A 72,089-nucleotide genomic window follows, 5' to 3' on the forward strand; every position below is an offset into this window, starting at 1 on the left:
AACATTAAGACCATGAGCGGCTGCAAATGTTCTCCAAGCAGTCGAATGTAAGCAGAGGACCCAGTCCATTCCATGTAAACACAGCCCACAACATTACGGAGCCACCAACAGCTTGCACAGTGTCTTGTTGACAACTTACATCCATAGATTTGTGAGGTCTGCGCCACACTCTACCGCTACCATCAGCTCTTACCAACTGAAATCAGGACTCATTTGACGAAGCCACAGTTGTCGACTCGTCTAGAGTCCAACCGATATGGTCACGAGGCGCACTTTTCGAACGGATATGCTTGTCGTGCGTCCTACGTCCATTTCTGCGGTCATTTCAAGCAGTGTTTCCTGCTGTTAGCAATGAAAACTCTACGCAAACACCGCTGCTGTCGGTCGTTAAGTAGAGGCTGTCGACAACTGTTTTGTCCGTGGTGAGAGGTAATGGCTGAAATTTAGTGTATCCCTCAACATTGTGGATCTTGGAATATTGAATTGCTTAAAGATTTCCGAAATGGAATGTCCCATAGGTCTAGCTCCAAATACCATTCCGCTTTCAAAGTTTGTTAATATGGCCATAATCACGTCGGAATCCTTTTCACATGAATCATTAGGTACAAATGATAGTACCGACAATGCACTGCCCTTTTATACCTTCTTTTTTTTTTTAACTCATTTTGTTCGATATAGTTCGTTGCGTTTGGTCGGGGCGGACGTCACAAGACATCCGTTCAAAGCGATCGTTGGTTCCTTGACTCAGTTTTTTTTATTACAGAGAGCACGCAGCCCTCTGCCTGAACACGCTGAGCTACCGTGCCGGCGCCTTCTGTACGTGATGCTGCAGCCCTTTGTGTATATCCATATTGCTGTCGCATGACATAAGTCACCTCTGTGCAAGTGTGTATCTGACGAGTCGTAATAATACAAACTATGCGGCACCTGTGCGAGGTCGGTACAGTCAGTGTATAACACTGCAACAACATTTACGTAGCTTGTGCAATCAAATACCAAATTTGGCTTATTACGTACTATGCCCCAACAGAACAAATAGTCCTGTCCGCTACTGCTATACCATAACCTTGAAGTTGGAGGCAGGTCGTGAAATAAGACTATCTTGTTAAAGGAATTATGGTATAAAGCAACAGAGCAGTGTTACACTCTGAGAGGATTTTTGTTATGTTGACCGTATTGTACCTAACGGAAGTGGCTTATAGGAAGTGAAAGTCAGAATTACGTAAACATTTAAACAGTAACAAATAATATTTTACTTAGCTATACTGTTTAAATAGTAAAGAAAACGGTCGCCAGCCCAATTAGGCAAGAGAATGATTAACGTTCTCGTTTAAGAAAGTAGGTATGAGTAACTTTAACGGACAAACACAACCTAGACTTGGCCACACGCGAGTGCAATGAACTCTGACACATACATATGTTTACGGTAAGATTGAAACTAACAGCTAGAGCAGCACAAACTATTTGCATAAATATAACAAATAACGAAACACACTATTACTTTCAGTGCCCATTCAAACTGAATGGTCTTTATAACGTTATTATTACTATTCACTGCAGAATCATTAATTGGTCATAGGTTCAGTATTATTGTTCAAATATTAACCTAGCTGACATAAAATTATAAATGCAATTCACTGCATTTTTATGAACTGGTCACTGGTTAAATATCTCCCCACTAAATACTATTCTATTTAGAATGAAAGTTAAATGGAATTCACTAACAGGTTACTTCTCACTGTCTTTTGAATAAAGAAATTATTACACTATTAATATGCACTTTCAATACCCGAAAGAAACAAGTACTTAGCAAGCAAATATAACTTTCCACAACTGCATTTCACGACTTTTGCTGCAGTGAGACACAATGTTGACAAATTTACAAGAAACTGACTCACCTTTTAAAATTTACTACAGACTGCACTATGATCATTAACTAAGCAAAACTTTATTAGCATCACTTTTAAAAATTTTAATTTTTTAAAGAAACAGCAAATTATCTTTATTACCACAGTCTTCTACTTTCAAGTAAATGATTAAGTAGGAGACTTTGAAACTCCACAAAACTTTAAATTAGACTGTTTCCATCCCTGGGAGGCTTTCACAAGACTACATTTACTACCTCCCACAATTTCACTAAATCCACAGTAAATCTGAATGCTCCCTTCTTACCAAAGGTCAAACAACATTATTTAATGTTCTGAGGCTTTCATTTTTTCCACAAACTAGGACACTCGGTAATCATAGTTCATATGGATAGGAACCTGAGAGGTGTTGTGATAGGGACAAAATCAAGGTAGGTACATAAATTCAGTTATAAGTTACCTTATATTTGAGCACACTAACACATCCAATAAGCTGATCCTTCACTGTACATCATTACAGTATTCCGTTACAGTGATTGCGCAATGTGGTGGCACCTGCATGTTGGTAGGTGGATTTGCAGGCAGAATTGCTGGACTCTGTCCCTTCTTGGTGGCGATGATGGATGCCAATTCCAGAATCGTTCCAGCTATTTATCCATCCATCCGAGGCATTGGAAAGCGGCAGAAAAAGCCTCTCTCGGAACCAGCACAATATGAAACTCTTACATGACAGTTCACAGTTTGGTAGCTCGTCCCCGACTGACTCTCAATTCCACCTTTTCTACCTAGGGCAACCACAATTTGCTCGCGTTACACAGTTCCGTTCCCGAGGGGAATCACTACACCTTTTACATACTAAAGAACTAAGAACCCTAAGTGAGGATCAGCAGTTTATATAACAGTAACCAAACACATTAAATAAAACAGAACATTTGCACATATTGACATTTCTACCAAAAATTATTCACATGGAAATTACAATTATATATAGCAAGTTTTGTTCCCTCCAAATGGGACAAAGAATTTAAATGACAGATTTAGTACATTGCACAGAATCAAACCACGACATCAAAGTTTTAACAAAGAAAGTAGTATACAATTTTATGTTATCGATTCAATCAAACGTATTTACAGAAGCCCAACGATGTAACATTAAATGAAACAAAAGCAAAACAAATCAGTAGAGCACTTGAGTTATGGTGTTACAAGTGTTTCATAGTAAAGGAACTGTGCCCTCTCAAGACAGCATGATTTTATTTAGCGATAACGTCAAATGTATATCGAATTCCAATAAATGAAAAAATTACTTAGTGAGAGGATTTTTTGGGATCCTAAATCGACAACGTTTTTCAGAAAGCTGTCTCAGCAAGGTCTCACGCCGTAGACCTTCCGACGTTCCACTACTACATGGTCATAGTATCTTATGGCGCTCGGCTATGTAGCGTTAACGTCAAATGTATATCGAATTCCAATAAGTGAAAAAATTACTTAGTGAGAGGTTTTTTTGGGATCCTAAATCGACAACGTTTTTCAGAAAGCTGTCTCAGCAAGGTCTCACGCCGTAGACCTTCCGACGTTCCACTACTACATGGTCGTAGTACCTTATGGCGCTCGGCTATGTAGCGATAACGTCAGATGTATATCGAATTCCAAGAAATGAAAAAATTACTTAGTGAGAGGTTTTTTTGGGATCCTAAATCGACAACGTTTTTCAGAAAGCTGTCTCAGCAAGGTCTCACGCCGTAGACCTTCCGACGTTCCACTACTACATGGTCATAGTACCTTATGGCGCTCGGCTATGTAAGCATTCCTGATACTGCGACCTTTCGGCTTCACAATTTTACCGTCGATACCGGTATGTTTCCGCGCATTGCGATCTCTATAGCCTCGATTCCTTGCTCCCTCAAATTCCTACCTTTGTTATAATCACATCTTTGCCGCAGTGCCTTGTGAGGAGTCCACTTGTACGTGGAGCCTGATTTTGTGGAACCTTTCACGAAAAATGACATTGTTACCACATATAGAAGAGATTGTATCTTTGACACATTGATACAAAGATGTTGCATGAGTGGCAGAACCGATTGTAAGTAGGGGCGCGCGCACAACAGTAGCAGTTGCCGTGGCACTCTGTTGAAGGTAGGATGCAAGACGTTAGGCTAGGAGCTAGCTGTGAGAAACTAGCTCTTGGCCTATCGACGCAGAATAATACGGTTTTGTAAGGTAATTAAATTTTGTATATTTAGTTTTAAGTATGCAGCAATTCAAGTGGGTTTTGCTAATTTAACAGTACCGTCCCTTGAATGTAGGAACCAAGTATTTGCCATGTATAGGTTGATTACGTATGCCCGATTTGTGATATTTTTGTGTATTTTCCAAACCTGATCAAGGAAGTTAAATTTTGTAATTTATTTTGTCAAACGATGTAAGACCTTTTGTCATGTAACTATCCAAGTATTGTTAATTACGTCAATAAGTGAGAATTGCAGAACAATTGAGAAGTTCACTGATATTGAAGTTAACGTAAAATTTTGCATATCAGATCTTGTGAAGGAGAAACTTTATTTTGAATACGATTTTCGGACTGAAGCATTCGGTCTTGGCATATCCCCTTATCAGTACCTCATCCTCTTCCATGTCGTGTTTGTTTAAATCCAATGAGTATTTTTTTGAAAGAAATCGTTTTTCAATCAGTGTCAGAAAAATATTGATGTACCAGAATCAGAAAAGTACAGGGTTATTACAAATGATTGAAGCGATTTCACAGCTCTACAATAATTTTATTATTTGAGATATTTTCACAATGCTTTGCACACACATACAAAAACTCAAAAAGTTTTTTTAGGCATTCACAAATGTTCGATATGTGCCCCTTTAGTGATTCGGCAGACATCAAGCCGATAATCAAGTTCCTCCCACACTCGGCGCAGCACGTCTCCATCAATGAGTTCGAAAGCATCGTTGATGCGAGCTCGCAGTTCTGGCACGTTTCTTGGTAAAGGAGGTTTAAACACTGAATCTTTCACATAACCCCACAGAAAGAAATCGCATGGGGTTAAGTCGGGAGAGCGTGGAGGCAATCACATGAATTGCTGATCATGATCTCTACCTCGACCGATCCATCGGTTTTCCAATCTCCTGTTTAAGAAATGCCGAACATCATGATGGAAGTGCGGTGGAGCACCATCCTGTTGAAAGATGAAGTCGGCGCTGTCGGTCTCCAGTTCTGGCATGAGCCAATTTTCCGCGGGCTACGCGTGAAACTTGCCCGCACGCGTTCAACCGTTTCTTCGCTCACTGCAGGCGACCCGTTGATTTCCCCTTACAGAGGCATCCAGAAGCTTTAAACTGCGCATACCATCGCCGAGTGGAGTTAGTAGTTGGTGGATCTTTGTTGAACTTCGTCCTGAAGTGTCGTTGCACTGTTATGACTGACTGATGTGAGTGCATGTCAAGCACGACATACGCTTTCTCGGCTCCTGTCGCCATTTTGTCTCACTGCGCTCTCGAGCGCTCTGGCGGCAGAAACCTGAAGTGCGGCTTCAGCCGAACAAAACTTCATGAGTTTTTCTACGTATCTGTAGTGTGTCGTGACCATATGTCAATGAATGGAGCTACAGTGAATTTATGAAATCGCTTCAATCATTTGTAATAGCCCTGTATTAATGTTTGTAACAGTTTCAATACGGGCAGCATTCCACAGCGCAAAGCCAATACCCAGAATTACCACTGAACATTTGCAAGGTTATTCATTTATCAACTAATCTACTGACATTATTTCTAAGAATCTATTTTACGGTCGGCATTGCACTTTGCTGAGATAAGATTTAATATTTTGTATGCGTACTATGGAGAGAACAGAATACCAAGATTGCATCTCTTGCAACCGAAGAGCTAAAAAAAATGTATTTCATTGTTTGTTTGCATGGAAAATTTTATCAGTTTACTGCACATGGCTACAGAACTCGGTGCTCACGAAACTGAGTAAACTTCAGAGGGAATTTCATTATAGGCATTACATACTGGTTTTCCTGATTAAGTGGTTTAATTTTTCTTTGAATTACAGTAAAACTGACTAATCACACTGTTTACTCAACAACACAACACAGTAAATCTGGATAACAGAAATGTATTTTTAGAGAACGTTACACTTAGACATAAATTTAAAGAACGTTACAGCCTCTTCTCGTAAGGGCTCATCAGTTGGATAGCTTAATACACATTCCCTTTTCTGTCTATTGTAACAATTCACATCCACAAGTTAAGAGGCAGATAGACGGGGACAGACTGTTTTTTGTTGACCTGTGTTGTCAAACAACAGAAAGCAGAATGAAAGAGCATCCTCGTAGCGGCAGCTGCTAGAGCTCGTAGGCGGTGGTCGGGGAAGCGCCACCGTGCAAGGAAGTTAGACGACTTTGACTTAGGTACGCTTCATGCAAACAGGGGAGAACACACCTATGGGCAGGAGAGGGTATGCCAAGGAGAGTAAATGCCAAGGAGGGGAAGACGTATTGCAGTGCATTGTATGAGCAAAGGGGCTAGAGGCTGCACGAGCGTACATAACATGCAAGCGGATTCATTATAGAAGCTCAGCCATGTGAAATGTACAATTTCACTGTTAAGAAGACGTTCATAGGTCTTCAGAGCAATTACAGACACATTTGGACATTACACGTAATACAATTCATTGTTTGACATAACAGTATGAATCTTTCATTGTAACTATTTTCACCCACAAAACACATTTCGAAAATGGTCCTCCCTACGTTTCCGCATTTTCTTAGCCGTGTCTATTTCGTTTCCACTGCCATCACTATCAGTATCTCTGTTCGAGTTTGTGCCACTTCCTACATGTATGATCACTTCAGACCTTAGTCCAGTAAACACTCATTTAAAATTTAGTTCTCTGAAATTTTATTTACGTCGTCACTACGTTTTTTCCAGTCGTCTTTTATCCTGGACGTAATTTCTTCATCTATAAGTGTTAATAATGTGTCGTCCTGGATGTCATATTGCGTTCAGAAACGCCGTACTTGAGTCTTTCGGATATCAGGTTAGGGTGAACGATGTGCGGTTAAAATACTGTCTGTTTTAGAAGCTATATGTTTTAGATGCCTCCTTTCGATTAATGAATTCAACTGGTGTCGCAGCATGTCCTTATGGAATGGAATTCCCTTTTCTGTTTAACCAGGACATCATATCTCTCCTCGTGGAGTTTGATGCTGGAGCAAGAGTCAGTTACTTATTACAGTCAGGGTTTTTATTTCTAACGGGGACGGTATAAGATAGCAGATTAGGTATTAATGTCTTCCACAGCCACTTAACGTAATTTCAGATGTTTATGTCGTTGTGATAGTTCCTTGGTTTATGGCCAGATTTCAGCCTTACGTAGATAGTCGTTATAAAGTCGTCATTCCACTCAGCATGAATGACGATAATTCTGCTCCTTTTCTAAACAGGTTTCAACAAACCCTGTAGTGAACTGTACGATGCTGTGCGACGAATGTGAGCGTATATCTCGCCTATGTAGGCAATTTCACGACATCATTTCAGTACTCTCGGATACCTTTTAAGTAAATAATTCTTTTCGCCATGGTACTTCCTAGAGTGCGATGAATTTTAGAAAGTGAGTCTGTGCATCCTTCAAAATTTATTAAGTTCCACAACTTTTTATGAATTTCCTTTATACTGGATCTTCTTTTATCTGTAATGTAGAAATTATACACCATGCGGCGAAAGATATGCCCACTAAAATTTTATAAACTGGCCTTACAAGGCCTGGGCCTTTCCTTATGAAGTGTTGAAAATGTCGAAGATTCAAATGAGTGGACTCTTTACAGCTTTCTTGTCCGGCAAACGGTCGGTAGTAAATGATACACCAGATGCATTGGCCAATTATTTCAATGTGGTTCTCAGTTATAATGGACCACCTAGCATCGCTTCTTTCTCCATAAACTGGTAACCACTTCGCCTGTTTGACTATGAAGTTCCGGCCGGTGTGGCCGTGCGGTTCCAGCCGCTTCAGTCTGGAACCGCGTGACCGCTACGGTCGCAGGTTCGAATCCTGCCTCGGGCATGGATGTGTGTGATGTCTTTAGGTTAGTTCGGTTTAAGTAGTTCTAAGTTTTAGGGGACTTTGACCACAGATGTTAAGTCTCATAGTGCTCAGAGCCATTTGAACCATTTTGACTATGAAGAACGTTAACCTATTTTGTGCCGGTGGTATCTTCAACTCCGAATGTGTTCTCCCAGACCATTTACTAATGGAGCGGTGCGCCTGACTCGATGGTAACAATTGCGACACTGGCGACCGATCAAACGGGGTTTACTGCGCATCTTGTTTCCGACGTTCACGCCTGTTTGCATGAGCTCTAATGCTCAAGTTGGTATGACAGTGTACAAATATACTCTTTCCACTTATAAGCTGGCTTAAAGAAGTGGTGGTGGTGGCACGCACTAATATGTAATTTGTAATTCATGCCTGCGGAATCATGGCTTTATGTAGCTTGGAATGTGTGAGGAAAACTGCTGCATCTGCACCTTCCGAGCGGGTCCTTTGCTCGGCTCAGTGCGTCGTGAGCCGTTTTTGGCAAATGATAGAAGACTATGGGGCGTGTACTTCGGTATGGACTACACAGTCATAACTCTTGCATCGATCGAGATATGGAAACAAGTATGATTTTTTTAACGGAATGATATACTTCTTTAACGATATCCGAAAGCGCTCGGAAAGACGAGTACGGTGATATGATGCTTGTTAATGTTTGGTGTTTCAAGAGGCCCGGTACGAAGATTTGTGTCACATGCAGGGAAGGTGGAGAAACATCATCCGCTAAGTCACAGCTCGAAGGGAAGTGCGGAGGAGGAGAGGAGGTTAGCGTTTAACATCCCGTCGACAACGAGGTCATTAGGGATGTAGCACATGTTCGGAATAAGGAAAGATGAAGAAGGAAAGAGGCCGTGCTCTTTCGAAGGAACCATCCCGACATTTTCGTGAAGCAATTTGCGGAAATCGCAGCAAACCAAAATCAGGATGGCCGGACGCGCGTTTGAAGCGTAGTCCTCCCGAATGAGGCACCAGTGTGGGAGAGTGCGTGTCGAGTGATTGTGACAGGCGATCACTGAAGAGGATTGTGACGGACAAGAAGGGAGCGACAACTGCAAAAGCTGCTGCAGAACAGAATGCCACACTCGCGAACTGTGCGATGCAGAAGTCATAAAACCACGACTATGGAGCAATGAAAGAAATTCATTTGGTTGGGTGAGTCTTGTTGGAAACTGTTTCCAACTTCTGGTCGAGTTTACGTCCCAGGAGTGAAACATGGCGGGGGTTCCGTGATGATTTGGGGAACCATATCTTGTTATTCCATGGGCCCCCAGATTACTCTGCAAGGTCGCACCACTGCCAAGGATTATGTGATCAATTTTGACTCATCAGATCCATCTCACGGTGCAGTGCTTCTGCCTCAATGGTAATGCTGTGTTCCACGGCGACAGAAAGCCTGTTCCCACAGCTCGCATCGTCCTGGACAGTTTCTAAGGACACGAGGATGAATTGTCGCATCTCCACTGGCCACCAGACTCTACATATCTCAATATCATTGACGCTTTGCGATCTGCTCTGGAGAGAAGGGTGGGTGATGGATATCCATCACCATCATCTTCATCTGAAGTTGCCTCTATTTTGGAGGAAGATTTGTATAAGATTCTCTTTAGAACCGCATAAGATATATGTATTTATCCATTCCGTGACGACTGAAAGCTCCTTTGCACGCCAAATGTTTTCGTACACAGTATTAGGCATTGTAATGTGTTGCGTTTGTGGTGTATCCTGGCTTTTGTCCACGTCCTTACACTTGCTTTCCCTGCCTCGTCAGCTACCTACTGCCAGTTGCTTCCATCCCACATAGTCGATATGTACTTCCCTGTAAACTGTCCATCGTTAGAAATACACCCATCAAAAAAGTTTTGTATCACCCAGTTTCCCAGAAGTCCTGAACATAGACACTGATTGTGGATATTGTATGACAGACACAGTCCCTTTGGCCATTCTGAGATGTCACTCAACCAGCTCAAAGATGTAAACAACCATGCAAAAGCAGCGCCTATTAGACGGAGGGGTCCGACAGTCGATCAGTTCCAGTCACTCCACCAGGAAGGAGGTACACGGCTCGTGTTGTCTGTTCTTCAACCATCCCCAGACGGTCAATCTCGCGGTTCCATCGCGTCCGCATTGTTACTTTGTGCCAAGAAGGACTCTCCACAAGGGAAGTGTCAAGGCATCTCGAACCAAAGCGGTGTTGTTCGGACATGGAGGAGGCACAGAGAGACACGAACTGTCGATGACATGCCTCGCTCAGGCCGCCGAAGGGCTACTACTGCAGTGGATGACCTCTACCTACGGATTATGGCTCGAAGGAACCCTGACAGCAACGCCACTATGTTGAATAATTCTTTTTTTTCCAACCACAGGAGGTCGTGTTACGACTCAAACTTTGCTCAGTAGGCTGCATGATGCATACCTTCACTCCCGACGTCCATGATGAGGTCCATCTTTGCAACCACGACACCACACATCGCGGGAACAACAACATGCCGAATGGACCGCTCAGAATTGGCATCACGTACTCTTCATCGAAGAGTGTTGCATATGCCTTCAGCCAGACAATCTTCGGAGACGTGTTTGAAGACAACCCGGTCAGGCTGAACAACTTAGACACACCGTCCAGCGAGTGCAGCAATGTGGAGGTTCCCTACTGTTTTGGGGTGGCATTGTGTGGGGCCGAAGTACGCCGCTTGTAGTCATGGAAGGCGCCCTAACGGCTGTACGATACATGAATGCCATCCTCCGACCGATTGTGCAACCATATCGGCAGCACAGTGGCAAGGCATTCGTCTTCATGGACGACAATTCGCGCCCCCATCGTGCACATCTTGTGAACCTTCAGGATAGCGACATCGCTCAACTAGAGCGGCCAGCATGTTCTCCAGACATGTACCCTATCAAACATACCTGAGATGAATTGAAAAGTGCTGTTTATGGACGACGTGACCCATCAACCACTCTGAGGGATCTACGCCGAATCGCCGTTGAGGAGTGGGACAATCTGGACCAACAGTGCCTTGATGTACTTGTGGGTAGTATGCCACGACGAATACAGGCATTCATCAACGCAAGAGGACGTGCTACTGGGTATTAGAGGTACCGGTTTGTACAGCAATCTGGACCACCATTTCTGACGGTCTCGATATATGGTGGTACAACGTGCAATGTGTGGTTTTCATGAGGAATAAAAAGGGTGGAAATGGTGTTTATGTTGATCTCTGTTCCAATGTTCTGTACATGTTCCAGAACTCTCGGAACCGAGGTGATGCAAAATTTTTTTGATGTGTGTTGTAGTGCGTAAAAGCAGTAGTATCGATTTCTAAAGTGTTCCGTGATTCTGGACTCTGAAACACCTCTTCATATTCAACAACATGCAGCAAGTTTAACTGAAGATCATTCAATGAAAGCAAAACGTTGACAATGCCCAGATATCAGAAATGAGTTGTTTGACCGTAAGCGCAATGCCTGTTTTTCAGGTCTTTATTAATAAGTACACGAATAAAATTATTGACATTTCACTTTCGTGACAGACAGAAACGAGACTTAAGTATATCACAAAATTGATTAATAGTGATAGTAACCAGCAAGATACGTTAACATATGAATAGTTCACTGCATAATTCACAGTAACCCTTTTTCTATAAATATTTTTGTTTTAATTTTGGTGTACGCTTGTGCAGAGGAAGATATAACTGATCTATGGGTTGAGAATCAAAAGTGTCTTTGTGGCAATATGTACATTACCTGTACAAATAAACGCCGTCTCGTAAACTGAATACGGACGGAAGAGCGGTGTGCTGACCACATGCCCCTCCATATCCGCATTCAGCGACTCCTGTGGACGAGAATGACACGGCGGCCGGTCGGTACCGTTAGGCTTTCATGGCCTGTTCGGGCGGAGTATAGTTTAGTTGTACAAATAAACGAGAGTGCAATCTTGAAATATTTTAGTCGAAGTCATTTAGCAGACACCTGGCTATTCGCTTTTGTCTTTTACCAACCTTGTCTTGTTTTGTAAACCTCGTTGTCTGTAGCTGTGGTTCAAAATGGTTCAAATGGCTCTGAGCACTATGGGACTTAACATCCGAGGTCATCAGTCCCCTAGAACGTAGAACTACTTAAACCTAACTAAGCTAAGGACATCACACACATCCATGCCCTAGGCAGGACCGTAGTGGTCGCGCGGTTCCAGACTTAAGCGCCTCGAACCGCTCGGCCACACTGGCCGGCTCTGTAGCTATAAATAATTTCCAATATATTACGCTAATTTTCATTCAATATACGTTCGAAAACTTTACTACACCAGTCCACATATTTCTGTTAATAAACATTTTGCTACTATTTAGATTTTGCAGCTCCTTTTTTTTTTTTTTTGGTGGAGGCGGGGCGGCGAAAGGGGGAGAGGCAATACTCTGAAGTGGCACCGATCTGCCGTTAGCATGAACTTCGTTGCTACTTTTCAGTATCTTTTTCTCTTATTATACAACATGAATTTGCAGTCATTCAGAGAAGTAGTCCGAGACTTTTAACCAATGACACAACATAGAACGCTTATCAGACCGAGATATGCAGTTTTCATTTTACAACAATTCCATCCGACCACATTTTTAGTTGCTCTGCTCCCAGCAGTACAATGACAACGTGCAGTTTTAAACTGATTTGGAATTCAGTTAGTGAGTGGATGTGGAAATCAGTTTACAGAACCCAATAAAACCACTGCATTTCATAAAGGTACGGTACTCCAGCAGGTCGCTGACAGAGCCCCATCCATTACTAAAAACAATGAGGCTAACTGTTTTAGCGGCAGTTCAAACTGAGGAATTAGACATACGCCTTCAAGTTCCATTCGCGGCCAACAGGTGGCAGGAGTAGTCTTAGCAGCGGCTTGCCGCTGTGAACTACTCACTAGATGGCAGGACTGAGCAGCCGCTGAGATTGTAGCAGTTGAGGGACCGGCTCGAAAGTAAATTGGCGCTCTTTCCTGATTACTTTCCCTCTTGAACAGGGAACATCAGCTCGTGAGGACATAAGAGGAGCGGCATAGCATAACCGAGAGCGGTTTAGAGTCTGGTACGCAAATCTGCTCCTTTTTACCAGTCGATGGTCTTCGTTCGTTATTAAACAAAATTGTTGGTTGTATATGTGTGTACAATGGCGGCAGTCTGAGAGATTGTAACATGTCTAACACAAGGTCATAATAGGAAGAAATGAAGAAAAAATATGAGAAATTTCGCGTCAAAAGCGTTAGTATAAAATGCTAATTGGGTTTTCTTCTACATATTTCAGTTCATGCTCTCATCATTAGTAACGGAATTAAGAGTCTTAAATGATTTTTGTGTGGCGTAGCTTTTAATTTACCGTACAGATAAAAATCTTAACTACATAAAATGTGTAATTAATTGACAGCTACAACTTTTGTATGTGAAACTTCCTTCTTTCGGTCTTTTGGGAAGGATTTTCACCTTTTAGAGCATTAGGACGACATTCTAGACGAAAATGTTCACGTTTCGGTCGTTTTAAAACGGTATATGGTTTCATTTACCTGAGAAGGTATTCTTTCGGCTGAGGTACTGTCCCCCTCTGCTCTACTATGACGTACGTAGACGCTCAGCGATCGAAGCAAGATTTGATTTCAGCACCGAACTCGCCGAATTGTGAGAGTGTGGACATGCAAAAGCTTTTTTTGATGTATTTTGTTTTTTATTGTGGTTTCTAATACTCATAAGTAGCGCTCATAAGGCAGACTAATAGGCTGCTGCACACATGGCTACGTAGGAAGCTACCTTTTTGTATGTGTTAAGAGGTTTGTTACAATGGAAACCAATGACCCGAGCGTGAAAAAGTGTTTCTGTGCTGCATGAGCCATAAACGAAAGCGTAAGGCTGAAAATGACAATACCACAGAAAGGGACAGCATTGTTATCTTGGTGCCATTCACTAACTCAGCTATGGCGGGGGAGTCAGAAGGACGTGCAGATGACATTGAGGCTTCCTTTAATCGATAGTAATCAGCATCATGATTCTCGGACACAATGTACATCGTTAGTTACATAGTTTCAGTTATCACAGATTGAGATTGTTGTGTTGTAGATACTTAACGACGACCCTCTCACGTAAAAATTACTGACATTTTTCAAATTTTTCCAGGCGTTGATATACAAAAAAGACGTTAAGAAGCATTTGTAGCATTGGCGGTGCAAAGATCGGATTAACTCTTTCAAGAGAGAGATGACAGTAAGGGTGCCATTTGCGTTGAGGATGAACGGATACAAATAAAGTAATAGTATTAGAGCAAGTGGCAGTGACAGCGACGAAACAGTTCCAGAGACTGAAGACGTTTTAACGGTTTGATCGACAGGGAATGAGAACCTTTGAGGTTTCGATATTGGTCTGTGGAGAGAAAAAAATGCTTCAGGAATTCAGAGATAAAAGAAGCTGTTAGGAGAGGCCCTGTGCGACCACCGTAAAGACTGCCGCAGGACCGAAAATGTAATTAGAATTTCCCTTCAAATTGGTAGAGCGCATCTTAAAAAACGGTGAAATTTCAAAAAAGGACTGGCTTCTTTGGAGCAAAGGAAAGCAATAATTGTACTAATTTGCTTGCATTGTTTTCGCGATGCACGGCTGTCTCCAAGTCTGACCTGCCGGAGGCTATGGCTTGGAATTATCAAGCGTCGGGAAAAAACAAAACACAATGTGAATTAACATGAAAGCGGCGCTGATCACAAAATGTCAAACTCAGAATGGCAAAAATCTGAAAATGCGCTTAATAGTATTCCAGTCAAAGAAAATCTTTTAGAGCAGTATTGGACGAAAGTTGTGCATCACCTAATCGAAGCGCTTCGTTTCTCGCGGAAAGAGATTAGTTTCTAGAGGTGATTGTGGCACTAGCAGTGATTTCGTTGCGTATCTGGGACCTGAGTTTCAGACCGAAAGATTATTTATGGAGGATTGGTGCCTTGTACTTTGATAGTATGCGTGTGACATTATCTACCAGTCTTTTGGTAAAGTTAACTACAGTATCAAAATCAGTAGGAAGTGCTGTTGTGAACAAAAGCAAGTTACAAAATAAACGATAGCAGGACTATGGGCATTGTGTATTTATTTTCTGCTACTAAACAATAAAAGTGAAGTTTTGCTTTGAATTCTAAGAGAGAAGTGTTGACATCAAATCTGTCTTGTGATGTATTTAGTAATAAAGTCAAAACATGGTTACTGTAGTGAATATTAATAAACTTGTGAAGTTCGTGATGCAGCAACTGGCCGAAAACGAAAATAAAGAATAGTAACGTCTTGCTGAACAGGGCCATAAACAACGTGAACGAGTAGCAGAGAAAGAACGTAAAAGACAGGAAAAGACACGAGGGTGAAGAGGCTTTTAATGCAGCTCCTTGCAAGAAATGAAATGACTTCATTAATGTAAAAGGAGAACAAAGTGAAGGTCATGTTGAGGTTGTACAACATGCTTTACAGAAAGTTACTGTGATCGTGAGTGAAGAAGCGTAGGGAACAGAGAAACTTCAAAGGCTTGTTGACGAAGCTAAAAAGAGAACAATATATATCTAAAAGAATACTAGCAGTTGATAAAAAGTGTAAAAGCCTGACCCATGCTGTCTCGAGTAGTAGCCACCATACAAAGGCTACAGGTTAAAATAAAAGGTCAGTTGCCCAAAGGTTGAATCTTAAAGGTGAATGTGTTAACCACGCACAGGTAGAGGTAGCGAAGGGAACTAATTTCAGTAACGTACCGTTAATTAGTACAATGACCAATATTAAAGTTAGAGACAATTCTGAGAAAATTTATGCTGTGTCATGAAAAGTCCTTAGATTTGAATCTCAAAGCAAAACTTATCAAGCGAAATGTTTCGAGAACGCCATTCCTAGTTATTGGGACGAAGAAATAAAAATCAGATTTGTAGTAAACCGTAGGAATAACTCTGCACTTCAGTGGGGGCTCCAAAACATGAGACACTGTTAGTGACTTGGTATTTTAAACAATGCTCCAAAGCTAAATTTCAGTCTCAATTAACACAAAAAGTACTTAGATTCAAGTAGGTGAGGTAGCATCGCGAATTTCACTGAATAGCATCTTGACCAATCCAAATTTCTGGATGAGCCAGTACTTAAAGAAACGCCTTGTTCAACTTTTGACACATGAGAGCTAACGTCAGTATAGCAAAGTATAACACAAGAGTCATTTGGAGACGCTTAAATTTTGCTTGATCTTTTGAACATCGTAGATTATTTGTACATCCCTCAAGATGAACTACAGAGAAGACGGGAGCATGGGTATTAGCCATTCTGTCTGTCACGGAGAGGGAATGACACATAAGCAAAAGATTAGTGTTCACTACAGATGTAAATTTTATTATCAATAATTGTTATTATTATTGGCCTGGTAAAAGCTTTATGTCAAAAAGTATTATTATGGCAACAAACGTACGAAAAATGTGTGGATCTCTGTCTCTGACAATCAGTATTCTGATGGAAATTAATTACTCTTCCTATAAATCATAAACTATCAGTTCTCTTGTATCTGACAGCGATTTGTAAAATATTCTCTAATATATTCTTACAATTAATACTCCTGCCGCAACAGACAACTTATTTCATCTCGCCGCATCAACTGTGTGATTATTCTGTATACAGCAGCGTGCTAAAATAATTCAAAAGAAATATTGCGATCCATGCAGAGTGCAATGCATGGCCACAACCATTGATGTAACTACTGCTTTTTATAGAAACTGAATGATCAGGAGGTGTTTGCTCAACAAGTACAAAATCAAAGGAGCCAATAAAAACTTTTGTTTTATTATATTCTGAAAATTGACGATACAAACACTGACAAACTTTACTCAGACCTTTCTTTTTCTTCGACAGTTTGATTACCAAAAACTTTAATTATTCTACAATGTCTATAATCAATAATCAGGTATCTGGTTACAACAAAAATATGAATATTAATTACTTTCAATGTATGCATAAACAAATCTGACAAAATCCCTCCAGTGAACAAACAAGGCCGGCCGGAGTGGCCGAACGGTTCTAGGCGTTACAGTCTGGAACCGCGCGACCGCTACGGTCGCAGGTTCGAATCCTGCCTCGGGCATGGCTGTGTGTGATGTCCTTAGGTTTTTTTTTTTTTCTTTGGTCATCAGTCTACTGACTGGTTTGATGCGGCCCGCCACGAATTCCTTTCCTGTGCTAACCTCTTCATCTCAGAGTAGCACTTGCAACCTACGTCCTCAATTATTTGCTTGACGTATTCCAATCTCTGTCTTCCTCTACAGTTTTTACCCTCTACAGCTCCCTCTAGTACCATGGAAGTCATTCTCTCATGTCTTAGCACATGTCCTATCATCCTGTCCCTTCTCCTTATCAGTGTTTTCCACATATTCCTTTCCTCTCCGATTCTGCGTAGAACCTCCTCATTCCTTACCTTATCAGTCCACCTAATTTTCAACATTCGTCTATACCACCACATCTCAAATTCGTCGATTCTCTTCTATTCCGGTTTTTCCACAGTCCATGTTTCACTACCATACAATGCTGTACTCCAGACGTACATCCTCAGAAATTTCTTCCTCAAATTAAGGCCGGTATTTGATATTAGTAGACTTCTCTCGGCCAGAAATGCCTTTTTTGCCATAGCGAGTCTGCTTTTGATGTCCTCCTTGCTCCTTGTCCGTCATTGGTTATTTTACTGCCTTTTTTTTTTTTTTTTTGGTCATCAGTTGTAACCTCCCCACCGTAATTTAAAAGGAAAATAAAGCAATACTTAATAGAAATGGGAGCCAAGTGTAACCTCGCCACAAAAATTTTAAAAGAAAAAGAAATGACAATATTTAATTACGAATGCTAATGGACATTGCGCTAATTGTAACCTCGCCCACAATGAGAGGTATTGAAAATGGCAACAAAAATGTGAAATTCGCAATCTGACTTAAATATAAATCCTTCAAAAAATTAAAGTCCATTCAGTGATAAGAAAATTTAATTAAACCGAAATATCGGTCTTTGGCCCTGTGTAAAACAATCAGAATTAAAGTCTTACCTCGGAATAAATGGATGTCACATATCTGCTCTTGTTGTTGCGCACCGCTTGGAGGAACTGCATTGCAAATAATAATATTCTCTTTTTTTTGTGATTTTTAGTGGAATTTTTCTTCAAAAGAAGTGGAATGAAATGGGAAGTGCAACGAAATCTTGAGTTCAATAAAAAATTAAATTTTTGAGAAAATGCTTTTGAAATAAAAAATTATTATTGGGAGACTTGTTGGAGAATAATTACAATAAATAAAATTTTTCATTATCTAATGATTATATTAATTAACAGTATACCTTATTCCTCATCTTGACCAGTGTTGCCGACCGCCTACATCATACAACCGCACTGGGCTGCTACTACTGACCGACCGCTCTGCATGACGACTACAGACTGAGTACTGCTCTCAACTAGACAGAGCTACAGAGTCGCAACGACTGAACTGACAGACTGAGCAACGACCGACTACTGACAGACTCGCAACGACTGACTGACAGACTCGCAACACTCGCGCGGTCAAGCGCATACTCTCTGGTCACAGATGCTACAATGCCTCGCCATCGCTGCTGCGTTACATACGTGTTTCATAACCCTCCACTGGGGGGGCAAAAATTTGGCAGCGATGGTGAGTCATTTGGACTTGCCAAGCGCGGCAAAATTTTTCTTTAATTAACAAAATTCTACAACTTACAGAATATTTAAATGTTGTGCACACGCACTAAGTACAAAATATATCAGACAAAGACAAAATGTGAGTACAAAACATAGTAGCAAATCAGAAAAATGTATATACAAATTATTTGACAGATAATAAAGTGCACAGGCACTGAAAAAATTCTTTAGCATATGCAGAACAAATAAACAGACTGGCAAGAATAATTAGATGTAGTACATAAAGTAAATGTTGTGCACACGCACTAAGTACAAAATATATCAGACAAAGACAAAATGTGAGTACAAAACATAGTAGCAAATCAGAAAAGTATATACAAATTATTTGACAGATAAAGTGCACAGGCACTGAAAAAATTCTTTAGCATATTCAGAACAAATAAACAGACTGGCAAAAAATATTATGTTGACAAGTGACATAAGTGTACTCGCATTGGAGTTCAGCGAATCGAAAAATGTATAACCTATGAACATAAATGATGTTACCAAAATTTTTCTTTATGTGACAAGAATCAGGATAGGAAAGGGAAGGATTGCATCATGGTTGTAGCACTTTAGATTGCACATAGCTGCTCTGAAAGTCCATATTTTTCCACAGAAGTACAACACCAAGTGACACAACTTGAAGATCTTTTCCCATCAGAATTTATCAGTGTAGCAAAGACACTGAACTGTCGTAGTAATGTTCCATGTTTTCATTTTGGCAGTACATTAGGTACACCAAACAGTGGGACCATAATAACGTCTTCATTGCTCACGGTGGTGGACAGCATGTCGTGTCAACACCACACTCTTACAAGGCACACCAACGTAGAATTAATGCAAAACCAAAGATAGTGCTCCATGATCACTAGGATAAACAGGACAAATGGACATTGCAGTAATTCAGGGTAGTTAGCTCATAAGGTGAAGGACATTAAGTCACATAATATTGTCAATTACAGTAGTAGTGTGCGGCATTCATAGCCCAGTTATTGAACATTTCTGTACCATGTATGTAGTATTACAGAAAAATGTTCATTAATTGTTTTACATAGAATCAGTAATCTTCTTTTCCTAGTTACAAAGCATTATTAAATAATCGCATTCTTTTCAGTTACAGAGTATAATTAAGAATCATTAACCTTCTCCTAATTACAGTTAATTAATCATTTGTCATTCCAATAATCATTAGCCTTTGCCTAATTACAGTTAATTAATCATTTGTCGTTAATTAATCATTTGTCTAATTACAGTTAATTAATCATTTGTCTAATTACAGTTAATTAATCATTTGTCGTTAATTAATCGTTTGTCTAATTACAGATAATTAATCATTTGTCGTTAATTAATCATTTGTCTAATTACAGTTAATTAATTAATCATTTGTCATTTCAATATAGTAAGAATTATTAGCCTTAATTAATTACAAAGCATTATTAAACAGTCACATTCTTTTCTGGTTACAAAGTATCAACATTGGAAACAAGAGCTAATCAATGGCATAATTAATCACAATTCTTCAAGTGACAATTATTGGCACTCAGTGGCCAGCAAGTATTGAATAGAATCATCATTCAGTATTATTCAGGTTATTACGAAGTCATTATTAAAAATCAGTTAATTACAGTCAAATCATTAATAATCACAGGCATTATAAGTGGTATCATTACAACAAACAGTGGCAGTTATTAGCTAGTGACAAAGCATTATTTTGAATATAGTCTCATTAAGAGGTCATTACTCAAGTGACATGCTATTCAGAGTTGATCAGTATTATTCAGAATTATCATAAACTAGTGACATTATGTGGGACTGGTAATACATTTTTTTTTTTGTTAGCAATGCATTGCGTTGGGATCGATAATTAATTGCTGAGGCATAATACTATTTGCTTTTGACCTATTGCAGCAAATGAGGATAGGTAACGTCATTCGTCATGAGTCAGCTGTAGCAAGATTATGTAACAAGGCAGTACATGTGATCACATTTATAAATGATAAACACAAATGGGTAAAATACAAAAGAAATGCAAGTTCTAGAACAGGTATAATAAGTAACAGGTTTAGCAAGTATCATGAAAAACTTCTCCTGGAAAAAATACAAAAACGGATTATTGACCTGAAAGAAGAAACGCACACTATGCTGAAAAGTAGTGAACTTCGAATTAACAGATAGTGAAATGTGCATAAAAATGTGTTCCATAGCTGTCCTTTCCAAAACTTTCCATCATCCTACTATGCAATATAACACCTGCTGTCAAAGCAAACTGCAACAAATACTTAAATAACTACATAACATAAATACATAACTTCAACATTATCCTCATCTGTAAAGAAAAAAAAACTTCATTATCCATATCATCATAACTTCACCATTATCATCACCTGTAAAGAAAAACTTCATTATTCATAATACCATTTCCTTCATCATTATTCATCAGTACTCATTATCATCTGCAAAAAATCACTTCGTTACTCATTACATAACTATTCCTTATCTCTAGCATATTTCATCACTAAAACTAAGATGTGTAGTTCTCTCTGACAGCCTGCATCAATCACCTTGTATTCTGAAGGAAAAAATTAGTTAAGACTGCTATTCTTCGATGAGTATAGTATATTCTTGTTAATGTTTGTTAATCCTGATCCATTTACTCTTCCTCATAAAGTTATTGCATCTCCTTTCGTTTATTCCGTAGGTGAAATTCCCATTTATGTTAAATTTATTTCTTAGAATCATCATTCCTTTCTGAAATTGATGAACAAAGATTAATGTCCTGCATTTAAATCATATACCCACTAGATAATGACTGGTTTATGGTAACATAATTAACCCTACAGCATAACATGACAGAAAACGTAATATGTCAAAAACATTGACAGTGTTCAAAAACAAAATTATACACAGAATAATTCTATGCAGCAGCAAAAAAAAAATGTGAAACAGTCACGATGTTGAGATGTCATAAGGCAAAAAAAATGTCAAAGTCGACTGGTGTGTGTTATATCTTAACTATTTCATAGTGCATACAAACAAAACTGGAGTACAATCATACACACAAAAAAAAGTGGAAAATGTGCACGGTCTGATGTGTAACGACAAGAAAAGCGACCTGCTAACCTTACCTTGCCGGGCACTTGCCAAGAAAAAATACGATAATCATCAATAAGTAGTCACATAAATATAATTGCAGAAATAGTCATAAATGTGTAAATTCATCTGGAAAAATATGCATGGTCTGATGTGTAACGACAAGAAGAGCGACCTGCTAACCTTACCTTGCCGGGCACTTGCCAAGAAAAAATACGATAATCATCAATAAGTATTCACATAAATATAATTGCTGAAATAGTCGTAAATTTGTAAATTCATCTGGAAAAATATGCACGGTCTGATGTGTAACGACAAGAAGAGCGACCTGCTAACCTTACCTTGCCGGGCACTTGCCAAGAAAAAATACGATAATCATCAGTAATTAGTCACGTGAACTAATTGCATTAGTAAATGGCATCATAGTGTGTTGAATCATACAGTGGTTTCACTCAATAAACGGTTTAATGTTTGATATATGGTGATTGCCTTTCGATTTTCTGGTTCTCAAAGTTTCGACGTGTACAACATTGGGGTGAGGGATGCTGCGAATCCGATATGGACCTGCGTATAGAAGTTCAAATTTACTGCACTTACCTTTTAATTTGCTGGATAAATAGTGTGTACGCACTAATATTTTCTGTCCAACGTGAAAGTCTCGGCGTTTACAAACCTGTTTTTGCTGTCTTCTCCGGCGCTCTGCGGCACGTTTGATGTTCTTCCGCGCAATGTCAATTATTTCGTGGTGTCGTAGGCGACAACTTTTGGGAAATTCTATTAATTCTTTAATTTTGTTCGGTGGTTCAACGTTTTTCAGTATAACAGTCGGAGATAGCATAGTGGATTCATTTGGAATGGAATTAATTACATCTTGGAATGAGAGTATGTGTGTATCCCAATCAATATGTCTCTTGTGGCAGTATATTCGGCACAGCTTACCAATTTCTTTCATTAATCTTTCACAGGGGTTCGAAGAAGCGTGGTACTTGGATATATAGATCGGAGAAATGTTTCTGGCTCGTAACATGCGTGTCCATACGCTACTACGAAATTGAGATCCATTGTCAGAAATTACTTTCATCACATGCCCTACATGAGATAGAAAATGTTTTACAAATGCTTTCGAAACAGTTTTAGCAGTAGCTTTGCGTAACGGAGTGAAAATAACAAATTTTGAAGTGAGCTCAACAGCGACAAATATGTAGCAAAAACCTCTGTTAGTTCTCGGAATCGGACCAAAAATATCTACAGCGGCCATGTGTCTTAATTTAACAGGTATAATGGGATGTAATGGAGGAATATGTGAAGTGGTGTCTGATTTAGCTTTCTGGCAAATTTTACAAGACGCTAAAACTCGTCGTATACGTTTCTCCATGTTGGCAAAATAACAGTTCTGTCTCAGTATAAGAAAACATTTTCTTGCTCCGTAATGTGCGTAACTTAAATGAGTGTACCAAATTAATTTGTTAACCAGTTCGTCAGGAATGCATAATAACCAATTGTTGCTGTCAGGATGAGAGCGGCGAAACAGAATGTCATTGCGCACAGTGTAGTGGTTTCTAATCGTAACATTATTCTTATCTAGCCAAAGGTGTTTAATTTCTTTCCACACGTTGTCTTTATTTTGCTCCTTTGCTATGTCCTGTAATGACGATGAAATAAAGTTTTCAAATGCAACTTGTTGAATGTACATGACACTGAAATTTGCTTTGCAGAAGTGGGTTGCTACGTCTTGCTGATTGTTGCCGAGAGAACGCGATAGTGCGTCTGCTATAACATTTTGTGTGCCGGGAATGTGAACAATCGTAAAATTAAATTCTTGCAAATAAAGTTTCCATCTACTTAATCTATCGTGAGTGAATTTGGCTGAAAGCAAAAATTGTATGGCTCTATGGTCAGTGTAAACGGTGGTGTGTCTGCCATAAAGAAAATGCCTAAATCTCGTGAAAGCCCATACAACACATAATGTTTCAAGTTCTGTAACAGAATAATTTCGCTCAGCAGGTGACAAAATGCGGCTTGCAAATGCGATGTTTTTAATAACTGTTGAACCATCTTCTTCTATTTCCTGGAAAATATGTACGCCTAAAGCGGTGTTGGAACTGTCGGTGGCAATGGAAAAATTTCTAGTAAGATCGGGGTGCGATAAAAGTGGAGCATTCAACAAAGCATGTTTCAAATAACATTCTCGTGAGCAAAATTCTGCGTGTCAAAAGTAATGTTTGCGTTACTGTAATATGCAATCTGTGCTGTATCTGGTTAAATTCTGTCGTACGTGCTATTATTTACGGGAGAATGTTGTGGCATATCCACTATATGAACTGTTCTGATATTTCTTACTGACGTGTTACGCTATGGATGACACCTATTGTCTGTTTCATTCATCATAATATGTTGTTGCCAAGGTTGTTGCTGCTGAAAAGATCGATTGTTATTAAATGTACGCTGAAAATTGTGCTCATCATTTTTTTTTTTTTTTTTTTTTTTTTTTACGTCTGTCATGATAGTAATTTCTATACGGCGCATTGCGATACGAGTTGAAATAGTGCGTTGTCTGTACGTGGTTATCTCTTTGCTGCCATGCGTTACTATTTGTTGGAGCTGGGACTATACGTGCACGCGGCGAAACATTAAAGTTTGGTTGACCTTGTAGACTGCATTGTTGGTTAGGTATGCTAAGCGGTTGGCTTTCATGCTGTTGTGGTGGAAAACGTCTATTGTTACCAAAAAATGCGTTTGCTGTTAACTTTACACATACTGATGATTACGATTTTTATCTGTTATTTAAGTTCTCGTGATTCTGGAGTGCCTAATGAAAATTGTCACATTCGCAAAAAATTTGTCACATCGGGTTTTCTTTACATATTCTTCTTAATTCTAGGTAGAGCAATAGTTAAAGAGCAGTTTTGATAGATATAAAGGATAGTAGAAGAGAAGGCAGCAGTGCAGAAAACTAAAGATGAAACAGCACTACTACAGCTCGGGGCCCTATGCTCGCTACGGCACATATTCATTAAAGCGTAATGAATCCCCTGAGGTCAATTACGCACTGCAAATACATTTTAGCTTTTGTGTTACAGGCAATAGCGGTAAAATTTCAAAAACAAATAGTTGTATCCAAGTTAATTCCAGTTTCTGCATTATAGGCAATAGCGGTGAAAGCATAAAAACAAATTGTCGTATACAGTGCAAAGCGTGTACCTGTACGCTGTCATTATTAAATTCTTTACATTTTCTTACAAATACAAACTGCTTATTATCATCGTTCTCGTCACTGAATTTGAAAACACGTTCGGATTTGTGTGTGAATCTGTTTGTCTGTGTCGTTTCGTACTTCAAGTTGCGTAGCTTTTCGGATTTTAATTCGCGTAGTCTCTGTAAATTGCTCACATTATACACGCTGCGTAAGTCTGACAAATATTCGCAACGTGGCGGGTTCTGTGACGTATTGGTGACTGAAATAGTTTTCAACTCTGTTACTGTAACACTTTCGACATTTTGGTTGTTCTGTCGTTCACTCTTATAATTGACTTCCGTATTCGCAGTGTGTGAAACTTCCACTGACTCTAAATTAACTTCGTCGCAAATCTGTACTGCGTTTTTAGGGCATTGTTCAGTGATTGCATTAATTTCGTGTACCTGTGTTTCGTTTGCTGAACATTGTTCGGTGACTCCAATAATCCCGTCTTTATGTGATTCTGTTGTGCCTACACGTGTGCTACTTAATTCTTGTGCAACAGTGCCAACTTCTTTATTACTGTTTTTAGCACAAGCCTCAGTATCCTCACGTAATTGTACTTTATTGTCCCGACATTGAACGGTAACAGCTGTAATCTCTTCCCTAACTTGTCTGCTCCGTTCGTTAAGGTTGTCTTCAATAAGTTTGTCAAATCTTTCATTAAGCTGTTTGAAATTTTCCCGCAAAAATGCCATATATTGATCCCAATTAACATTACCTACTCCATGATCTGTGCTGTTTGACTGTATACCTGCAATTGTCGCGTTAAATTAATCCGTCGAATTTTCAGTACACTGACCATTTTCATTCGAAAAATTTGTCTGTACGTTATTTGAATTTTCTAAATCGGGTGTGTTAAGCTCGGCAGCGCTCATTGCAATAGAGCGTCTCGCGTCATCAATTGTCGTCAAATTAACAGACGAGACAATTGAGTTCGTTTGTTCATTATCAGGGTAAAAGTCATCACTAGTGGTTGGAATACACTGATTGTTAGTGAACGCAGGATTGTCATCATTACACTGCGTGTCACAATTACTATCGGTCACGCTGTTTAAGTCGGTAATTTCATTCAAAATACCTCGCGATACACTATTCACAGTCTTTCGCGGCATTTTTGCAACTGTCACAAATATTCACAAAACAATAAGCACAAATGCAAAAGCAACACACAAATACAATAGAGCAACGAATTGCCGTTGACCTGTAGAAAAAAAAGTTACAAGATTAATAAAAGCGTAGCGCCAAATCCTAATTATATCTAAGCAAACAAGAGCAGATATCTGACTGTTGTTCAAAAGACTCTCAACGAAATTCGATCCTGGACTGGGTGTCGCCAAGTGTAACCTCCCCACCGTAATTTTAAAAGAAATATAAAGCAATACTTAATAGAAATGGGAGCCAAGTGTAACCTCGCCACAAAAATTTTAAAAGAAAAAGAAATGACAATATTTAATTACGGATGCTAATGGACATTGCGCTAATTGTAACCTCGCCCACAATGAGAGGTATTGAAAATGGCAACAAAAATGTGAAATTCGCAATCTGACTTAAATATAAATCCTTCAAAAATTAAAGTCCATTCAGTGATAAGAAAATTTAATTAAACCGAAATATCGGTCTTTGGCCCTGTGTAAAACAATCAGAATTAAAGTCTTACCTCGGAATAAATGGATGTCACATATCTGCTCTTGTTGTTGCGCACCGCTTGGAGGAACTGCATTGCAAATAATAATATTCTCTTTTTTTGTGATTTTTAGTGGAATTTTTCTTCAAAAGAAGTGGAATGAAATGGGAAGTGCAACGAAATCTTGAGTTCAATAAAAAATTAAATTTTTGAGAAAATGCTTTTGAAATAAAAAATTATTATTGGGAGACTTGTTGGAGAATAATTACAATAAATAAAATTTTTCATTATCTAATGATTATATTAATTAACAGTATACCTTATTCCTCATCTTGACCAGTGTTGCCGACCGCCTACATCATACAACCGCACTGGGCTGCTACTACTGACCGACCGCTCTGCATGACGACTACAGACTGAGTACTGCTCTCAACTAGACAGAGCTACAGAGTCGCAACGACTGAACTGACAGACTGAGCAACGACCGACTACTGACAGACTCGCAACGACTGACTGACAGACTCGCAACGCTCGCGCGGTCAAGCGCATACTCTCTGGTCACAGATGCTACAATGCCTCGCCATCGCTGCTGCGTTACATACGTGTTTCACAGTCTACTGACTGGTCTGATGCGGCCCGCCACGAATTCCTTTCCTGTTAACCTCTTCATCTCAGAGTAGCACTTGCAACCTGCCTAGGTAGCAGAATTCCTTAACTTCAATGACTTCGTGACCATCAATCCTGATGTTAAGTTTCTCACTGTTCTCATTTCTACTACTTCTCATTACCTTCGTCTTTCTCCGATTTACTCTCAAACCATACTGTGAACTCATTAGACTGTTCATTCCGTTCAGCAGATCATTTAATTCTTCTTCACTTTCACTCAGGATACCAATGTCATCAGCGAATCGTATCATTGATATTCTTTCACCTTGTATTTTAATTCCACTCCTGAACTTTTCTTTTATTTCCATCCTTAGGTTAGTTAGGTTTAATTAGTTCTAAGTTCTAGGGGACTGATGACCTGAGAAGTTAAGTCCCATAGTGCTCAGAGCCATTTGAACCATTTTTGTTTTGAGCAAACAAGCAACAACAACGCGCATCAAAAGGGCAAATTACCAAAAAATTCTCGATTAATAGCAAAATCTCCACTGGCAGTACTAGCACGGTCAGAGCAGGCTGTGGCCTCTCCTTATGCGCGGATTCTCTCCACGCCAGGCTATGTCCGACAACGTTCGACAACTGCTCGCTCGCTACCACTCGCGATAATAACATCTCAGACTCAGAGTTTGTGTATGCACGCAACAGCCTTCGACCATAGATACTAGTAGACTGGCCTTGCTGTGCAGAAGCTATAGGGCTGGTGTGGCTCCAACATAAACCACGTGATTGTTGGCAAAAAGTGGCGGGATTTGAAATCAACGGTCTGCCATCCTATGTTTGTATCGTATTTTACCCACATTTCTCAATTGACTGCCAAACGCTTCCAATAAAAATTACTTTTTTATTTGCGAAAAATTATGTGAGAACTACATTTGACCTGGATTTGTTCACAGTACCATTTATAAAATCTATCAAATGCATCGAACGCCCCTCTGGTGGGCAGCGGGACGAAATTACTATAAACTATCAATTAAAGTAAAATGTCGTTAAAACTCTTTTAAACAGTAAGAGTGGGCTCGTGTTAAAACTTTAAATATTAGATTCGGCGCGTTTTGAGCTCTAGTCACTTGTAAAAGAAAATGGGATATGGGAATTATGTCAACTATAGGTGCCAAAATTGTCGACTTTAGGAGCAGGTACATTTTAGAGTATCAATTTTAGGTGAACTTCAAAGGTTCAGTTCCTACTATTTTTACAAAAGTTTAAACTATCAGTTTTTGAACAAATGATATTTTAGATGAAAGGTGAGACTTTGAAGTTTCAGAAAATAATTTTGGAGCCTACATTTATTTAATAGTATTAGAAGGTAGAAAAAAATTCTCTTCATGTGTCGACTATAGGTGCTCTTACCTTATTATAATCTCACTTGTATATACAAAAAGGCGCGTATGTGCAGATGGCTTAGTTTTTCCGTTTCAGGGCCTGTATCCAAAGCTGCCTTCGGTTTTCATCCTTAGTGAACCTATGAGAAGGAACGAGAAACAGTTATACTTACTTCTGTAACCGAATTATCACAGATACTTTCCAAAATGTAATATGAGTCTGACTTTACAGACATAATTTTCAACACTTTAATTTACGTGATACTCTATTTCAAGTGTACAAACGTATAAAAGTCACTTCAGCAGATTTAAAAATAAACGCATCTGCAGTATCATAGAAACACACGTGAAATGTAATGCCATTTCCCCCGACAAAACGCTGAGTACAGCCATAAGCGCAACACGAAACAACCATGTTTTGCCAACCTTCACGTGACTTTAGCCCAGAGATGTTGGAGCCACGAAAATGACGTCAGGGCCAGTCTATTATATTTACGGTCGAAGGCAACAGCAGAATCAGTAGTCAACTTTGCAACAAAAGATATGAACGCTCAACTTTCAGAGCTAATTGTATCGAAACAGGATCGATCAAGCCAGTCTAATGAGAGTAATACTTCATCATTCAATACAGTTCCCATCGCAATAAAAATCAGTAACGTGACGGAAAGAAATCTTATTGCAAAACTAAATACGACAATCGTAACCCTAAATGCCAGCGCATGAACGTAGACGAAATTACAAAAGTTGTTCCGAAGGAAAATCGGAGGAGACATATTTGCGAATGGGAACATTTGATGACTTCCAAAAAACTGTTTACACAGTTTCAAACCTTTACGAAACGCTTTCTCTATAACACCTTCCATTACATAAAGGAAAGAAAATTGTTTATTGCTTGCTATATTTTCGCTGTTCATGTAGAAAAATTTCAACATTAGGCATGATGATTTAATTTATTGCTTTTTACTATTTAATCTATTAGCAACAGATTTTTCAGACAGTACCCACACATAGCGCTTAACGTACACGCAAAATTATAACATTGTAAAACCGTAGTTCTACATCTACATCTACATTTATACTCCGCAAGCCACCCAACGGTGTGTGGCGGAGGGCAGTTTACGTGCCACTGTCATTACCTCCCTTTCCTGTTCCAGTCGCGTATGGTTCGCGGGAAGAACGACTGCCGGAAAGCCTCCGTGCGCGCTCGAATCTCTCTAATTTTACATTCGTGATCTCCTCGGGAGGTATAAGTAGGGGGAAGCAATATATTCGATACCTCATCCAGAAAAGCACCCTCTCGAAACCTGGCGAGCAAGCTACACCGCGATGCAGAGCGCCACTCTTGCAGAGTCTGCTACTTGAGTATGTTAAACATCTCCGTAACGCTATCACGGTTACCAAATAACCCTGTGACGAAACGCGCCGCTCTTCTTTGGATCTTCTCTATCTCCTCCGTCAACCCGATCTGGTACGGATCCCACACTGACGAGAGGAGGTATAACATAGCACGTGAAACCTTTGTGACTGGAGACGCAAAATAATAATTATGTTGTTGGTTTTTACTTTTTCATTAGTCTGTGAGAGAATAATCGGAAACTAATAATACCAAAATAATTAATTTGCGTCTTCATCCATAAAGTTTTACATGTTTAACATCAAATATTTAACTCGTTAATTTTTTTATAAGGTAATAAGAAGTTTGATGCTGTTTTACGTAAGGAGCGAAGTTTCCGTTTCACGGTGGTGCTGCAACGTATATGCGGCGTAGCGCCATTCCGATGCGGGTATATAAGCACAGACGTGTAGGTATATTAGTATGGTATTCGTGTCTTACAGACGTGCGTGTCGTAAATGCGGAAACGTGAAATATGACTACGATATTACCAAATGCGTCTAAACAGGATCAATGTGATGTTATTCTCTCCTTGGCTGCCGAACGACAAACAACGGTAGTCTCCAGCAGAGAATGAAGAATGTGTTGATGCTGGATGTCTGTCGTAAGTCGCCGTTGTGGAATGAAAACTGCTACAAGGACTGCTGCTGCATGATAGCGCACGTCCATATGTCGCAAATGTTGTAACGCAAAAGTTACACCAACTGAAGTGGGATACATTCGATCTCCCGCCATACAGTCCTGATCCCCCCCTACGCGATTATCACGCCTTCTGCCCCTTAAAAAAGGGCTTAAGGAGTCAACGATTCCTGTCGGACTAGGATATCGACGGGCAGTTATGGCGTATTTCACGCGGCAAGGCACGGTGTCGTACCAAAATCTGTTGTCTCAATGTTCACGGCGATTTTGCCTCATTGGCTTACCAATTCCGGATTGTACGGCCTTCGAACGGAAATTTTTGATCGCCTCTTACACACGAGACTTCTAGTCTTCAAAGAATTTGGGATTGAAAGAAGCGAGGGTGTTGCGGTCAACAACTAAACAGATAAGCACAGTGAACAAACACCGGACAATAAAAAGTGTTGCAACTGGAAGGGCTTCTGTAGTGATATAATGTAATACACATAGTTCAAGCCGCGTAATGGACGGATTGAGTGCACCTCATCCATGTCACTATGAGCTACCAGCATCGCAAGACACGACATAATTGAAGGGTCTAGAGAGAAACGAGCTAACGCAGATTTTGTAGCGAGTAGTCTTCCCATGTAATCAACTGTGTTGTTGTATGCACTATATTTTGAAAACAAGTAGCTCACCTACGTATCGCTGGAGAATACAGTCTTCTACATTCATTGCTTTGTCTTAATGTATTTATGTTCTTGTCTCTGAATTTAATCAAACTTTTAACTCGCAGTAACTCAAAACACATTCTTGTGCGTTAGCATCTTTTTCCACCAATCAATTCAATTAACGTATTGCGAAACGGGATTGATAAAAAAGTTATCCATCCACATACGTAGAAATGATAGAGATCTTTGGAACGATTGTAACTGTTGGAACTATAATTCTTATTGTTGTGGTCTTCAGTCTGTTAAGACTGATTTGATGCTTCTCTCCACGTTAGTCTATCTTGTAACAGCCACTGCATGCTACAAGCATTTGAACCTGTAATTCTGGTCAAAACGTGGCCCATCTCTCCCATTTTACCCCCCACACTTACCTTCATTAACTACTCGTATTTAAATACTCCTTGACCTCTCAAGAATTGTTCTATGAACTATCCCTTCTTTTCACCAAACTGACTCAAAATATGTTTTCTCTCTAACTCGCTTTAGTACCTCTTCTTTCCATATCATGTCTACCCATCTCATCTGACGACACCAGTAATCTGTAACACCTCATTTCAAGATCTGTCTGTACTGTTTATGGTCCACGTCTGACATCCATGTACGTATATGAGAGGCGCTCAGTAAGTAACACTTTTCTTTGTGAAAGCAGGTTGATTTTATTCAGGATTCCAATACACCACACTATTTTCCACTCTTTTGACTACAAAACCCTATTTTTCAACATAATCGACTTCAGTGCGACACCCTTACGCCACCTTGCTGTTAGGACCCGAGTGGCATTAATAACCTCCCCATCATCCGCCTACTGCTTCCGCGGAGTACATCCCTCACTAGGCCGAACAGATGGAAGTCAGAAGGTACGAGATCCGGGCAGACACCTTTGAGTAGCCCAATTTGCGGACGAGTGTGTGAGCACTACCAACAAAGACGTCCAGTTGAGCAGCGAGGTGTCTGATTGTGGTCCGTCGAACTCCATGACTGAGAGTGTCCGCACGTCCCAACTCTTTAGGAGTCACAGCTGTGTACGGCCAGCCGTCACGCGGGAGATCGGACTGGTTTGCGCGACCTTGATGCCATGAAAGACGCCTAGCTCAATGAGTCACAGTGCTTTTGTTCGCTGCCGGGTCTCCATAGACGTTCTGCAAGCGCCTTTGAGTCTCTAACATGCTCTGATTTTCCATAGAAAGAAACACAATGCCAGTTCTGAGCTTGGAACGCACCTCCATTATAGACGCCATTTTGAAGGCCACGTATAGTGCCGCCGCCTATCGGAATTTTATGAAACTACAGTGGCTGAGGCAGGAATATTCAACGATATCCCAGAACAAATTCCGCATTTTTTTCAACCGAAATTTGTCGACATAAAAAACGGTGTTGCAATACTTATTGACACCCCTCGTAGCTACGCTCCAGACAAATAATTTCACGAAAGTCTTCCTAACACTTACGTATTCATCTGTTAAATGTTTGTCTTTCTGCAAAACCATTTTCTAGGTATTGCCAGCCTGCATTTTCTGTGTCCCTTACTACAGTTATTCAAACAGCAGAACTCATCTACCACGAGTTCCCTTAGCACCTCATTTACAATCTAAATCCCCTCAACACCATCCGATTTAACTCTGCTATACTTCATCTCCCTTATTTTGCTTTTGTTGATATTAACTTAACAACTTCTATTCAAGGCTCTATCTAATCCCTTCAAACCGTCGTTCAAGTGCTTTGCCGTCTCTTCCAGGATTAAAATGGATCCTTCGATAGGAATTTGTCGTCAGAACCACTTCGCTACTCATTAACGCTTAATTCGGAAAATTACGTCTGACGAAGTAAAAAGATTTGACGTAAGATATTAAACTGAATAAAAACACACATTTTTTGTCTCTTTAGGTGCTATTAGTCATCAATCGAAATAAAAGAAATATTCACTGAAAACAAAAATAAAATCTTTTATCTCAATTCAAATCTTTCACGCGTCAGACTAATAACAGTGTCAGTAAATGCAACACGTGGAACAGTTCCACAGCGCTAAAGTCCCTGACAACAGATCCGCCTTCCAGGTGAAAGATCCGTGTCACGCTAAGAAACTGGCAGACGGCCATGGGAGCCAGTTTCGTGGAAATGATCAGTGTGCCGTGCTTGCGACAGCTGTTACATGATTTGAAAGCGTCGACTAAAAAATAAAAAATAAAAACCACCTATGGTACAATGTTATTGACGTCTGCATACACATTTGTAGATATGCCCTCAAGACACTACTGACACCAGTACAATAATTTTACTGGCACGAAATGAATGGAATGAAGAGGGATGAAATTATTGAAATACTATGATACATGAAATCATATCAGTAAAATCAATTCAGAGATGCTGTGCCTGCAGTGCGATGAATACGCAGTAGCAAAAAAATGTTCAAATGTGTGTGAAATGTTATGGGACTTAACTGCTAAGGTCATCAGTTCCTAAGCTTACACACTACTTAACCTAAGTTATCCTAAGTACAAACACACACACCCATGCCCGAGGGAGGGCTCGAACCTCCACCGGGACACGCAGTAGGAAACGAAAATTTGTTCCAGAGTAGCATTTGAACCAGTATGTTCTGTTTATAGGGAGGAATACTCTTTATCGCTTATTCCATCGGAAAAAGCCTCTAGGACTGAGGTAAACTTTCCTGACACTCATATTAATTAACAGGATAAATTTCAGTAGGGTTAGTGTTTCCGGAAATATGATCACCCCTGGGTCAATGACACTGCCATCTCTTCCAACAAATCCGTTTCCCGAGGATATTACTCACACGCTTTTCATGAATAATAAACCACGTCCCTGATGCCGTAAGAAAGAAACCGGTATATAAAATGGGAAATAATGTGGTAAATATTTAATGTTATACTGATGATTCGGTACTGATAGCAAATAATGAGAATAATTTGCAAAGGTTATTTCATCAATCTAATAAAATAGCTACCCAATGTAACATGGAAAACGTATCTAAAAAAAGTACCCTGAGAATATGGTAATATCAAGAACACCTGCACATTTAGATGGTGTGTCAATTGAACAAGCGATGAGCTTTAGTGTTAATCATGTAGGGGCTGTGATCACCATCTATAAAGACTTGGCCGTGGGAGTGAAAAATCAAATTACAAAGAGAGTAAGGCTAGCCGGATGCCGGCAGAATACTGTATGGAGTAACAAATTTGTGACAAATAAGGGGAAAATAAAACGATAGTTAACAATGGCGCGTCCTGTAATGAGATATACAACAGAAACTAGAGCAGGTACGTAAAAGATAAAACAAAAGATAACGGCACAGAAAATGAAGGTACTAAGACAGATCCAAGGAGTGACCATGTGGCACAAAAAAACAAATGTATCGGTAAGGAAACAGTGTGGAATACAAGTTATAAATAATTGGTTGAAAACAAAAAAAAGAAATTGGAAAGATCATGTGGAAAGGATGCCCCCACAACATGAGCTAAAATTTGCAAACACGGACGACTGCAAAGGAAACGACTACCCATACGACCATCCAAGAGATGGGACAGCAGTTGCTGCACGAAATGAGACAGACAACAAGGGGAAACCCCAGTCAGCAAAGCAAGAAGAACGAGAAGAAGGTAGGGGAGGGTCTCTGACTAGAGTGTAACGGAGAAATACAGGAGAAACATCAGTGCCAGTAATCTTTGACCTGTTCTGCAGGATATTCGAATGGGCTAATTGATTAAGGTGTATCCTATTGATAAACAGAACACCTGCATTTGAATTATTATATAGTTGAATATTGATTTATTACTACATATGCAAATCAAAACTATTATCGGTTGATGAAGTATTGACAAAAAGTGGAGCCCCAGAATGATACCTGACACTATTGTGACAGTAAGTTTGATTTGCAGATAATATTTCCGTGTCTTATGAATTAAGATGAGGTTCATAACCGGACACGGTCAGAAAGCCTGTTTCGTGGCAGAGATCCGAATGTTGTGTTGGTGACGTCATCTGCTGCTTGAACTGAATGAGTCGTGAGAAAGGTAAAAACACCTAAACACAAAGTTATTTGTTGTATATACAAAAAATGGTTCAAATGGCTCTGAGCACTATGGGACTTAACTTCTGAGGTCATCAGTCCCCTAGAACTTAGAACTAGTTAAACCTAACTAACCTAAGGACATCACACACATCCATGCCCGAGGCAGGATTCGAACCTGCGACCGTAGCGGTCGCGCGATTCCAGACTGCAGCGCCTAGAACCGCTCGGCCACCCAGGCCGGCCTGTTGTATATACATATCTCTACAGATACGCATCTACCTCTGTACCCGAACTTTTTGCAGGACTACTACAGATAATTATTTGGCAAAACACAAATTCAGTTTTTAATATAATCTCCACCGCTTCAGTGTATGTGTTTCAACCATATTCCGTTCCTCAATTTTATTCCTTTAAAGAGAACCTTTCCATAGATCTACGTGTCGCTCACTCACAACACCCACTATATTCGATGAGGTTTTTTCCCCTCCAAACTAATTTTTGAGGACTATTTTTTTAGCTATTTTGCGTTTGGAAGCTATGTATGCAGGTTCATATGTTTTACAACTGCTGTTACTATTGCTTTTAATAGCTTCACAAACACACACACACACACACACACACACACACACACACACACACACGCGCGCGCGCGCACACACACCGGGGCGGAGGGGGGAGGGGGGAGAACAACATACACAAAGAGGCTTGCTACGTTCGGTTGTATTGTACATCTCATTGCCTGTTGCTTTATTGTACGTATTTTTTTCGGGTCATCTGTCTTCTGAGTGGTTCTATGTGGCCTACCACGAGTTCCTTACCTGCGCTAACCTCTTCATCTGAGAATAGCGCTTGCACCCTCCGTCCTTAATTATTTCTTGGATATATTCCAAAGTCTGTTTCCCCTACAGTTAGTGGCCTCTACAGCTCCCTTTAGCACCATGGAATTTATTCTCTGAAGTCTTAGCAGATGCCCCATCATACTGTCCCTTCTTATCAATATTTTCCACATCTTTCTTTCCTCTCAGATTCTGCGGAGAACCTATTCATCCCTTATCATCCAACCTAATTTTCAGTACCCTTCTATAGCATCACATCCCCAATGATTCGATTATCATCTTTTCCAGTTTGGCCACAGTCCATCATTCACTACCATAAAATGCGGCACACGAACGTTCGTTCTCAGAAATTTCTTCCTCAAAACTAAGGCCGATGTTTCATACCAATAGACTTCCATTGACCGGGAATGCTCTGTTTACCTTTTGTAATATGCTTTTTATGTGCTCCTCACTTCGTTCGTCATACGTTATTTACTTCCAAGGTAATGTTGTTGTTGTTGTTGTGGTCTTCAGTCCTGAGACTGGTTTGATGCAGCTCTCCATGCTACTCTATCCTGTGCAAGCTTCTTCATCTCCCAGTACCTACTGCAACCTACATCCTTCTGAATCTGCTTAGTGTATTCATCTCTTGGTCTCCCTCTACGATTTTTACCCTCCACGCTGCCCTCCAATACTAAATTGGTGATCCCTTGATGCCTCAAGACATGTCCTACCAAACGATCCCTTCTTCTGGTCAAGTTGTGCTGTTGCTCCAAGGTAATAAACTTATTTATTTATGCATTTATTTTACCTGGCAAGATTAGGGCCTTCAGGCCCTCTCTTACACCTAACCAGGCATACTCAGATTCAACAAATTTCAGTGTCTACAGAAAATTAGGACATATAACATGTTATACAGTATTAATGTTAAAGAAAAAAAAAATTAGAGATTATAAAAGTAGTACAATGATAATTATAACAATCAAAAAATAATTATAACAATCAAGAATAACAAAAATAATAATAATAATCTTAATTTCGTATACTTCGCGGCCCCAAACCTGGTTCCAAGTTTATCGCTAATTTTATTTCTGCTACTCCTCATTACTGTCGTCTCTCTTCGTTTACTCCCAACACATATTCTGTACTCATTCGATTGTTCATTACATTTACCACCTCCTGTATTCTTCTTGACTTTCACTGACGATAGTTACCATCAGCAAGGTTCACCATTGATATCAAACCCACTGAATTTTAATCCCACTCTCTAACTTTTCTTTAATTTCCGCTATTGCTCCTTCGGCCTGTAGATTCAGCAGAAGGAGTGAAAGAGTTCATCTGCTCCTGTTTTTAAAGTTATCAGTCTTGTGACTGGTTTGATGCGGCCCGCCAAGAGTTCCTATCCTGCGCTGACTGCACAATTTCAGAGTAGCGCTTGTATCCTACCCCCACAATTATTTGTTGGATAAATTAATATCTCTGTCTTCCCCTACAATTTTTGCCATTTACAGCCCTCTCTAGTACTATGGAAATTATTCATTCATGTCGTAACACATTTCCTGTCATTCTGTCCCTTCATCTTGTCAGTGTTTTCCGTACGTTCCTATTTTTGCCGATTCTGTGGATATCCTCATCATTCTTATTTTATTAGTCCACCTAACTCTCAACAGTCTTCATAGCGTCATATTGGAAAAACTTCGATTATCTTTCTTTCCGATTTTCGCAGTATCCATGATTCACTTCCATGTAATGCTGTACTCTAAACGTACATCCTCAGACGTTTCTTCCTCAAATTAAGACCTATGTTTGATAACAGTAGATTTCTTTTGGATAGGAATCCTCTCTTTTCCAGTACTATTCTGCTTTTTATATCCTGAGAATAGCAATGTCATCAGCGAATCTTAAAACTGATGTCCTTTCATTCTCGATTTTAATACCGCTCTTGACCCTTTCCTTTATGTCTATCATTGCTTCTTCGATGTATACATTGAACAGTGGGAACGAAAGACTGCATTTTCTTCTTACACCTTTTTTAATCCAAGCACTTCGATCTTGGTCTACCATTCTTGTTCTTTCCTCTTGGTTCTTGTCCATATTATATGTTACCAGCTTACTCTTACTTGTCTCAGAATTTCGAACATTTTTCACCATTTTACACTGTCGAACGCTGTATCTAGGTCCTCCCCTTATGGGGGCCTTCAATGTACTCTTTCCACCTATTGGCTCTGTCCTCTGCGTTTAACAATGTAATTCCCGTTGCACTCTTAAAGTGACCATTCTTGCTTTTAATTTCACCGAAGGCTGTTTCGAATTTTCTATATGGCGAGTAAGTCTTCGCCACGATCATTTCTTTTTAGATTCCTTTTCACCTTTCTTGGAACCATTTCACCTTGGCTGCTCTGCAGTTCCTATTTATTTATTTCCTAAATGGTTTATATTACTGTATTCCTGTCTTTCCCTTGACATTTTTGTAGTTCCTTCTTTTGTCGAACAGGCGCAATATTTCATCTGTTACCCAACGTTTCGTCGCAGTTACCATCTTTGTACCAATGTCTGTCGGTCCAGCATCTGCGAATTCCGTTTTTAGATATGTCATCTCCTCTTCAACTGAGCTGTCGACTCTGGTGCTCAAAAATGGTTCAAATGGCTCTGAGTACTATGGGTTCAAATGGCTCTGAGCACTATGCGACTTAACTTCTGAGGTCATCAATCGCCTAGAACTTAGAACTAATTAAACCTAACTAACCTAAGGACATCACACACATCCATGCCCGAGGCAGGATTCGAACCTGCGACCGTAGCGGTCGCTCGGCTCCAGACTGTAGCGCCTAGAACCGCACGGCCACTCCGGCCGGCAGTACTATGGGACTTAACTTCTAAGGTCATCAGTCCCCTTGAACTTAGAACTACTTGAACCTAACTAACCTAAGGACATCACACATATTCATGCCTGAGGCAGGATTCGATACTGTGACCGTAGCGGTGACTCTGGTGTTCCTAATGCCAATATCGACATCCTTAGCGAACTTCATACGCTTCCCGACATTCCTTAGGACTTCAGTATACTACTTTCTTCATCAATGGTTCTTTCAGGCGATTCTCTTAAGCTTCAGTCTACTCTTCATCTTTAGCAAACTGATTTCAGTATATCCATTGTGGATGACGAACTGCGACTGTGATTTAAACTGGCGTTTATTTGGTAATAAATATGCAACCAGTCGCTTTTTTACGATTTATTCAACCATGAACATGTTTTTGAATCGCTGCAGGCTCATCTTCAGATGGAGGCGTTACAGAAACATTATCGTGTTCACCAAGTGAAGCCAGATGCAGTGCTGGTGTTGCTGGCGGAAATTACGGACATTCAGTAATCGTGACGAAACATTTACGAATCTGAAAGTTTTTTATGTTTTAGGTACTTACAGTGCACTGCCTTGTTGTATTCACATCAGATCGCTTCTTATAACGTGCATTATTACGCTATGTACACAAATGAACGCAGTATGTAGCTACACTTGGATTTACACTGGCTCCCAGGATGCAAACATTCGGTGTTTTTACAAACAATGCGAATATGACAGCTACTGCAATTTTACCACATAATAGTCTTTAGCGACAGATGCAATGTATTATGATACAAATATTTCTAGTACGGGTTTTACATTTCAGTAAATGTTGCTTCCTGCATACAAGAGGTAAACAGGTAGAGGTGAATATTTAATACATAATTAAAAACTTTTTTTAAGTTACAGATTCTGTAACTTACAAAAAGTTTTTAATTATGTATTAAATATTCACCTCTAGCTGTCATACCCGTGTTCTTTGCAAAAACATCGAATGTTTGCATCCTGTGAGCCAGTGTAAAACCAAGTGTAGCTACATATTGTGTTTATTTGTGTATATAGCGTAATAATGCACGTTATAAGAAGCAATCTAATGTGAATATCACAAGGCAGTGCACTGTAAGTACCTAAAACATACAAAAATTACGGACTCGTAAATGTTTCGTCACGATTACTAAATTTCCGCAATTTCCGCCACCAACACCAACACTGCATCTAACTACACCTGGTCCACAAGGTGATGTTTCTGTAACACCTCCATCTGAAGATGAGCCCGAAGTGGCTCGAAAACATGTTCATGGTTGAATGAATAGTAAAAAAGCGACTGGTTACACATTTATTACCAAATAAACGCTAATTACTAAACTGTAATCTCAGTCTACACTTTCGAGCCAAAAGAATATGTCCATCTCCTGAAAAACTTATTGGTCCATCTTCGGAAAGCAATACGTCGCCTAATCTGCGTATCGTGGATTCGACAGTTTATTGTTAAGGTCCGCGGAGGTATACCATGCCACAAGTCTACGCACAAGTCATGTAATTTAGTTAAACAGCGGGCCGCTGATTTGTGTACTCGGTGATGGCGCCTGACAGCAACAAACATGGGTTCCATTGTATTCACATCAAGCGAGTTTCGTGGCCATGATATCAACGAGAGTACATTAGCGGCTCCTCAAACCAATTATCATGCTGAAAGACGACATCGCCGAGGAGGACATCAAGCGTGAAGGGGAGCGGGTGGTCCACAGCTGTGAGCATGTCTTCGATTACTACCACAGGCCCCATTCCCCTTGGCGTGGCAGCAGAATGTCTCCAATAGCACGATACCGCTCCCACAAGCCTGCGTCCCTGGCGTGGTGCACATTTCGGACTGCCTTCGCGTCGATCACGGCATTTGTGGAGACGACCAACGGCATGGTGCAGCAGGAACGTATACTACTGGCCATTAAGATTGCTACACCACGAAGATGACGTGCTACAGAAGCGAAATTTAACCGACAGGAATAAGATGCCGTGATATGCAAATGATTAGCTTTTCAGAGCATTCACACAAGGTTGGCGCCGGTGGTGACACCTACAACGTGCTAGCATGAGGAAAGTTTCCAACTGATTTCTCATACACAAAGAGCAGCTCACCGGCGTTGCCTGGTGAAACGTTGTTGTGATGCCTCGTGTAAGGAGGAGAAATGCGTACCATCACGTTTCCGACTTTGATAAAGGTCGGATTGTAGCCTATCGCGATTGCGGTTTATCGTATCGCGACATTGCTGTTCGCGTCGGTCGAGATCCAATGACTGTTAGCAGAATATGGAATCGGTGGGTTCAAGAGGGTAATACGGAACGCCGTGCTGGATCCCGACGGCCTCGTATCACTAGCAGTCGAGATGACAGGCATCTTATCCGCATGGCTGTAACGGATCGTGCAGCCACGTCTCGATCCCTGAGTCAACAGATGGGGACGTTTGCAAGACAACAACCATCTGCACGAACAATTCGACGACGTTTGCAGCAGCATGGACTATCAGCTCCGAGACCATGGCTGCGGTTACCCTTGACGCTGCATCACAGACAAGAGTGCCTGCGATGGTGTACTCAACGACGAACCTGGGTGCACGAATGACAAAACGTCATTTTTTCGGATTAATCAAGGGTCTGTTTACAGCATCATGATGGTCGCATCCGTGTTTGGCGACATCGCGGTGAACGCACATTGGAAGCGTGTATTCCTCATCGCCATACTGGCGTATCACCCATTTCCCTACAGGCTGGCCGTTCCGATCACCTGATCGTGATCCGCGTGACTTCTGGCTGTGGGGCTATCTGAAATATGTTGTGCTCAGTGTTACTTAGGTACATTGAAGGCACGCATTGCGCAACACATTCTGAACGTGACTCCGGAAACATTTCGATCTGCTGTGAAGCATGCTGTTTCTCGATTTCATATTGTTGCAGGAAACGGTGGACACTATACTGAACATGTTTTGCGCCAGTCAAATGGAAATCAATAATCAGATTTGATTTTGATTCATGCTTTTTATGCGGTTATTGGCCTTGGGACAGTTAAACACCGATTTTACTGATGCTTTTTATGCCGTTTTTGGCCTCAGGACAATAAAAACCCGATGTGAGTGATGCTTTTTATGTGGCTTTTGGCCTCAGGACAATTAAAAACCGGTTTTTGCGTAACGAACTGTATTACACCTGTACACCCATGCTCACTGAGTAGTACAGTATGTTTAACGTCAAACGTACACCTTAGGCATTGTTCTACGATTCATTTGTCATTTGGAGTCGGCCACTATTAAATTATGATGCTTACAGCGCCATCTATTGCTACATTTTGTAACTATTTATTTTTGTTCTGCCATACGTTTTCCCCCTTCTCCCATAATATTCCGTTGCATTTCGACGTCATTCTGACCACTGGTGTTATTTCTACAGCGATTTGAAAGTTTAGCTTTAATTATAATCATTCTGTATTTTCGCATTTAATATTGCGAAACTTAGTCGCAGTCATCAAGCCGCAGTACCAAATACAGCTATGTCGCTTCCTTTCGCGACATACTTGCAAATGTTTGTGTCACGGACATGATACAGGATTTGGGTTAGACACCATTAAATCTTCTCACGGATTTTCAGTCACCAATTTTCTCCTTCGAATGGGAAAATATTTTGCTGTCGCGAACCTACATAGGGAGAAACGATCATCATAATGAAATAAGGGAAATCAGAGCTCGAACGGAAAGATGTAGTTGTTCGTTTTTGCTCTCAATGTTCGAAAGTGAAATAATAGAGAAGTACTGTGCAGGTTGTTCGATAAACCCTCTGCCAGGCACTTCACTGTGATTCGCAGAGTATCCATGTACATGTAGATGTAGATGTAGAAGACGTATCTGGAGACGAAAGTTCCTGGCAGATTAAAACTGTATGTCGAACCGAGACTCGAACTCGGGACTTTTGCCATTCGCGAGCAAGTGCTCTACCATCTGAGCAACCCAAGCACGACTCACGCCCCGTCCGCACAGGTTTACTTCTGCCAGTACCTCGTCTCCTTCCTTACAAACTTTACAGAAACTCTCCTGCGGACCTTGCAGAACTAGCACTCCTGAAAGAAAGGATACTGCGGAGACATGGCTTAGCCACAGCCTGGGGGATGATTCCAGAATGACAGTTTTCACGCTGCAGCGGAGTGTGGGCTGATATGAAATTTCATGGCAGATTAAAACTGTGTGCCGGACCGAGACTCGAACTCTGGACCTTTGCCTCTCGCGGGCAAGCGCTCTACCATCTGAGCTACCCACTCACGACTCACGCCCCCACCTCACAGCTTTACTTCTGCCAGTACCTTGACTCCTACCGTACATACTTTACGGAAGAAGTTATTGGCAGAAGTAAAGCTGTGAGGACGGGGCGTGAGTCGTGCTTTGGTAGCTCAGATGGTAGAGCACTTGCCCGCAAAAGGCAAAGGTCCCGAGTTCGAGTCTCGGTCCGGCGCACAGTTTTAATCTGCCAGGAAGTTTCATATCAGCGCACCCTCCGCTGCAGAGTGATAATCTCATTCTGGTATCTGGAGACGGTCCGGACAGGGGGCATGAGTCGTGCTTTGGTAGCTCAGATGGTAGAGCACTTGCCCGCGAAAGGCAAAGGTCCCGAGTTCGAGTCTCGGTCCGGCGCAAAGTTTTAATCTGCCAGGAAGTTTCATATCAGCGCACCCTCCGCTGCAGAGTGATAATCTCATTCTGGTATCTGGAGACGGTCCGGACAGGGGTGGGATCCTAACCTGACAGTCGCCCGCCATACGGCCCCCCTATCAGGAGTGACGGCCTGGCGTGTCATTTCTTCTCATAGCAGGACCGCTTTCGTTGTCGTGCGCGGCACCCTTATAGCACAGTGGTACGTCGACGATATTCTACGCTCCATTTTGTTGCCCTAGGTGGCAAACCATCCTAGCCTTACATTTCAGCAAGATAATACCCGACCGCACGCGGTGAGAGTTTCTACTACTTATCTTCGTTCTTGCAAAGCCTCTACCCAGGCCAGCAGGGACACCGGGTCGCTCCCCAACAGAGAACGTTTGCAGCATTATGCGCAGTGCCCTTCAACCAGCTGGGGATTTAGACGATCTAAAGCGCAATCGGACAGAATTTGGCACGATATCCGTTGGGAAGATATCCAACAATTTTATCAGTCAGTGCCAAGCCGAATAAATGTTTGCACAAGGGCCGCAGGTGGACGAAAGATCAATTGACAATCTCAATTTCTGAAGCTGTTTCTCTTGAATAAATCATTTAATATTTCTGAAATTGTAATCGTTTCTTTTTTTTTAATTAGCACTACCGGCCACAAACTTTGTCAACTGTTGTATCATTATTATTTATTTAGCGACATATTTCGAGGGAATACCTCATCTTCAGGCTAAATGGCATTACAAAAACAGCTTTACAGTAAGGTGATTCTGGTGTTACGTAGTCTTTTCGTATATGCTGTGGTCATCCTGTGGAAGAAGAGAAAACTTATTAAGAGGCGATGTCACTTTGGAAGCTGGACTGATCTTCGCACGAAAATACCTTGTAACGGCCATTCACTTTGTTCATCTGGAGTGGCAAAAAAACTGAGTGCAAACATCAGTCCAGCTTCCAAAGTGACATCGCCTCTTACTGAGTTTTCTTCCACAGGATGACCACAACATTTACGATAATACTATATAACACCAATATGACCTCATTGCGAAGGTTTTGTAACGCCATTTAGCCTGAAGATTAAGTATTCCCTCGAACCATGTCGCTAAATAAATAAGTGATACAGTAGTTGACAAAGTTTGTGACTGGTATCGGTAATTTTTAAAAAAACCTTTACATATTTCTTGAGACAGTCACGGTCGAAACCTTCAAATTCCTAAATCATGTCTACCGATTTCCATCTCATCTGGATAATTCCTTCGTGGTGGTTTCTTTATTTTTTATTTTATTTATTAATTTTTTTATTTTTAAGAGTGCGTATATCGAAATTTGACACCTGCTGGTAGGCGTCTCTCCTTCTTACGCAAAGCGTAACACTGTGATCTCATAAGCAGTCAACATTAATATACTATTTCTGAGTGAGAAACACGCTGATATGCAGGATGCAGATGGCGTTAGTCCTATTGTGCGTGGCTGCACAGTAATGTTTATCATATGTTTTGTGGACTGGCAAGACAGCCAATCCACAAGGACGGGAGGCCGAAGGGCACGCGTTTAAGCTCACGCAGGCTGGCGTGAGGTCTGGAATAGGTCAAGGTTTTATAGTAGCAAAAATAGTACGTAGCTTCTGGAATACTTAACTTTAATCCATAATTGGTGAACATCGGTCTGACGGTACAGGCATCACAAGATAAATAGCAATTGATAATGGCGCCTTGCTAGGTCGTAGCAAATGACGTAGCTGAAAGCTATGCTAACTATAGTCTCGGCAAATGAGAGCGTATTCTGTCAGTGAACCATCGCTAGCAAAGTCGGCTGTACAACTGGGGCGAGTGCTAGGACGTCTCTCTAGACCTGCCGTGTGGCGGCGCTCGGTCTGCAATCACTGACAGTGGCGACACGCTGGTCCGACGTATACTACCGGACCACGGCCGATTTAAAGGCTACCACCTAGCAAGTGTGGTGTCTGGCGGTGACACCACAATATGTATATCCAAACTTGCGGTGTACTTCATGCCACTCTGAAGTTTCTTACTAGCCGATTTCGTAATGCCGTAGTTTTAATGCCCAGATGTGTAGCCGGCCGCTGTGGCTGAGCGGTTCTAGGCGCTTCAGTCCGGAACCGCGCTGCTGCTACGGTCGCAGGTTCGAATCCTGCCTCGGGCATGGATGTGTGTGATGTCCTTAGGTTAGTTAGGTTTACGTAGTTCTAAGTCTAGGGGACTGCTGACGTCAGATGTTAAGTCCCATAGTGGTTAGAGCCATTTGAAACATTTGAACCAGAATTGTACCTTCTGCAAGGCTCCACACGTAAGTATGCAGTTGTCAACTAGGATCTGTCTTCGTGTTTATACGCAGGCAAGAAGCGGAGTGTACCTCTTACTGTTTCCTTGTGGGCTGGGATGGCGCCTTGGTGCGGTCAGAGCGCCGCTAGTAGGGCGTGAGGGGTGGCAGGTGGCTCTCTGGCTGCCTGTTCCCGCAGCTGGAGATCTTATCCGGCAGTCCACAACTTGGCACGGCTCCCGCCATGAGTTTCCGCAAGCATCTGTACTGCTGCAGCAGGTGACCGCTAAGTTGTCACGCGGCATATGGGCGTCCTTTTATGTAAATCCTTTATCAGCGAATGGGAACTCTTATACAGTCGAAAAAAGACGTTATTGCACCGGGATCTAATTAAAAATAATTTATTCAACACTTCAGTTTTGGATATGAGGAATAAGGTATTTTTAAGTACAGCCCTGTGGATTTCAGATTTATTGAGGCTACTGTGCCCGTTGAGAAGAAAATGACTCTTGTACACTGAGGACACAAAATTCACAGGATACCTCCTAAAATAGTGTCGGACCTCCTTTTGGCAGGCGTAGTGTAGCAATTCGACGTGGTGTGGACGCAATAAGCTGTTGGAAGTACCCTTCAGAAATACTGAGCAATGCTTCCTCTACAGCCGTCTATAAGTGCGAAAGTGTTGCCGGTGCAAGATTTTGTGCACGAACTGGCCTCTCTATTATGTCCCATAAATGTACTGGTGTCCAAATCATTCGCTCGGATTGTCCAGAATGTTCTTAAAACCAATCACGAACAATTGTGGCCCAGTGATATGACAAATTTTCATCCATAACAATTCCATCATTGTTTGATCCATCAATGTCTGCAAATAGTCTCCATTTACCCAAACGTAATCATTTCCAGTCAATGATCGGCTCAGCTGGACCAGAGTTGCGTCGAGTGAGTGCCATGCAAAAACAGCCCTCACCATTATGGAACCATCATCAGCTTATGCATTGTCACAATGACAATGTGGGACCGTGACTTCGACAGATCTGCGCCACACTCGCACTCTTCCATCTACATCTACATCTAAATCTACATGGATACTCTGCAAATCACATTTAAGTGCCTGGCAGAGGGTTCATCCAACCACTTTCACAATTCTCTATTATTCCAATCTCGTATAGCGAGCGGCAAGAATGAACACCTATCTCTTTCCGTACGGGCTCTGATTTCCCTTATTTTATCGTGGTGATCGTTCCGTCCAATGTAGGCCGGTGTCAACAAAATATTTTCGCATTCGAAGGTAAAAGTTGGTGATTGGAAATTAGTGAGAAGATTCCGTAGCAACGAAAAACGCCTTTCTTTTAATGATGTCCAGGCCAAATCCTATATCACTTCTGTGACACACCCTCCCATATTTCGCGATAATACAAAACGTGCTGCGTTTCTTTGAACTTTTTCGATGTACTCCGTTAGTCCTACCTGGTAAGGATCCCACACCGCACAGCAGTATTCTAAAACAGGACGGACAAGCGTAGTGCAGGCAGTCACCGTATTAGGTATGTTACATTTTCTAAGTGTCCTGCCAATAAAACGTAGTCTTTGGTTAGCCTTTCCCACAACATTTTCTATGTGTTCTTTCCAATTTAAGTTGTTCGTAATTGTAATACGTGGGTATTTAGTTGAATTTACGACTTTTAGATTAGACTGATTTATCGTGTAACCGAAGTTTAACGAGTTCCTTTTCGCGCTCATGTGGATGACCTCACACTTTTCGTTGTTTAGGGTCAACTGCCACTTTTCGCACCATTCAGATATTGTTTCTAATTCGTTTTGCAGTTTGCTTTGATGTTCTGATGACTTTATCAGTCGATAAACGACAGCGGCACCTGCAGACAACCGAAGGCGGCTGCTCAGATTGTCTCCCAAATCGTTTATATAGATAAGGAACAGCAAAGGGCCTATAACACTACCTCGAGGAATGCCTGAAATCACTTCTGTTTTACTCGATGACTTTCCGTCAATTACTGCGAACTGTGACCTCTCTGACAGGAAATCGCAAATCCAGTTACATAACTGAGACGGTATTCCACAAGCACGTAATTTTACTACGAGCCGCTTGTGTGGTACAGTGTCAAAAGCCTTCCAGAAATCCAGGAATACGGAATCGATCTGAAATCCCTTGTCAATAGTACTCAGCACTTCATGTGGATAAAGAGCTAGTCGTGTTTCCATCCGCTCTTACCAAATGAAATCGGGACTCATCTGACCAGGCAACAGCTTCCCAGTCGAGTAGGGTAAAACCGATGTGGTCAAGAGCCCAGGAGATGAGCTGAAGGTGGTGTCCTCTTGGTAGCAAAGTCACCGGCGTCGCCCGTCTGCTGCCATCGTACGCGTCACACTGATTTGCGTGGTTATTTCGCACAGTGTTGCTTGTCTGTTAGCACTGACCATTCTAGGCAAACGCCGCTGCTCTCGGTCGTTAAGTGAAGGTCGTCGGCCCCTGGTTTGTTCGTGGTGAGAAGTAATGCCTGACATTTGGTATTCTCAGCACACCCTTGACACTGTGAGTCTCGTAGTACTGAATTGCCTAACGATATCCGAACTGTAATGTTCCATGCATCTAGCTCCAGCTACCATTCCTCGGTCAAAGTCTATTAATTCCTTTCGTGTGGCCTAATCACGTCGGAAACCGTCTGACTTGAATTACCTCAGTACAGATCACAGCTCCACCAGTGCATTGACGTTTTATACCACGTGTACGTTATACTGCCGCCATCTGTGTATGTGCATTTCGCTATCCCATGACTTCTGTCACGTCAGTGAATACGTCTTCAAGTCCAGATTGTATACCGATTAGGTTCCTTTCAGATTACGCTGATACAATAGCTCCCTACTTAGCAATCATATACACCGATAGAGCTGTACCTACAGATTGGAAAATTGCGAAGGTCGCATCAGTGTTTAAGAAGGGTAGTAGGAGTAATCCATCGAACTACAGACCTCGTCGGTTTGCAGTAGGGTTTTGGAGCATATACTGTATTCAAACATTATGAATCACCTCGAAGGGAACGATCTATTGATACGTAAAAATGGTTCAAATGGCTCTGAGCACTATGGGACTCAACTGCTGAGGTCATTAGTCCCCTAGAACTTAGAACTAGTTAAACCTAACTAACCTAAGGACATCACAAACATCCATGCCCGAGGCAGGATTCGAACCTGCGACCGTAGCGGTCTTGCGGTTCCAGACTGCAGCGCCTTTTAACCGCACGGCCACTTCGGCCGGCTATTGATACGTAATCAGCATGGTTTCAGAAAACATCGTTCTTGTGCAACGCAGCTAGCTCTTTATTCGCACGACGTAATGGCCGCTATCGACAGGGGATCTCAAGTTGATTCCGTATTTCTAGATTCCCGGAAAGCTTTTGACACCGTTCCTCACAAGCGACTTCTAATCAAGCTGCGGGCCTATGCGGTACCGTCTCAGTTGTGCGACTGGATTCGTGATTTCCTGTCAGGAAGGTCGCAGTTCGTAGTAATAGACGGCAAATCATCGAGTAAAACTGAAGTGATATCAGGTGTTCCCCAGGGAAGCGTCCTGTGACCTCTGCTGTTCCTGATCTATATAAATGACCTGATTGACAATCTGAGCAGTTCTCTTAGGTTGTTCGCAGATGATGCTGTAATTTACCGTCTAGTAAGGTCATCCGAAGACCAGTATCAGTTGCAAAGCGATTTAGAAAAGATTGCTGTATGGTGTGGCAGGTGGCAGTTGACGCTAAATAACGAAAAGTGTGAGGTGATCCACATGAGTTCCAAAAGAAATCCGTTGGAATTCAGTAACTCGATAAATAGTACAATTCTCAAGGCTATCAATTCAACTAAGTACCTGGGTGTAAAAATTACGAACAACTTCAGTTGGAAAGACCACATAGATAATATTGTGGGGGAGGCGAGCCAAAGGTTGCGTTTCATTGGCAGGACACTTAGAAGATGCAACAAGTCCACTAAAGAGACAGCTTACACTGCACTCGTTCGTCCTCTGTTAGAATATTGCTGCGCGGTGTGGGATCCTTACCAGGTGGGATTGACGGAGGACATCGAAAGGGTGCAAAAAAGGGCAGCTCGTTTTGTATTATCACGTAATAGGGGAGAGAGTGTAGCAGATGTGATACGCGAATTGGGATGGAAGTCATTAAAGCAAAGACGTTTTTCGTCGCGGCGAGATCTATTTACGAAATTTCAGTCACCAACTTTCTCTTCCGAATGCGAAAATATTTTGTTGAGCCCAACCTACATAGGTAGGAATGATCATCAAAATAAAATAAGAGAAATCAGAGCTCGAACAGAAAGGTTTAGGTATTCGTTTTTCCCGCGCGCTGTTCGGGAGTGGAATGGTAGAGAGACAGTATGATTGTGGTTCGATGAACCCTCTGCCAAGCACTTAAATGTGAATTGCCGAGTAGTGATGTAGATGTAGATGTAGATGTAGATGCAGACAAGTAAAGTCCGCCTCTCTGGTTGATTGGTCAGGGCGGCTGGCTACCATGCGCAGGACCTGTCCTCTCTTCCTGGTACTGCAAGGGATTTTCTTCGGTGGGAGGGCTGGAATGGGTGCGCTCTGCCTCGTGGTGTCAATTGAGGAGCTACTTGACCGAGTAGTAACGCCTCCCGGCCACTATATCCGACAACAGCAGTGATCCCACTCCGTACCCCATCCGATGACGCTGTCGGCGGAGGATGACACGGTGGTCGGTCAGTACCGTTGGGCTTGCCTAGGCCGGCTGATGCAGAAGACAAGTAAAGTAAGTCAGCACGGTTTTACTGGTTGGGAGACCTCAAGAAGTGGGTTCACGTGCCTGGTTGGAAAGTGTTTCCTTTCGCCGCGTACGACTTCCCCTTTCTCGTGTTTGTTTGTGGAGTGTGTCTGAATAATGGACACGTCTATTGCGAATCCTGTTGCTGACACTAAGCGTACTTCTACCGAAGAGCACCAAGTGGTCGCTGCTTATAACGTCCCCATCCGGACGGACGGATTGCCATCAGCAGTGTCACATGCTATCACTTGACGAGGAACTGCGGGCAGGTTTCGGAATTTAATCTAGGGTGTTTGAGAAAAGTCTGGATGTCAGGATTTTTACGCCACCCCGTTTCCTCACCCTTCTAGCCAAATAATAGCAGTGAAAATTTCGTTCCCAACCAGTGTTCGTTCGTATTTACCTTCAGGTCGGGCGCCATCGTACAGATGCGTGTTATAGACCTCAGCTACGGATACGAGTGTTCAACAGATGTGATCGGACAGACACAATTAATAAGTGACCGACAACAAACAAAACGACCAATATACGTTTGATATTACCCTTGCCACGAGAAATCTTACCGGTGTCTTTCGTAACTGAGTTCTGTTTGAGGAGGGAAACAGGCCGTATCCCATTAAAGAAGGAACCATCGTGGTACTCACCTCCAGCGTTTAGGTAAGCGACGAAACATAAAATCTGGATGGGCAACATATTGTGGAATGTATTTCAACATTTTGCTTTTGAGAAAATACTTATGCCTCACTTAATAAGAAACCCCGAATAAAACTTCGCTCTACGGTAATGTGTGTGCTCGTCAGAAATTTCTTGACAGATGAAAACTAGCAGCCGGACTGTGACTCGGTCCTATAAACTTGCGTGCAGCTAGCTGACAACTAAATTGTTAGAGAGGATAGAATGGACGACAGAAACAAACATATATGCTATATATGTTAAGATCAGGAAAAGCAATTGGGTGCTAAGCAGGGCGTAAGATAGAGTTATTTTATTGCTAGTTTCGTTTCATATTAACGGCAAAAAAACTATAGACGAAGAAGATTAACAATGCTAGAGAAGCATATATCAATCAAAGTTCACAGACATAGCCCTTTTGGGAAAATATTAAGGAAGCTGTTACATCATTGTCACCATGACAAGCAAACAGCAAAACAAGATTGTCCTGGATCTCGATGTACGCGTTGTCATTTAAAGCAACTTTGATTTCGAGTAAATGATCCAGGACATTATTTTATTAATTAGTGCTTGAGAACACCGGGGCTCTTTTCGGAAATACCAGTGAGTAGAGAAAACGCTATCAGCCACACTATTATTGAAACAGTAACTAACTTTTGTGGAACTGTTTCGGAGACTATGACCAACATTTGAACAAGAAAGCCTCGCTGCCGCCTCATAATGTGCCAGGGCCGAAACTAATTGTAGGAAAATAAATTATTGCTTGAAAATAGCATGCATCGCTGCAGCTTTCTTCCTGGATGATATAGCCACAGACAAATTACTAAGTTATATGTTATACCTCCGAATCAGAAAATGCCCTCAGTCGATAAAGTTATAATTCATTTTTCTATGTGTGTAATGAGCTTAAGCAATATATGACACTCCACTTGCACAATGAGGCACTTCTTGTCTGGACAGCAAGAGTAGCAGCGAATGCGCTAAAATACGTTGAAAGCATGTCCGTAGTTTCGGCACAATAGGAGAAACGCACGCTTACCGCGTATTTCTGTATTAAATATGTTATTTACATGACATTTTATGGGCAAAGAATCAACTCCTTGAGTCCTATAAGCGCGCGTTGTAGTAAGTTAAGAGTTTACTTTTTGTACTGTTACCAAGACTGATAATTTAGTATGAATGTTCGAAACCCTTAGTTCATTAAACATACTTGGTATTTTGAAGCAAAATATGGGTGTTAAAACTTTCATGAAGCATTAGTCACCGTTTGCCAGACACATGACGTCACGTGTAACCCTTAGGCTGTGTGCCATCGAGAAAAATTCCCCGAGTGATCCTTTCCTCCGGACCCCGAATGAGGATGCCCAGGGATCCTTCGTCTTCTAATTAGCTCCCACGGGAAATTACACAGCACTGCCGAAGCCGACTGATAAGGCGTTCTCCCTGTGCCGAAAAAAATTATTGACTAGCTCCTAACCGTAAATGTCGTCGCGATACAGACATTGTCATTAAGCTTCTTCCTTACATTCCTGTGGGAACAACATACAGCCCAATTTGTCCAACAATAAGTTCATAAGCAGCATGTAGAACATGGTTCGGTAATTGCAATTCATCAATGCCATACTATAATTTTACAAAATCCGGATAAGTGCGACTACTACTCGCGCACCGATAGTTTGGTAAATTATGTATATAGATAATTCATCCTTCCCGTGAAAATAGAATTTCGACGATTCTTGATTTTTATCGATATCGATACTGGCAAAATATCAAAATATGTTACATAAACGGCCGTTTATTTTGTTTACATATCTACGCCTAGAAGTTTTCTACACCTCCATTCTTAAGAGAAAGAGGTCTTAACAGATGCCAAAACAATAGTTTTTTGGTGTGACAAAATTAGAAAGTGACAATTTTCATATTTTTTCCTCTTGCTTGTACTGTCAAACCTTGCTTCTTATCAGATTTCATGCTTATGTCAATGGAAGCTGTCTCACATATCATGACGAGTGAGTTTGCGGATATCAAAATTTGTGACGTCAGTAGCAGTATCTTTTGATTCCATTCATTTAGAAGTTCTGATACATTTCCAGTTCCTGCGAAAAACGGTCCTAACAGATGGACAGGCAGTCAGGTAAAAAGTGAAAAAAATTTTTTGTGTGGTGTGATTTCAAATTAACAATTCTCGAATTTTAACCCTTACATGTACTATAAAAACTTGCTTCTTCCCAGATTCCACGATTCTAGGTCAACTGGAACTACCTTATAGGTAACAAGGAGTGAGTATCAAACTGTGTGACATTAATGTAGTCGTTATTTTATAGCATTGACATAGAAGCTTAAATTTTTTACATCGTCATGGGCCTATAGACCTTAATATTCAACGTAAATGTCAACATGATAAGTGTATCCTTTCCTGAGGCAAAGGGTTTTCAACAGTTGGACGGACAGACAGAGAGACAAACAGACGGGCAAGGAAGTGATCCCATAAGGGTTCTGTTTTTACCAACTGAGGTACTCAACTCTGAAAGATGATGTACTGATAAAATTAATATCTCCTTCTGAGTCAACTATATTCATTTGAGTTATAGTCTGACCATCTCTCTGTAGCATATAACTTGATCCATACCTTGCAACCATGTATTATTCTAAATGAAAATCAATAAATATTTCATCTGTGACAGAAAACACACACACAGACAGTTAGTTAGATAGAGGGGTGGGAGGGGGAGGGGAGGGGAGGGAAGCGAGGGGTGGAGACGAGCGCGATGGGGAAGAAGGAGATGACATATATAGATAGGGAGAGGAGAGAGAGAGAGATATGGTATACCATATCATCCCAGTAATATGATATCCGTATTGCATTATCAGATACGTTATTATGATGGTTGAAAGTATAATCGGTTAATCCAAGAAAGTGGGATACATAAATTGAGATCATTTAGAATACAGCGGAGACAGTGCATGGATTGTGTTCTGGCCTAAAATGTTGCTTAATCTAAGGCGCTCAGTATGTAACAAGAGAAAAGAGTAAGCCGTGTTTTATGTGTTTTTACATGACCGGAGTTTTCGGAATATGTACCGTATTACGTATGATTCCAGAATATGTATAAAGATTCTACAATATGTAAATTCATTGGCATTAGACGTTAGTTTTGTAAGTCATTTCTGTTCCGTTTTTTGTAGATGGGAGACACAGTGCTTTGTGCCAACCAATGCAAGCAATCCTTTATTTGAAGGGTGTATGGTATCAAATCAGTCGCAAATTTTGCATAGACACTGACGGGGATTCCATCGGGTGTTGAGACCTTGTTCAGTTATAGCGAACACAATTATGCCATCCTTTTAGCAGGAACTTCTAATGTTTAGTGACCCTCTCAGCATGGAGGCACTAAAGTTCTCGATGCTGTGACACAAATCTAACTTGTGACAGAACTTAGAACCTTCTAGCTCAAGCTTCCCGCTTAACATATAAACAGGGATCCAAGGCGCGGGGACAATGTTTCATGTATGACCAAAGCTGGCCTGAATGCTTTCTGTCATTCGGCGGAGTGATCTAAGTATGGATTCAGAACCCGGATTACAATACTGTTCGTTCCTGTCGTTTCAATGACACAAGTTGTCCGACACCCCTCAGGTACAGAGACTTGAGTGGCCTAAGTGAATCTTCATATAGCTAGCTGACAATCCCCTATGAGCACTATTACTCGCCATATGTTTGAACTGTTGATGTTCAAAGGGCAGAACACAACCACTCCGATGTTGCGGTGCATGTAAGGCTACCCAACAGGTGACCTTTGTAGCCCTGGGTCAATCTCAATGTCAGTCAGGTACAGCACCTTAAGCTTGTTGGTGAATACGCTGTAGCGTTGCGTTACCTGTAGTCTTCGCCTAATCTGCAGAGAACCCGCTCACAGTCTGGTCGACATATAATTACAGGATCTTGATTTTTTAGAGTGGAGCCGGTACTTATGAGAGAGGATAACATGTACGTGAGACGCCTTCAGTACATGTCTCGGTATCCCTGCCAACACTCTCACTCGCAGCAGCTTGGAATCACTATGCAACGGTTAGGACGACTTGCAGCGGTTTACAAATAGCAATTTATTCGACCTGTGCTTCGAAAGAAACTTCACAACGACGCAACATTGCGTTAGTTCTTGGTAAACATTGAACAAATAATTTTAAATTAACCTCACTGATTCTCTTCTAATGTTGGGAACGTTAAGCTACAATGGTCGCAAATTCCCTCTAAGAAATTTTAAGAATCAAAGCTACAACGTTACAACAAGCAAAAACCCTGGAATTTGTTTGGAAACCTCGGCTGTAGACAATGATATGGGAAAAGTTGGTTGTCCTGAGAAATTGTGCAGTAAAATTTCAAGAAAATCTCATAACTAAGATATTTCAGTTACACGCAAACAGATTTTTTTTTAATTTCGATAAGTCATTCTTTTCAAATATATCCACAGTAACGACATATTTTTAAAATGGTAGATGACAAAGAAAAATGTTTCTTACTGCCGACTTTCTGGGCGAATTAAAGAAACGTGGCTGTCGAATTTCCTCAAAACCACAAATGTAGAAGGTTGCAATTGTTTCTGTTGCTCGTACTAAGGTTTTCAAGAACAAGTTTTTGCAATACTAAAGACTAACAATCTCAGTAATTAGTCATGAATCCACACAATACAATATTAATTTTGGAAAGCACCATACTGCATCACTTAAACATTGTTAATGATGATCCTTAATATTTCCACCGCTACCCTTTCACGTAAATTCACGTATCTATGGTAAGGGACGCAATTATGTAGTCTATTGTTTACATGGTTAAATGTATATTAATATTTATCCGATTAGCAACAACTTATGAAGCGCATTTGCATTCAGGAACCTATTTAGCATCTTTGTCGGTGCCGTCATTATCCACATCATTCTCAGATTCGTACAACTCATTCCTGAGAAGTATTTTTCTGGTACAAACACCACACGCTTTACTATTACTGCCAGCCACGTTTTTGACACTTCCCAATGTTTACATGTACAAATCCTGAAAAGTTGCTATTAGCGAGAATTAGAAATTAGAGATACTGCTTCTGTCACTCGGCTTGCAGTGGAACTGACAAAAACACATCACTTACCATGTTCTACTTTCCATAACTTTGCTTCTTATCGACTGTCCCCTACCACTATTTACACCCGAGGTGTTCGAAGTATTGATTCCGTGAAACTGTTCGGAAATTTGTGCCTCCCACATCTGTGTTTTCCAGTTTACGACGAGCAACAGATTCGCGTGACAAGCTCGAAAATCACTGGAATTTTCGACAAACACAGACAATACGCACTGTTATTGAAGGGTTAATATCTCTTCGACACGATGTATCTATTGTAATACGCGCAAAATTTAATATCGCGCCTTGGCTGTCGACTTCGAAATAGATAAGATTGCGTAGTTATCGTACACTAACCAGTGCTTCCTGAAACCAAACTAGTTATGGAGAGGAAACAAGTGTACAAAATGTACTAATAACGTCAGTATAAAAGCTGTAATTGGGATAAAGCGACCTTCCGGAAAACATAATAGTGACAAAATTTGTAGAATTTCGAACTGCAGCTTCCGACAATCGGCTTAATAGAGACGTATACGCAAGACACTCGCATGGTTCCAAAAAAATTGAGAAATATAATTGTAATCATGTAGATATACTCTGGAATTAGGGTAATAGTTTTGGGAAAGAAGATACTACGGCAAACAGTTGCAGGAAGTTCAAATATTGTTTACAACTGACGACACAGTATAGAATGCGTGGCTGTCGAAAGCGTTGGGATAATAAAAATAATAATAATAATAATAATAGCAATACGACGCACACATACACACACTAGTTTTGATACAGTCATTGAAAGATAATGAGACAGTATACAAACAACATCTTGATTTTAGTGCATAAAGTGTTATATTCTAGAACTGCAAACGAATTTCTCTAAAACAGGTGATCTCGCCAATTCGTAAAGGAAATACAGGCAGTCGGCTTATAATTACTTATACTGGCAATCAAAACTGCATCTTCACGAACACTGGATGCAACAAACGTGAAACTGACCTGAAGATCTGGATATGAAAATGATTACCATTCCAGCAGAACCACACAACTTATGTAGGGGTGATACCACTTACACTCCGTATGTAAGGGAGCAATACGCAGCAGGTTTCTGATTCAGCAGCTGCTTGTGAGAAGGTCGTGGTGCACTGCGTGTGCGGAGATGTCTACTAGCACGTGTTAGAGTTCAGCACGGTAGGATGGTGGCCTATCGAGACAGCAGTTCATCGTCCTGCAATATTACTGCTCTCGTAGACCGAGATCCCACTACTGCTATGCGGATATGGAATCGATGGGTTAAGGAAGGCCAGGCATGATCTCAGGTGCCCTCTGTGAAAATCGCTCGAGAGGACGGGCATATCGTTCAATCCGCCACGCAGGTTCGTACAGCTACGTCGCGTACGTTGTCAGGGAATGGGTATGTCTGCAGAAAGACTTTCCAGACGTGCATCCACGTGTGAAGAGTCACTGAATCTCAGTGTGGCGACTACTACTACTACGACTTCCTTTGATGCGTCATCAATGAGAGGCGCGCCAAGATTGGTGGGCACGGGAGTGGCACCATGTACTTCATGACGACGTAATTATTCGTGTGTGAAGGCTGCGTGGAGAACGAACTTTGCCAGATTGCATTCATTATCATCATAGAGACCCAGCATGTGGTATGGTGGTGCAGAGTGCCACTGGGTACGCTACAGAAGGACCACCTATTCGCTTGGCCGGTAATTTGGACAGCAGGCGGTACATTTACGATTTATTCAAGCCAGTGGCTGAATGCGTCATAGTCTCCTTGATATTATCTTTGAACAAGACAGTGCAAGACCGCATGTTGCCCGTGCTGTTATGATGTACCTCAAGACGCAGGGTGTACGACTGTTGACCTGTCCAGCACGTTTCCCAGATCTCTCACCCACCGGAAAATTCTGATCATCTGTTGCTAAGAGGTTGGTACGGCATCGCTCGCCAGCCACTAATACTGATAACTGTTGGCATAGACTTGAAGCAGCACTAAGTGACGTTCCAGGTTATTCATGCTCAGTTGCGCTGTAGCCGGTGTCGTAGCCAGATAACGCAGGTCTGTGTCTTGAAATTTGCACCCTGTTCACCCGGAAGTCACCTAGAAATATAAGCATTTATACTTACTACTGTACTGTCCATTGATCAGCCAGAACATTTTGACCCACTACTGGGTTAAAACCCTTCTGCCGATATCAGCGTCACCTGGCGAGGAATCTGCAAGTCAGATACACGCCCTGAGCAGGTAATAGCACTGAGCGTGCTGTCCGTGTGTAGAATGGGGAAGGCGCGTGATATGTGTGAGTTGCACCGACGTCAGATTGTGATTGCCCGGTGGCACAAGTATTTCGGAAACTGCACGACCTCTCGGGTGTTCGAGGAGTGCTGTGGAGGGTGTCTTCAACACGTGGCGAAACCAAGGTGAAACCACGTCCAGATGACGTGCAGTTGGGCGGCCACCCGTCATTACATATGTCGGACTTCGAAGGCTGGACAGACTGATAAAACAGGACAGGCGCAGAACTGTGACGGAACTAACATCAATGATCATAAAAAGAGATTATTGGCCATTACAGTTCAAGGGCCTGCTTCATAGGCCTGTAAAAGTCTTGTGTACGTCTACTGTTACTTATTAGAATTATTTGTTCTGACTATAGTCAACAGACAACAGATCCTGGGCCCGCATGTTGAATGTTGAGCCAGTATTACAATCATTACTCCAGAGAAAGTTCTGATGAAGTGCAGCAGTTATTTTGATATATTATGTGTTTTTGAAATATTAATTGGCTATAATTTGTTGGGACCACAATACACAAATTAAAAACAGTTTTGCATCACCTCGGTTCCGAGAGTTCCGGAACCTGTACAGAGAAATGGAATAGAGAACAACATAAACATCATTTCCGCGCCGCGCAGAATTAGCCGAGCGGACTCAGGTGCTGTATTCATGGACTGTGCGGCTAATCTCGGCGGAGGTTCGAGTCCTCCCTCGGACATGGGTGTGTGTTTGACCTTACGATAATTTAGGTTAAGTAGCGTGTAAGCTTAGGGACTGATGACCTTAGCAGTTATGTCCCATAAGATTTCACACACATTTTTGAACATCGCCGCGCGGGATTAGCCAAGCAGTCTCAGACGCTGCAGTCATGGACTGTGCGGCTGGTCCCGGCGGAGGTTCGAGTCCTCCCTCGGACATGGGTGTGTGTTTGACCTTACGATAATTTAGGTTAAGTAGCGTGTAAGCTTAGGGACTGATGACCTTAACAGTTAAGTCCCATAAGATTTCACACACATTTTTTAACATCGCCGCGCGGGATTAGCCGAGCGGTCTAGGACGCTGCAGTCATGGACTGTGCGGCTGGTCCCGGCGGAGGTTCGAGTCCTCCCTCGGGCATGGGTGTATGTGTTTGTCCTTAGGTTAATTTAGGTTAAGTAGTGTGCAAGCTTAGGGACAGATGACCTTAGCAGTTAAGTCCCATAAGATTTCACACACATTTTTGAACATTATTTCTGCCCTTGTTATTGCTCATGAAAACCACACATTGCATGTTAAACAACAATACAGTGAGACCTTCAGAGGTGGTGATCCAGATTGCTGTACATAACGGTACCTCTAATACCCAGTAGCACGCCTTCATAAAAGCACTGTTGGTCCAGATTGTCCCCCACCTCAACGGCGATTCGGCGTAGATCCCTCAGAGTGGTTGGCGGGTCACGTCGTCCATAAACAGCCCTTTTCAATCTACCCCAGGCATGTTCGATTGTGATCATGCCTGGAGAACATGCTGGCCACTCTAATCGAGCGACGTCATTCACAAGATGAAAACGATGGGGACGCGAATTGTCGTCCATGAAGACGAATACTTCGCCAAAATGCTGCCGATATGGCAGCACTATCGCTCAGAAGATGGCATTCACTTATTGTACGGCCGCTACGGCGTGTTCCATGACCACTAGCGGCGTACGTCGGCCCCGCATAATGCCACCCCAAAACAGCAGGGAACCTCCACCTCGCTGGACAGTGTGTCTCAGGCGTTCAGCCTGACCGGGTTGCCTCCACACACGTCTCCGACGATTGTCCGGTTGAAGGCATACGTAACACTCATCGGTGAAGAGAACGTGATGCCAATCCTGACCGGTCCATTCGGCATATTGTTGGGCCCATCTGTACCGCGCTGCATAGTGTCGTGGTTGCAAAAATGGAACTCGCCATGGACGTTGGGAGTGAAGTTGCGCACCATGCAGCCTATTGCGCATTGTTGTAACACGATGTCTAGTGGCTACACGAACAGCATTATTCAACATGGTGGCGTTTCTGTCAGGGTTCCTCCGAGCCATAATCCGTAGGTAGCGGTCATCCACTGCAGTAGTAGCCCTTGGGCGGCCTGAGTGAGGCATGCCATCGACAGTTCATGTCTCTCTGTGCCTCCTTGCTTTGGTTCAGTCCTAGACGCCTGCGCACTTCCCTTGTTGAGAGCCCTTCCTGTCACGATGCGGACGCGATCGAACAGCGGCATTGACCGTCTAGGCATGGCTGAACTACAGACAACACGAGCCGTGTACCTCCTTCCTGGTGGAATGACTGGAACTGATCGGCTGTCAGACCCTCGCCGTCTAACAGGCGATGCTCGTGCGTGGTTGTTTACATCTTTGGGCGGGTTTGGCTCTCAGCACTATGGGACTTAACTTCTGAGGCCATCAGTCCCCCTAGAACTTAGAACTACTTAAACCTAACTAACCTAAGGACATCACACATATTGGCAGGATTCGAACCTGCGACCGTAGCGGTCGCGCGGTTCCAGACTGTAGCGCCTAGAACCGCTCGGCCACTCCGGCCGGCTGGGCGGGTTTAGTGACATCTCTGAACAGGCAGAGGGACTGTGTCTGTGGTACAATATCCACAGTCAACGTCTATCTTCTGGAGTTGTGGGAACCGGGGTGTCGCAAAACTATTTTTGATGTAAAACTTTGAACATAGCTGCTAAAGTTCAGTGACCGTGTCAGAATTATGTTATAACAAATAAGACCTCAGTCAGATTCAGGCCCCCCATCATTCACTTACACTCTACTTAATGCTCTCTTTGAAAACATAAAGCAGTCAAATCAGTCAATACAGTAATTTAAAGATTATTTCTATGTTAGTGTTTTTCATCATCAAAGTGGTAAATGTCCAATTTAGTTGTGCATCCCACATAAGTGGCATACTATATAATGAACATTGGCTTTCTTGCTTTGAATATAGACAGCGTATGTTAGTGGAGATAGCTTGTTGCCAGAGCGTTTTAAGTTTATATCAGGACTGCTCACGTCAAACTACTTTTCCAGTACATGCTAGATTGTGCTAATGTTCATGTCTTATTTTCGAGATAGATTTTAGTACCAAGTAAAGTCATGTGCAGCAGTACAGGGTGGGGTAAGTAAATGTGGCCCAGACGAGTGGATACCACTGGACGTGAATATTTGCAAATAAACACATCCCAACGGGATGGAGCAACTGTCCATACAGTTGACCAAACCTTGGAGCATATTTACACAATCTTCAGGTCTGACAGAGCTGTAGCAGAGATAAATCTGGTCGCGGCCCTCGCTGGCAACCTAGGTCACCTTATTTGTCAGTGCGATTACTTTGTGTGGGAAACCCTCAAGTCTAAGGTATATCACAACAATCCTAATAGTTCCAGCTGTCCAGCTTCGATACGCCCTCAGCAGCTTACTGAACAGGGCCCAAAAGTGCCAAGAGATGAGAGGTAATCACTTTCAACATCTGATATAGTCACATGAGTACAGTATTTCGTTTCCTCTGCTGTGTTTCTTTGTACCCTGGAACTATGTTCTCCAGGCAAGTTTTATTTCACTCGCCATGTATAATTACTTGGTACCACTTTGCCTAATTAGGCTGACTACCATTTTTTAATTACATAACTACAGTATGCCTCAAACCGACCATAACCTTGGTTCGATTCCCGTTAGTTCAACTACTACTCCACATCAAAAGTAATTATTCGAATAATGGAACTTAATCCAGTTCCTTAAACATTAGCACACATTCACGGTCATTTTAAATTCCTTTCCTAGGAGTAACATTATCGGAGATTTACTCACGCAGTAATAACCGTAGTGTTACAAGCTTATCGTCATCTTGCAGACTACAACCAAAATGGAATCAATGGGATGCCGTCATACTGACGGGTCACACAGATAACTAACCGGTTGTAGTACAATGTTTGTGGACAAGTGGGGACGAGACAGACTCAGGATAACAGTGCAGGTATGTTGGACTAGCTCCGAGGGATAGACGGATGACAAGAACAGGTTACTGGAAGCTGGGTTGAGATCTTGACCTACCATACGTGATATACCATTCACACCATATCACAGGCAACTCACTGCTGCATGGTGTAGAGCCATAGTTACCTTCGCCATTGAATGACTTTCTGTGGTGTTCAACATCTTGATATGACTGTTAGATCAACGCCAACCTGTCTGCGGACTCCTGGTGAATGTTCACAGGATGAAGCGGACCTCAGGGTCCATACTTCTCAAACTCCTGGAATCATGTCATGAGAAGCTGTTCGATATGACAATCTGACTCATTTGGTAACTACATGGCAAGAACTGTTAACGCTAGTGTCAAGCCATTCATGACCACGATAGCAAGTGGTATATTCCAGCAGGATAATCCGAGACCTCACACTGGCTCTCGGAATATAGAGACCCCTGAGTGCCTGTCCACTCTCGGTCCACTCATTTTTCCCTCAGTATATCTGTAACGCGTTGGAGAGACGTATATGCTCATAACAGCCTCCAGGTAGCAAACTTCATGAAATGATGCAGATTGTGTTTGAGACATGTCATGAATCTCCTTAAGATGATTCTTGGAGACTGCTTGCAAGTACACCACAATGAACACTAGAGTGTATTCGTACCTGCAAGGACCACATTTCATGCTGACGGTGGACATCAGTTACGAATGGGATTGAAGTTCAATAGTTTAGTACCCTTATGTGATGAACCTCACCACTGATTTTGATAAATGTCGTAATAGTGCTTCACGGTTTAACACTTTGTATTTCCGTCATTGTAACTGCGACAAGTAGCCGGCCGCGGTGGTCTAGCGGTTCTAGGCGCTCAGTCCGGAACTGCGCGACTGCTACGGTCGCAGGTTCGAATCCTGCCTCGGGCATGGATGTGTGTGATGTCCTTAGGTTAGTTAGGTTTAAGTAGTTCTAAGTTCTAAGGGACTGATGACCACAGATGTTAAGTCCCATAGTGCTCGGAGCCATTTTTGAACTGCGACAAGTGAAACTCCTATTCTGGCACATGGCCAGCTCCTCAGCCGGGGAACCGTATATTTGCCATGACTGAGTTTCATCTTTTCACCTTGCCTTTTTCCCTCTGTAATCTGAAAAGAGGCTCCAGCTAGAGGCAAAGCTTTTACCTCAAAAAATAAGACGAAGTCTGCGTGAGAAATTTTAAAATAACCTCTATTTTCCGCTCATCAAATGAAAGTCCTCGGTAGCCCAGCAGATCTAAATGGCACACTGATGAAGTCACTGGATACAAGGTTCATTAGTCCACAGCCAGTTTTATTCAGGGGTTCTCTATTCTCCATAAACCATCTTCAACGCATTCCTCTTGCTCCCTTACACCCCGTTGCTAATGATCTCGTCGTCGAAAATATGTCGATAACGGTTCAAAAAAGCGAGAGGTGAAACATTTATTGAAATACTTTCACAGAATCAAGCCGTTTTATTTTCATAATAACTAACACCATTAAAAACGTTTCTTCAACCAGTACCTCCTCCTCCTCACTATTATCGTCATAATCCAACACAAACCAACTGCCGAATCATAATATACTCGTGGACTGAACAACATGCACAGCCTATAAAAGTCAGTCCCTGCAAGAGGAAACGTAACTACAATTTGAAGACAACTCCTGCACTTGAAACTAAGTAAGACGATGGCTAAAATCTACAACTCTTCCCCAATTTGTAAAATTCCAAACTCTTTCGCCTGTGCGACACCGAAAACCTTCCACAGTTCAGACTCAATGACTTAAACTTTGGGTGTTCCAGCCAGTCGACACAGCGGTTACAATTGAGTTGACACCAACCTTACTCAAGGGGCATTCACAATCACTTTACCTCCTTTACTGACAGCAGTAGTCTTGGCAGAGACTGTACTACACTGTACTGTTCCAACTAATGTTGATATGTTGTCTGACTGCGTCATCGAAAAATGTTTTATTACGTAAGCCAGGCTATAGTCTTCTAATAAGGACTACTCCGTGAACACTGGCCACCTCCCAGAAGAGAACTCCTCTCAGATTATGAAAGTGTGCGGTTTCATAAATCAAATAATTTACGAATGAAATGGAAGTTAATCATTTAGTACCCCTTATGTGATGAACCTGACCACAGATTTTGATAAATGTTTGACTAATGCTTCACGGTTTAACACTTTGTATTTGCCGCTCTCCAAACAACATTATCGTTGTCAAGCGTTCCGCGAATAATCACACTGTTGAAGTTACCATTCTCTAACACCCTTTTAAGCACGAAATTTTCTTTCGTCGCCTTGATAGATACTGCACTTTCTTTAATCTCAGTAGTTCATCTATGTCCTTCTTAAGACAACATCTTATGTATTCGTAGGTACTTTCGGACTGGCATTTAAGCTTTCGTTGATCAAGACAGATACGCTAACAGTTCAACATTTTTTGTATCCGAACACGCTTTGAACACTACTGTTGTACACCGACAGTAAGAAAGTCACAACACCAAGAGGGAGAAGTAGCGTAACAGTGGTGCAATACCGCCACAATGAGGTTGCAGCTTTAAGTACACTGTAACCGTCGTGAGCGTTAGTTACCTTTTAGATTTTATGCCGTGGCTTTATGTTAGTCAAGAATGCCTTTAAGGTGACAAAGACGCCATTACCAACACCTCACTGAGTGGTCGCGTAACAGGGCTACAAGAAGCTGGATGTTTCTTCTGCAATACTGCAGAAAGGCTTGGCAGGAATGTAGCCACTGTACATGATTTCTGTGATGACGAGAATGTACGGTCGCAAGGAGATCAGCCTCCGGACGGCCATATGGCACTACCGAGAGGGAGGAACATCGTGTTCGGAGTATGGCGCAATGTACTGTATCTGCAGAAGCAATCTGAGCTGCACGTGGTGCCACGGTGACACAACGGACTGTTATTTCAATGTCAGCTCCGAGCTGGACGCACTGTAACGTACAGTCCACTGACCCAAAACCACCACTATTTGCGATTTCAGTTGTGGTGTCACCGCCAGACACCACACTTGCTAGGTGGTAGCTTTTAAATCGGCCGCGGTCCATTAGTATACGTCGGATCCGCGTGTCTCCACTGTCAGTAATTGCAGACCGAGCGCCGCCACACGGCAGGTCTAGAGAGACTTACTAGCACTTGCCCCAGTTTTACAGCCGACTTTGCTAGGAAAGGTTCACTGAGAATTACGCTCTCATTTGCCGAGACGATAGTTAGCATAGCCTTCAGCTAAGTCAATTGCTACGACCTAGCAAGGCGCCATTTATCCTTTGCTATGTATCTAATGAAGCATGTACAGTAACAAGACCAATGTTCACCAATTGTGGATTAAAGTTAAGTATTCCAGCAGCTACGTACTTTTCTTTATAGCATTCATTACGTATCCTGTTTCAGACCTCACACCAGCCTGCGTGAGTTTAAGCGCGTGCCTTTCGGTTACCCGTCACTGTGGATTGGCTGTCTTGCCTGTCCACAACATCAGTGGTGTCAAACAAGAGATCACTGGAGGGCAGCATGGAGGTCTGTTATGTTTTCCGATGAGCTGGTTCTGCCTCGGTGCCAGTGGTAGCTGTGTACTGGTTAGAAGGAGGGCTGCAATCAACCATCCTGTGTGTTGGACCCATTGTACCTACACCCGGAGTTATGGTCTGGGGTATGATTTTGTATGGCAGTGCAAGATATCTAACCGGCCGTAGTGGCCGTGCGGTTCTAGGCGCTAAAGTCTGGTACCGCGTGACCGCTACGGTCGCAGGTTCGAATCCTGCCTCGGGCGTGGATGTGTGTGATGTCCTTAGGTTAGTTAGGTTTAAGTAGTTCTAAGTTCTAGGGGACTGATGACCACAGCTGTTAAGTCCCACAGTGCTCAGAGCCGTTTGAATCATTTTGAACAAGATATCTCGTGGTTGTCCCAGCCACCCTGACTGCAAATCTATACGTCATCCTGATGATTCTGCCTGTTGTGCTGCTGTTCATGACCAGCGTTCCTGGACTGTTTTCCAACATGATATCGCTCGCCCACATACCGCTGTTGTAGCCCAATATCTTCTACTGAGAGTCGACATCCGGCCTTGGCCTGCTCGATCACAGGATCTGTCTCCAATTGAGCACATATGGGACATCATCGGAAGACAACTCCTGCGCCATCTACAAACAGCATTAACTTCCCTGTATTGACCGGCGAAGTGCAACAGGCATGGAACTCCATCCCAAAAACTAACATCCGGCACCTTTACAACACAATGTATGTACGGTTTCATGTTAGAATTGAACATTCTGGTAGCTACACCAGTTGTTAATGTACCAGCATTTCTCATTTGCAATGACTTATTTCCTGCTTACATTAACTGTGATCTTGTAATGTTAATCATGATCGCGATTTGGGCGATTGTTCCATTCGCGATGGTAAATAAGTAACTTTAGTAGCAGCCCAGATACGGCATGTTGGTTCCAAAACACTGCAGGACTGAGGATGAAGTCCAGGTAGAGCATGTTGGTTCCAAAATACTGGAGGAGTGAGGATTCAAGTTCACATAAAATGACAATTTTAAGCCCTTCGGTCCGTCTCACTTTGTCCATTCTAAGTGCCTATCAGTTACTCCCGTGAAGCAAAACACTCCAGGTAAAGAACTAAATTAGTTATTTTAAGATATACAGCAACCAGCCACATTTATGTATTTTTATTTATGCCAATATCCCTTTCGGGGTTTCGCCCATATATACTTTCAGTTGGTACTTCTTTAAAAACATCAGCTTTCAGTTAGTACATCGTTAAAAACATCAACCGCAATTTGGATGCTGCATCTGCTCTGTGCGGAATGACAATTTTATTTTGCTGTACTTTACAAGTTGTGTATGTACAATATAATGTTCTTTAGGTGTACCTAGTTTCTATGTTGCTTGTTGTTGCACTGATTTTCGCATTATTTGTCGTGTAGATTCCAAAAAGACAGTATAGTACCCGCCACGTTGGCGACTGACATGTTCTTTTACACAGTAAAATTGTGTTTGTGGTCAAATAAGAATGTTTTGTAATTTACTTATACAATCAGACACTAAGTACAGTCATGAAATAACATATTACTAACAATAAATAAACGACCATGTATTTCCGTTTTCATATTCAATGTGAGCCCACCAAATGTAAATCTAGCTCTGCATCACATAAGCCAATTCTTCTGCCTTTATTCATTATAAATGTCTCTCCAATACGGTAAATTGATCAACTGTGAATAGAATATGTAATATTAATTGCTTTGTATAAAATTCACGGCATTATTTTTCTAATATTCAGTAGAGTTTGGAAAAAATCCCTACTGCTTATAGTAAATAGCATAAATAGCACCCCCCACTAAGTACATTCATGCTAATAAGTTCCTTTTTTTTTAGTCATTCAGAAGCTTAAATTAAAAATGTATGATGTATAAACGAAAATGACTTCAGCAGTATTTTCAGAATGTGTAAGAAAAGCGTACATTTTATTACGTAAACAAACACATCACTTGGCAAAGTGGCAGATAATACGTTATTTTTCTGCAACAAAGATTTTTTGTACCACGACTATAAATGCGAGAGCTGGAGTAACAAAAATCGGAATACAAAGTTAGTACATAAAACGGTTATTACATTGTGAGTATATAAGCTGAGAAGTGCAGCTGTTAAACAAACTTATTTCGCACTGGGCAGCTGCAGTGCCCAAATTGCGGTGGATATTTTAAACGATATGCTAACTGGAGTTAGCATACGTATTACGGCAGTTGAAAATGGGACAAAGCGTGAAACGCCTATTGGCATAAAAATCACATAGAACAGTAAATGCTGTATTTCTCATAACAGTATAATCCACAGCGACGGACCTCTCTAACCATTAAGATGGGCAAATTAATCTGGATTTCTGGGGCATGTTAAGTCTGTTTCTTGTAGAAACTCATTTTCTATTATCGACTGATGCCTTAGCCTAATTTATTCAGCACGGGAGACCCCATACATGCACCAGTAGAGGTTTAAATATGGTTTAGAGATTTTCGCCACGTTTAAACCTAAAGATCGTGTGAACACACTGGAATAATAAAGTGTGGCAGTAATTAATGGAAATCCGGTAGGTATGTCAAAATTTTATAGATTCGTCCTTCATAGTGTTGCAACATATTGCGTAATCTTGATAATGAAGAAGGACTGTTGATGTGTCTCCGGTGGACACACGAAGGGGAAAGCGAGCTGAATTGACAGTTAATCGAGCCCTCGTTGCAGTGTGGCAGCCACACGTGTCGCACCTACAAGGCTTTGTGAACTGCTAACGACAGCGATAGCTCCGTTACATTCTGTTCCGGCCAGCGAACGCGCTGTGTTCACCGTCGAATAGTTTGTCCTGCTAAGGCGTGGACACGGGTACGCACGCCGGGAGAACAGGTTTCGCACCTGAAATGGTCAAGGAATTAAGTCCGCTGCTGCACCGGAAATTCCCGGCCCCATGTCCGCCACTGCGACGTAACACCGGGAGCCAGACAGGTGAAAGTTGAGAGTTTTAAGTGAGCCGCAGAAACATGTTTACCTGTAGTCTCTAATAGTAAGACCTCAATTCTTTAAAGCACGTATAAACAGCTACAAACCTGTAATTACTTTACAAATGAGTTAGTTTATTAAATATTTGCCTTTAAGAATGTTATCAAGAAATGTTGTAGGAGAGTTTGAAATTATGCTTAAAGTTTGTTGCGAGTCGCTAAATGCTCTCATTGTGAAAGACTGGATGAATATAAACTGGGTAATTTGCGTTCTATTTTAATCAAAAACAAGTTTTCCACTTAGCTAAATGTTTATAACGTCATATCTGCTGAACTGTTTGCCGTACAATGATACAATGCTGCAGGTACATTCAGTGATGCCCATAGATACTGCCTAAAAATCAATAGCGTGAGTAACAAATAAAACGTGATGCGGTATGTTTTAATACGCGCCATTTCATATCTCTACAGCTATGTGTCATGCAATAATACAATTTTCTACGTTCATTCAGTGAAATACATAGATACAATCTGCAAACTGTGTTACGAATGGCGCTAGTAGTAAAAAAAATTAATTAATTAAAGCGTCATGCGTGGTGCATTCGTTTTACTGTACGAACAGCTTTTCTCCTTTCATCATTTTGTGAGGAGGTGTCAGCGAGAAAAAGTTTCGAAAGTATTTGCAGTTATGTGTAAGGTGTGTTGGAAGTTGGACATTTACATGCTGTCACTTACGTTCATCGAGAAAAACACAAAGTTTCTAACAGAAATACTTTTCTTGTAAAATTTTAATATAAGATTGTAATTGTTAATGGGCAGATTATGAGAACGTTCTAAATTTCGTTGAATAATTATACGAATTATTGAAACTCGAAATTTGTTGCTCGTGGAAGCCGTTAGACAGGAAACCTGCAAATGGACCCTTGCACCGTGCCTCGGGTTCACGTTTAGAGATACAGATGTCTCAACTTTTCATAAAACCAACCTGCACTAAATTCGTAGCACTCTAACGATAGATACACTTCGGCTGTAACCAGACGTGCTACAGCTAGTGATTTTTTGCTCTCTCTGGAACGTATAACGGGATATGGAAAAGACAACATTAACTGATAAACTGGTTACTGGAACATCAAAACGATGTTCTGATACGTGAAAGTACAAAACATATGTGAAGTTAAATGTTGATTCTGCTAAACAGAGATCATCATTGTTTTATACGAAAAAATGTCGACATCAGACCCTACCTTTTTTGTCGTTGCACTTCATAGTCAAAATACTGAATGTAGTTGTCACGGAGTTATGATACCTATTCAACATACGCAGATACACATCCCATATCTCACGTACTTCTCTTATAGAAACGTTTCTCAGCGTAGTACGCCGTGTTCTTTATCCAGCTTGCAGTCTCTCAGAAAGGTCCGATGTTTCTAAACTTTTAGTATTCTGTAAAGACGTGGTCTGTAGTGTAGAATCCTAGTTTTAGAACTCGGGAATCTTATGGTAATTTGTTTTGTTCGACAAAAACCGCTTGCATCTTTCTCGTATGGCGCTAATTTCCTACTGGTTAAGTGTATGTTTACAATATACACGTCTCTAAATACAGTGCTTCGAATGAATAATAATTTTCTGAAATCATCAAAACAACTAGTAAATCGGATAGTTCTTAGCACTATATCTTAAATTTACACCACTTTTAAAGGCATAATGGTAGGTGCCTCTAACGGTGAAAGTTTACCCCGTCGTCTTATTCCCCCAGAGTATCTTCCACATTTCTTGAGATGCAGTTCGAATGCATCCTCGCTCTCTCACCTCTTTGGAGCGGCAGATGCATGTGCAGATTTTAGAGCAGTTACAGCTATCCTACAATAGTAACAATGAACTTAACCATTACGCATCCAATTTCAAATAACAATAGTACGATACTTAATACAGCAAAGAGAAAAAAACACTGAACTCTTGTAATAAACACTGAATAGCCGCTATATGCAGCATAGACTAAATAGATTTGAGTACGGGTAATGTACGCCGAAACCACGGACCAAACATTACCCTGGTAAGTACTATTGTAGTAGACGTGAACTATAGCATATTTAGCTGTAGCGCTGCTAAGGAAGTAATGCAGGGAATGAATTTACGATGACTAAAGGAAGGGAAGCGTGGAACAGGACCCACAAACATCATAAATAGAATAAAATAAAATCGAAATATGAATTGTGAGGGCGTAGCAGTGGGCGAGAATCTCCATGAAATAACTCGAATCAATAAAACGAGTACACACTGAGGTGACAAAACTCTTGGGATAGTGAAATACACATATACAGGTGGCGGTAGTATCGCGCATTGATGCTGCTGTCATTTTTACTCAGGTGATGTATGTGAAATGATTTCGACGTGATTATCACCGCACGACGGAAGTTAACAGACTTTTAACGCGGAATGATAGCTGGAGCTAGTTGCATGGACATTCCATTTCGGAAACCGTTAGGGGATTGAATATTCCGAGATCCTCAGTGTGAAGAGCTCTCACCACGGACAACGCAATGGCCGACAGCCTCTACTTAACGACCGAGAGCAGCAGCGATTGGGTAGAGTTGTCAGTGCTAACGCACAAGCAACACTACGTGAAATAATTGCAAAAAAATGTGTGTGAAATCTCATGAGACTTAACTGCTAAGGTCATCAGTCCCTAAGCTTACAC

Source organism: Schistocerca americana, chromosome 3 (genome assembly GCF_021461395.2).
Source record: "Schistocerca americana isolate TAMUIC-IGC-003095 chromosome 3, iqSchAmer2.1, whole genome shotgun sequence".
NCBI classification, from domain to species: Eukaryota; Metazoa; Arthropoda; class Insecta; order Orthoptera; family Acrididae; genus Schistocerca; species Schistocerca americana.